A 72,089-nucleotide genomic window follows, 5' to 3' on the forward strand; every position below is an offset into this window, starting at 1 on the left:
GAAATTGCTTTCAGAGCCAGAGGAAACGGCAACTTGAGTTTAACTCATTTTTTTCCCTTAAGACTGCAAGTAACTTATGAAACTCCCAGTATGCAGAAAGTTCGTCAGACTCATTGGGGATATGTGAGGCTGGACTGAATGTTATGCTTTTCCTCAAGTGATTTCCTAGAGGGCTTTGAAGTTTAGGCATCTTGCCCTTTCGGCACATTTGTGACAGTGCGTGCCAGCAGTAAACCGGCGCGCACTGGTTAGGATTGGGCCCTTCATCTATATAATCTCATGGTTAAAGTAACTCATGTCTCTCGGACCTTACTGCATGCTGTGTCACCCATTAAGTTGCCTTGAAATGCTCTAAGTCTTATGCCTGGAGGTGCTCCTGTAAGGTGATGCGTGTAGATTTTAAAGCTCTTTTATGGCAACCTTGGACTAGGTTTACTTCTTCCTTGGAACCCAAAGGATCTCTAATCCACTACCAGAGCTATGGCCTGGAACACAATCTGCAGCTTCTGCCTCAAATTACAGAATCTTTGAACAGTCCTATTCCTTGAGACTTTCATCACATCCTTTCTTCTGCTAGGCTGTCCTCAAGCTGTGGCTGCTTTGGCTGGTTTCTGTCGTAAGACAATAACACAAGCTGTTGAGCTTGCTGAATCACAAGAATGATTCAGCATCTCTTTTACAGAGAGGAGATTATTAATAAGGCTTGATGTAACTGTATATTTCCAAGCCCTCCTCCGCCCAGCAACTTCTCAGATGGTACCTTGAGGCTATAATCCTATGCACATTTTCCTGGGAGTAAGCTCAACTTAAAACGATGAGGCTTACTTCTGAATAGACATGCGTAGGATTGTGTCGTCAGTACGGTATCTTGGGAGAGGAAAAGGGTGGAAGCACAGATTGCGGGGAGGGGGTCAGGGCTGTACAGGGAGACACCTTGCTGTTTAATAAATAATAGAAAAGCTTCATAAAATGTCTGGCAAGAACATTCCTCATGCAGAAAATGTTAACAGAATAACACGAGATGAATAATAGAAAAGGGTTATTGAAAAATTCATAATTTCCAGGCATGGCGAAGGGCAGCTCCCATGCAGTCTGTATTTGCCTGTAGAAAAGCGATTAAAATATATATTATTTGTCCTGTCTATAGGCAATGTATTATTAAGTGGATACCAGTATGACATTTGAGGGTGGGGTGTGTGTGTGTGGGGGGGGGGGGAGAATCAATTTCATTCAATTCCTTTTAGGAACAAAAAAAAGGGTGGAGGTGCCTTGCTGGTGCTTTTGTGTCACAAGTTTTACAAGCCTTTTAATTGGCCATTTGGAAAACAAAAAAACGAGGTTTTAATTATGCCCCCTACTTCCCAGAAGCACAGTTAGTTTGTTCTTTTGCTTTCTGTTCCCATGACTGTAGCAGGGAAAACACAATAAAGCATGTCTCTTTGCTTTTTATTTGTCACTTTCAGTATTGAGATGGAAACAGGCAGCAGACAAGCTGATATTCCAGGAGAGAGTGGGGGGGGGGCGCAAGGGAGGAGAGACGAGACTGGGTGGCAACTAACTGAAATTGAGGTGGGCCAACTAAATATTACCCTAAGCCACCACCCCAAATGGCATGCAGTGCCCAAATGGCACCCCAAATGGCATGCAGTTGGGCCTGACTTTGAGCCAAGCTGCAGCTGAAAAAGAGTCTAGCTGCAAAGCAGATAGATGGGGCGATAGGGTGAAGGCAGACCGGGATCAAGCATTGGATTGATTAGAGCAGGGATGTCAAACATGATGCCCATGGAAGCTCTTTATTTGGCCTTGCACCAACCATCAACTGCTCTTACCTGCTGAGCTGTGCTGAGCTGTCACTGATATTTGGGCTCTCCCATATCTTGAAAATATGATCACAATTTGCATATTTTCCTCTTCTGTCATTTGTAGCTATGAGTTCCTAAGAGAGAAAAAAAGTGCTTATTCCTGGTCATGACCTGCTTAATGGCATCATATCCTAATTAATGACATCACTTCCTTCCCTTGGTAGACACCATGAATGCTATTCGACCCACTGTATGAAATGTGTTTGACACCCCTGGGTTAGATTAATTATTATTAACAGTATTTATATACCGCTTTTCAACTAAAAGTTCACAAAGCGGTTTACAAAGAAAAATCAAATAACTAAATGGCTCCCTGTCCCAAAAGGGCTCACAATCTAAAAAGATGCAAATGAATACCAGCAGACAGCCACTAGAACAGACAGTGCTGGGATGAGGTGGGCCAGTTACTCTCCCCCTGCTAAAAAAAGGAGCACCCACTTGAAAAAGTGCCCCTTACCCAATTAGCAGGGGTAAAGATCAGCTGTTAGATCAGCTGTTCTCAAATGTTTTGGTTTCCAGAACCCTTTACACTCCAAAAAGGAGTATCAGAGTGCCCCACTGGTGCATGCATGGAATGGTTCAGTGCTACACGCAACACCAAATACCAGCAAAAATCCAGGACAGGAGGGGAATGAGGAAGGAGAACCATGAAAAGGAGAGGCAGGAGAGATGGACAAGGAAACTGGGTTCTGGGCAGATGGCAACTGCTTATGGTGAACTCATGGAGCACACATCCACGCATATACTAAAAAGTGGCATATAAATATTCTTATATTTATATAAGATTAATAGCAATAATAGTAGAAACAATAATGGCATGGGTGAACTGGCAGTAGTAGTAGTAGTAGTAGTAGTAGTAGTAGTAGTAATATAGGTATTTATATACCGCCTTTCTTGGTCTTTATTCAAGACTTTATTCAAGGCGGTTTACATAGGCAGGCTTTATAAATCCCTTATTAAATAGGGATTTTTACAATTTCAAAGAAGGTTCTTTCTTTCAAGAACGACTACATTCAAGGTGTTTCATTCCGATCTGGCTTCACATTCTGGCCTCCATCCTCCCACGCTCAGAGCAGATGGAAGAGCTCGGCTTCAGCTTGTCAGCTGCTTCAAGGTCGCATGGTGCCGGTGGCCTTGAACTGGCGACCTTGTGGATGTTATCTTCAGGCAAATGGAGGCTCAACCCTCTAGACCAGACCTCCTGCCTAATAATTACTATTATTAGTAATAATAATGTCATGAGTGATCTGACAACATTACAGGGTATATGGGGGACAGATGAAGAAGATGCTGTTTTCAGTGGTGTAGGTACAGATTAGTTACAAAAAGAAGCACAAATGTACATAGGCTTAACAGACTCTGGGCGCAATCCTAACCCCTTATGACCGTGCTTTCCAGCATGGACATAAGGGCATTGCAGCTCTGAGGTAACGGAACAAACATTCCCTTACTTTGAGGAGGTCTCCGTGAGCGACACCCAACTGCAGGATGCAGCACATGTCCCACTGGCACTGCTATGCCAGTGCTGGAAAATACCGACATAAGGGGTTAGGATTGCACCCTCTCTCTCTCTCTCTCTCTCTCTCTCTCTCTCTCTCTCTCTCTCTCTCTCACACACACACACACACACACACACACACACACTTACTCACTCACAAGAATGTCATCAACACTGATCACCCTTTGAAAGAGGACCAGCTCTGACTAAAATCCAATTAAAAATCTGCATTTTAAACATCTGCACATAATAAATCAATCAATGAGCGATGCCAATTAATTAATAGATGCTTTCAGGACTAATCGGAATATGGTTGCACTGATGGCAGCGGGCACTGGCCTGGTCATGTTCTTGCTTAGATGACTCCAAAATACACAGTCTGGGTGTAGAAGGGTCGACTCTCCAGCTGATGACCAAAGCTAGGATGCTATGTACAATTGAAATCTGAATATTTTTCCACAGCAGTATTAACTCTTGCTCTCCACTTTCACTCCACTTTCACTCTTGGAAGCCTGGGGAGCTCTGCAGACACTCGCGCAGGGCTCCCCGCACCCCGGGAAAGCTGCTGCAGGGACTGGTGAGTACATGCCAGTCCCTGGCAGCCAACTGAGCAACACGAACCCGGGGATAGCATTGCTGCTTTCCCCCCTGCCCCCACCCCTTAAGGGGAAAGAGGCCAGGGCCCGCAGGCTGGAGCGTCACAACGTCCCAGTTTGAAAAGCCCTGCTTATCCTGAGTGTCTGCTTCTTTGTTATGCTGGGGCATGATGAAATCTTGGAAGATTGGGACAGAATGTTGGCAACTGGCAAATTGAGTAGAAAGACAGACATGTACAGCATGCAGAATTCCATACCATGCTGAGGGCAAAATACATGGTGCTCTAAGTATCCATGCTCGGAATAACAAATGGCTGGACACATCTTCTGACATCTTCTCTCCTTTTTTCTCATTTCAGTGTGAAGCTGTGTTAGCCTTTCTCAGTCCCCCTCCCCACTGCAGCCTCCTGCCTGCCCCTGGTACCCATCCTGCAGGATCTAAATTAAAATCTCTTATCGTTTCCCTGATAATCCCCTTTGATGCCCTGAATGCCGCAGACTCTGTCCTGCTTCATCCTTGCATGAAACTTTGGATAGCTTTTGAACAGCCTAAATGGCTTTGTATGCCTCATAGAAAATGCTGGTCGTGCGGAGATCCCTGCTAGAGCAGCTGAGCAAAGCACAGCAGTCTCAGGAAGCTTTATGAGGTTCCAAGTGGAATTACGAGAGAGAGAGAGAGAGAGAGAGAGAGAAGGCCTTCAGCCACCAGCATGTGCTCCCTTGGCATCTCACGTCCAAGGGGGAGAGAATGGCATTGTCTCCACTGCTTTGTATGGCTAATTGTCATTATATCTTTCCGGTACACTTGGCAGCTTACTGTAGCTGTTCTTTTGGCTGGCGGTTATGTGTTATAGCATTTATAACTGCCTCTGTTTTATGGAGGATAGCAATGTTGCAGTGGTCCCTCCCCAACTGTTAACGAAAAAATGGTTCCCACCTTGGTCTTGCGGACCGTGCTTTATGGAACATGGTGATGCCATGTGCCATGTTACATGAAATTGCATGTGTTCTGCATTAATTAACACTGAATAATGAACACCTCCATCTCTGTACTCGTAACAGTTGGTGAACATTAAGGCCGCAAGCCTACCCACATAGGTTTGCTGATTCTGAATGAAGCTATTCTTGGAGAAGCCTTTTTCTCCCAACAGGAACAGGATGTAATATTGGACATCCCTGGAGGTCCTGCTGAGAACTCTAGGGTTGCTTTCAATTGTCACCTGGAGATCAGTGCTGATCACTGAAGATTCCAGGCTGATCCTGGTGGGTTGACAGCCTGACAAAAATTGCCCCAATGCAATATGCAGCAATAATTGAATAAAAGAAAGAAAGACATTTGTTTTAACTACATGCAAGAAGGCAGCCTTCAGGACAATTATTGGCTCCCTTTCTATCAATCCTCAACCTTACACAGAAGGTTTTTTTTTTCTTTTTCATTTGAAATTCCTTTTAATTCAATCTTATCCTGACTTCATGCTATTGTTGCTTACAATTTTACTGTGTGCATTAGAGCTGTTGCTTTAATGTACGTCTTTGGGGTTTTGTAAGCTGCTTTTGATAAGTTTATGAAATGAGAGATGTATTGTGTTTGTATTGTATTGGCAACCTTCAGTCTCGAAAGACTCTGGTATCGCGCTCTGAAAGGTGGTTCTGGCACAGCGTCTAGTGTGGCTGAAAAGGCCAATCCGGGAGTGACATTCCCTTCCACACCGGGAGCAAGTGCAGTCTGTCCCTGGTCTGTCTCCCTGGCTATGGGCCTTCCTTCTTTGCCTCTTAGCCTCAGACTGTTGGCAAAGTATCTCTTCAAACTGGGAAAGGCCATGCTGCACAGCCTGCCTCCAAGCAGGCCGCTCAGAGGCCAGGGTTTCCCACCTGTTGAGGTCCACTCCTAAGGCCTTCAGATCCCTCTTGCAGATGTCCTTGTATCGCAGCTGTGGTCTACCTGTAGGGCGCTTTCCTTGCAAGAGTTCTCCATAGAGGAGATCCTTTGGGATCCGCCCATCATCCATTCTCGTGACATAACCGAGCCAACGCAGGCGTCTCTGTTTCAGCAGTGCATACATGCTAGGGATTCCAGCACGTTCCAGGACTGTGTTGTTAGGAACTTTGTCCTGCCAGGTGATGCCGAGGATGCGTCGGAGGCAGCGCATGTGGAAAGCGTTCCGTTTCCTCTCCTGTTGTGAGCGGAGAGTCCATGACTCGCTGCAGTACAGAAGTGTACTCAGGACGCAAGCTCTGTAGACCTGGATCTTGGTATGTTCCGTCAGCTTCTTGTTGGACCAGACTCTCTTTGTGAGTCTGGAAAACGTGGTAGCTGCTTTACCGAAGCGTTTGTTTAGCTTGTTTAGCTGCTTTACCAAAGCGTTTGTGAGATGTAAACAAATAAATAAACTGGCATCATCCTGGTGGAAAAAAGTCCTATCCTTTTAAGCACGCTTATTTTGAGTAGGCAGTGTCAGTGAAACATTTTCTTCCATCTTGGAAAGATGAATCTCAGGAGCACTTAGCACCCACCTCAAGCATAAGATGAGCATTACAGTCCCTGAATTCTTCTTTGCCTTTTGAGGAATTCACTGGAACCATCAAGACTCTTTGGAACCTTTCTTTGCATGCCTCCATTTTCCTCTGAGGTATCCATGCGTGCCTTCCCATGGGTCTGGCCCTGTATTTGCAGTTACTGGCTGTGGTTAGCAAGTCTTCAGTCCCACTCAGAATGTGCAAAGCAATATAAATGCTAATTGTGCTTTCCACCTGATCTCTAATCAAAGGATCTCTGTAATATCTGGGAGAACAATTTGAGGAGGAGGGGGTGGCAAATTGCTCTTGCCTGTGACATCCTGGACCCCCTCTGGGGACTCAGCAAAACTCATTGTTGTCCACCTTGGGTTAAAAAACACAGAATGAGTGAGAGTTTAGTAATGGCCTGGTGGCACAAAATGAAGCAGACGGCTACCACTGTGTCCAAGGGGTATCTTGGCAGCCTGTCCCTCCAGGTGATAAAATAGGGAAGTGCAGCCCCCTGCTTAGGGAGGTGTGCTTAGCATAAAAAGCCAGGGGAGGGGGGGATTGTAGATGAATGGATCCAGAAGCCAAGAGAGAAGTCCGTTTCTTCTTCTTCTTTTTATAATGATTTGTAAAGGGCAATCGTTGCCTTTTCTCCTCTTGGCCACTTTCCCACCCTCTCCCCCGACATTTCTGTATTTTACAGCAAATGGTTTTTGATTTCGAAACAAATTGACCTTGAAATAAGTTCCAAAATTTGCATTCCTGCCCCCACCCCATTCCTGCTCTTCTAGCCTAGATACATCGGAAACACATATTTCTCATTTAGAAAGGTGGGACCACAGACTTTGAACAAAAAAAGGGGGGACCTTCCCCCCCATTCCCCTCCCCTTTTGTTACTCTGTTCATTTTCATGAATCTAAGCCAGCAAGGGCAGGGGTGAACCAGAACCGCTCTCAAGATGCTTGACCGGCTCGGGGAGGCAGGCTGGCTAGCCCCTGGTCTGAACTTTGGGACCTTGCAGGGGTGACCTGAAGGCATAGCAGTTCGGCTGACTTACCCTCTTCGGGCGACGGTGAAAGGCGGGCTTAATAACTATTGAGCTACGCCTGGAGTCGGGTGGATGCCCTATGAGATCGGGGGACGTAGACGGCTAGGGCCTTTTCCCCACTTAGAACCCCGCACTTAGGTTGGGTATTGTTTAACTATTGTGCCTTGTTGCGCTTGTTGTAATTTAATAAAGTGGCCCATTTAATCCCATACCTGTTGTCGGCTGTATTTATTGGGGAATGCATGGTAAAGAACTTTGTTTATTTAGTTACTAATTTGGGAAAAAAGAAAATTTATTCTTTTTTTGTAATGCCCATTCATTTTCATTATCCGCAGACTCAAACGGTGTGGAGCCACTCTTTCAGGGGGTATGTAGAATGTAAAGTGCTTGCTCACCAGAAAGTGACTATGAAACTTCTTGGAGGATTCTCTCTGGCCCCAAGAGGACATTGGGCTTTTGTTCCACAGAAGGGTCTTTAAAAACTCTTGAGCACTGATTCTAGCTTTCCCATGTGTATAAAACCTGACCTCAGTGCCAGGCATCTGTAAGCTTGCTATGAGCAGAAGCTGCCAGGGCCTTTTGGTGTTCTGCTCTTTGGAATTCCATCTTTGGGATTCAGTTCCTGGTCTGGTCCCAACTAAACTTCTGCCCCTGATCAGTAGCATAGTTAGAGGGGATGCGAACCACTAAATTTTGCATGGCACTTCACCAGTGTGCTTACATACTGTGGTGAAGCACCATGCAAAATTTAGTGCCTTGCACCCCCCCAGCTATGCTACTGTCCCTGATCTCTTTGTTATGTCCTTGACCTGTTTATTTGTACAATGCTTTTATTTGTATCATGCTCTTGTTTTGGCAATGAAAAAAAGAACCCCAGACCTAAGGTCTGACAGAATGCTGTGAATACCTGTAATTTTTCCTCTCCCAGTGAGAAAAATCCATCTCCACTTTGCCAGATAAGTGTCCTGAACAGGCAGCAGACTTGAAACATCAGATCCACAGTACTCATCATCTTACTCAAAATTTCTAAGGAAAGTGACAGTTTTTGCTGAACCATTTTTGAGGACCGTAGAAAGGGGGGGGAAGCACCCTGAAGTATGTGCAAAAACTTTGAAAGGTTGTTAAACCTAAAATGGCTTGGTGAAAAGAGACTTGAATTTTTCATCATATGATTACTTGCTTGATTTAAGCAGACAAGAACAGAACTGTTACCATAAACTGATAGTTGCAAAATGGAACTATTTCATGAGTTCTTACCCCAGATCCCAACCCCTGGGGGCTGGGGATAAGAATAGGCCCTCAGTTTGGCTGTACTTGTCATAAGAGGTGACTAAACAGCCACCGGGTTAATGGGACTCGTTAGCCTGGGAAGGCAGCTCATCTGAGAGAAGGAAAACTCTGATCCCAAAGCTCCACTGCCTTGTGGCTACATCCAGTTATGGAAAAGGCTTCAGGAGTCAACCTCTAGGCAAAATCCCTGAGGCAGTTCATGGCTGAACACAGTCACATTCTGGCAACTCCTGCAACGTCGCTGGAACCAACCGTATTGGCCTCTGTCTTTCCATTGGACCATTTCAGCGACATGGAGAGGGGGGATTTGCTGCATGGGTAACAGTCTATCCTCCATATCTACTTTATCCAGGCTTTGCGCACTGGAGAGGACACTGTTCCAGAACCACCATTCAGAGTGCGATACCATAGTCTTCCGAGACTGAAGGAGGCCAACCCCGGATCCCAATACCGAATCAGAAATGGATTTTCCAATGTCTTTTTTGTTAATTTTTTTTTTAAGCAATCCTCAGTTTTGTGATCTGGAAAAGCACAAAATCTCAGTTGCTTTCTGAACAAGTCTATACTGCCAATTTACAGAGGCTAGATACCACTTTAATGGTCATGGCTTTCCCTCAAAGACAATAGGGAATGGAAGTATGCGAGCAGCTGTGAACTTTCACCCCTAGCCACCACACTCCATGCCACAGCATTTCCAAGATTTAAAACTTTAGTGGCAATTTTCTAGCCTTGGTTGGATTGTCTGATCTCTCCTTTGTGAGTCTGATGCGTTCTTAGTTCTTCTAAAGCTCCACCACTGCTTGACAGTTTTTTACTTGGTAAGAGGCTGCCATCGTTTTGCACATTTTTCTGTGGCTGGTTAGTCTGCTGACGAGTGAAACTGCAGTGGTTCTCACACATTTAGCACCAGGACCCACTTTTTAGAATGAGAATCTGTCAGGACCCACCAGAAGTGATGTCATGACTGGAAGTGACATGCTCAAGCAGGAACATTTGTAAAAATCCTAGGCTGCAATCCTTCCCACACTTACCAGGAGTAAGTCCCATTTACTATCATTGTTAAAATAATATATACATAGTAGCTTGTTAAAAGTACAGGTCAGTAATATTTCCCCAAATGCAGTCGCATCCCATGGGTAGCATCAAGTTTAAAATATTAAAAATAAAATATTGAAATGGATGGGGATCCACCTGAAATTGGCTCGCGACCCACCTCGTGGGTCCTGACCCACAGTTTGAGAAACACTGGAGTACTGGATTCCATTGGCAGGCAGGCCAGTTTCGATTTCAGCTTCTCTGTCCGTCATTCAATGTGGCTTTAGTCGATGTAGCAATTTGAGCATCATTTCAGGCTTGAATGGTTCCTCTGCCAGTTTTGTGGAGGTCATTTAAGCTGAGGAATTGGGGATATGTAGGGCTGGAACTCGTATTGTTTATTGCTGCGATGTTTCCACCTTTTATGATTTTTGGACCTTCTTGGCTGCACTAGAAAACGTAGGCTGAATGACCCAAAGCAAATTACAGTGGGGGTTCCTCTCTCTTTAATAGTAGAGCAGAAGAAAAAGGGGGGGCAGCTATCTATGTAGCTGCTAATATAGGTCCTTGATCCAGCTACCTCAAATTAGGGATGTGCAGAACCGCCCTTAACATATTCACTTGTGTTATAAACACTTGTTTGATTTCCCTTGAAAATTCTCAGATGTTTCTCCTTGGCAAGAACCCTGCAATTTGCTTCAAATTTCACTTTTTTTTTTGAGATGTCAGTACCAACTCTCTCCAGCATTGTCTATTCTGAATGGTGGCAGCTGTCCAGAGTCTCAAAGCAGAGAGTGATTTTTACCCCACTTATAACCGGAGAGACCAAGAGACTGAACATAGGGGCCTTTGCTCTTTCCTGCATGACTTCCCTTCTGCCATCTCTCTTCAGTATTGAGATTTAGATTGTAACCTCCTTGGGGCAGGAACTTGATTTGCTTTTTAAAAAGGGTATCTAATTGATGTCTACCTGCCTTTTCGATGGAGAAAGGATTCCCTAGGCGGCTTCTATAAAACAGCAAAATACAATCATACCCATTTAAAACATTCAATTAAAGCATCAAGTCAAAGCTAGCAATCAAAAACCAATAAGCCAGTAAGAGAGAGCACACAAATCAGTCAGGTTAATCATATCAGTAATTAGCCAGCCCCGTCAAAGGCTTTACAAATGGATATGTTTTGCTTATATTAACTCTGTAAAGTGCTGTGCACATTGATGCATAGATAATAAGAGTGACAACCTGCACCTGTTGAAATTCCTTCTGCTACATAATAATCTTTTGGGCTGTGATTTTGTGACATCCGTGCTTAAAGTGCAAGGGGCATGGGGGAAGGGTTCTTCACCTTTTGTGATGTCTCCTTCAGGTATTGTTTTTGGAAGGCCTCTATCAAGGCAAATCTCACCTCTTGGACCATTTTCAGTTGGTCCATTTTCTCTGCTATCTGCTATAATTCAAAAAGGCCATGGGTCATACAAATGGATAGGACACCACACTGCCCCATTCACTTTGCCCCATCTTAAAGTTTCAGCAGCGAAGATTCATCACACAGCAGAGACCCAGAAAGGGCCCGGTGCACCTTCCCAGATTAGTCTGCAGCAAGGTTATTATGGGCAGTTTTATCATAAACGTGTCACAGTGTGACTCAGACCTTACTGTAGGCCAAATTGTAGCAAGCCTTACACTGCTCAGCAAAGTTCTGACCAGTGGTGTAGCTAAAGGGGTGCAGGGGTAGCAACTGCACTGGGCAACAAGTTTTAGGGGATGACAAACTGTACACAGATGACAAGCTGTACCTGCAGAAATTCTCTCTCCTACACAATTGTTAAAGGTCCAGGATCCCTAAAGTTGAAAGTTTGCCCACCCCTGGATTATGCCAACTGTCCTTCCCAATCCTTGAGTTAGTGTTGGTACTGCATGGGGAACTCAGGTGGGAACAACTGAAAAATGTCCACTTCTTTCAGCTCATCCATTCGCACCCCAGTTATACATGCCAGGCTGGCAACCAGCATTTTCCAGGATCAGGTCACAGGTAACACCTGTCATATTATGCATAGATCTGTCAGTAAGCTGCTTAGCCAAGAAGCTTCCTGGGTGACTTTGGGCTAGTCAGTACTTCTCAGCCTCACCTTCACTGCAGAGTTGTTGTGAGGACAAAAGGAGGGGAGGAATCGTGTACACCACCCCGAGCTCCTTGGAGTAGAGGCGGTATAAAAATGTAAATAATAAATAAAATTTTAGCAGACATCGCAGACTGAAAAAAGATAGGCAGTAACAATTATCAGCCACTTGAAGTACATATCCCAGTTGTTTGGAGGTCTGCATGAAGAACAGGATTCAGCAGAGTGCCAAGGCAATATTGAACTTAACGTGCTAGTCAAGCAACAAATTATCAAAATACATATAGCCGTGTACATACAGCAGCAGTGGTTTCCCAAAGTTCATAACTCAGCAGCTGTGGTTTATGATGTGCCTAGTGCAGAAGTCTTCCCAAGACCAGATCATAAACTACAGTGTATAATGCTTCCAACAAAACACTCCTCAAATCTCTTTGGTCAACCTCTTGCTACTCAGCTACATGAAGAAAACACATAGATCACCTTAGATTGGTGGCCCACTGTTCCAGCATAAGCCAATATGTTCCTTCACTAGCCCAGGGTCCCACCAGCTTGTGGATGGAAGACTCTTACATACCTATAGCAGATGAAGGGGGAACCCATACAGTGCCATACATCCTTCTGAGACTTCTACTCTCTCACTCTGGGAATCTCCTGGCTCCTGCTGGACAAGTAGAAGGGGAAGAAGGGGGGGAGCTATTGCCCTTGTCTCATCTCCCAGGCACAACAGAAAGGGCTAACACCTTCAGGTGCAACTCACCAACGGCAGGCAGAGATTCAAATTTTCACTCCCTTGTAAATGGAAAATTCAAGGGAGAAGGGCCCCCACTCCTGACTCCCGCCATTGTTCTCTAGCCTTTTGCAAGGAGCAGCAACTGAGGAGCAATTGAGGCTCATCAGTATATAATCTATGTGTCTGAATTTATTTATTTAAAGGAGTCTGCTACTCTGATTGCTAATCCCCAGATTTCCTACCAAAAAGACACTGGAGGATTCTAGCTGAAAGTTTTAGCAATATGAGGTGTCTTTGAGGACACCAAGGGGGTCATATCTAATCAGTGTTTTCTTTATTGCATATAAAGTTCAGAGTGTTTTTTGTTCCCTTGAAAAGCTTTGATGCTCTTCTGATAGCTTCCTGTTGCCTTTATCATTAGGACTAGGTGCATAATAGAGGGCATGTGAAATCTCCATTTCTTTGTTAATGCAATTTTACTTTCTTTGGCTTTTTTCCCCCTCTCTCATATCTAGCAAGGAAAAAAAAAGCACCACCTTAATGAACTCTGCATTAATAGCCTATGTCAAATCCTTGCGCTAACAAGCAAACGAAATCAAACAGGCTCCCCCAGGGAGAAGCAGCGAGTCAACACACCATCCATTAAAATGGTAATTTTGCATTTTCCACCAAGACTGCTGTCGCTTCATGCCCTTATGCCTCTTGTTAATGCTTTGGTCTTTAAATTACGGCATTAGGAATATACACAAACATTCATGCGTGTCGCCCCTCCTTTATATTTGTCTCGACAAGAGGTCACAAACACAACCGTAGCTCTATAAGAGGAGGTTTGCTAGAATTGTAAATGTGAAATTGGGCCCTGTTGATGCCTGAGACAGTTGCATTTCAGTCCTGAGGAAATGGTACAAAAATGTGAGTCTCTTGATAGTTTTGTGAATGAGGGGGGAAACTTCGAGTTGCTTCGCCTGTCAAATTTTGATATTTGTGATATTCTCTAGTTGTTTTTTTTGGGGGGGGGGGCGTGCAAAATAGGGATAGGATGGGGGAGGTATGAAAACTTTTTGAAAACATTTGTGTTCCTAGACCAGTCATTTTCAACCTTTTTCATCTCATGGCACATTGACAAGGCTCAAAAATTGTCAAAGCACACCATCAGGTTGTTGGCAATTGACAAGGCACACCATGTTGCCAGTGCGGGACTCACATCCCCTACTGGCTCTACTAATAAATGACCATCTTCCAAATTCCTGTGGCACGCCTGTGGACCACTCATGGCACACCAGTGTGCCACGGCACAGTGGTTGAAAATGGCTGGCCCAGACTGTGTGCCTAGTCACTAAAAAAATCATTTTTAGTGACATTGTTTCTCTAGCAGTTTTTTTTCAATGCTGTCTCGCCACTCCCAGTTAATTCTTCTGACCCATTCCTGGCACATGGGTGATCTGAGTGGATCAGGGATCGGTTCTGAACAAGATGATGTCAGAGGCATAATAAAGGCAAAGTCTGGAGGCACCTGTCCTGGGCGCTAAGCCAAGGAGGCGCAGTTTATTTCCTCCACCAGCACTTCCATGACTTCTGGGTTCTTCAGAGGAGGAGGAGTTTCTGGTGACCTCCACTTAGTGATCTGGCAGCCATCCCTGTCCCTTCTCCGGTGGTGGCTCCAACAGGTTGCCACGCAGTGACGTGTGACATAACTGCCCTGGGTGCCGGGGCCATTAGATATGCCTCTGGATGGTGATGTCAGTATGATATTTAGCAAATAAAAGTTTACTCATGTGATGACACCACTCAGGGCTCGTTGTTGTTCAGTCCAGGCCTTGAGTGTCAAGAGAGTTAGAACAGATGAAAGAAAATATTTCTTTACCCACTGTGTGGAACTCCTTGCCACTGGACGTGCTGATTGCATATAGTCTAAATGCCATATGCCAGTGGTTCTCACACATTTAACACCGGGGCCCACTTTTTAGAATGAGAATCTTTCAGGGCCCACCAGAAGTGATACCGTAACTGGAAATGACATCATCAAGCAGGAAATTTTTTAACAATCCTAGGCTGCATTCCTACCCACATTTTCCCAGGAGTAAGTCCTATTGAGTATCATTGTTAAAAGAATATACGTAGTGGCTTGTTAAAAGTACAGGTCTGTAACATTTCCCCCAATGCAGTCACATACCATGGTAGCATCACGTCTAGTATATTAAAAATAAAATATTGAAATGAATGGGGACCCACCTGAAATTGGCTCGCAACCCACCCAGTCGGTCCCAACCCACAGTTTGAGAAACACTGCTATGCATTTAAAAGAGGATTGGACAGGCGGATTGAGGAAAATTAAATCAGAGTTCACTAGATATGATGGGTTTACGCAACCTCCTGGTTTTTAGAAGTAGGCTACCTCAGAATGCCAGATGCAAGGGAATGGCAACAGGATGCAAGTATCTTGTTGTCTTGGGTGGTCCCTGCGTCATGGGTAGGCCATGGGAAGCTGACTAGATGGGCCTGTTCCAGGAGGGCTCTTCTTACACTTATTGGAAATATATGAAGAGTTTAAAACTTAAGCAGAACTTGTAGTTACAGAATAGTGTCTGCATGTACATAGATCCATATATCAATTACTTGTTCTGTCTGGAGACAGCTAATCATTTAAAATAAGGGCAGCTGTGAGGGAAGAGGGCAAGCAGAGCTCTTCTTCCTCTTTTCTGTCCATGTACAGTACAAATCCACCTTTATTTTACTGCAGGGAGACTTGCCAACTGAGGAAGTGCAGGAGGCAGGTCTGCAGAATCAGGATTGATGGTAGGGCATCTTTCAAGTAAATGGTATCTCCAAACACTTTCCAGAGTTAAATGATACAAGACGGCGGATAATATATGGTGTATGTTACAGAAAAAAGTGGCGTGAAGATATTGCACAGAGAATAAATTAAAGCCTTCCACCACCTGAAAAGGGGGGAAAAATCCATAATGAGTAGCGAGCGAGAAGGAGGCAGAGGTAAGGAACGGAAGATGTCACACAGAGGAGACGTTAAAGAGATGGAGAGTCAAACAAAGCAGGCCTTAGTGGGCCAATGTATCTTTTGTCCAGGAAAGATGACCAAATACAGAAGAGGAAAGGAATTTGTATCTTTTTAATCATTTGTGTGGAAGGAGGAATTATCGCAGGTGAAACTTTGCCAGCAGCACTGGGGACTCAGGTGTTGGCGTTAAGCCTGAACATCTACTGATGACCTGTGAGTATGTGTTTTATCTCTTTCCCCATCAACTTCAGAGGAGGCCCAATGATATGGGAAAGACCCTCTCCGAGTGGTGTATTGGTCTGCCTCTGGCTGATCCTCCTCTCCCCGCCCCAAGGCAAATGGGAGAGGGAAGAGGGGGTGGATAGTGGAATTGGTTCAAACACAACCTGGCTGAGCAGGACGGTACCCAACCTAATCCTCCTCTCAAGCTTTTGGATGAAGCTGTTTGCTGTTAGATGAACCCTGCTGATATCTCTCCTTATTAAGAGGAGGTGTCAGCAGTGACGTGCACCCGGAGGTGTAACACACTGCCCCAGCACAGTAATGCCATTATGTCATGTGATGCTGTTTTGTCACTTCCTGGTTCTTCCTGGAGGAGGGAGTGCGCACTGCATTGGCTTTGTGACCCACTCCTTCTCCTGTGGGGGATCCCCTTTGAAGGAGAAGAAATGGGGGATGTGAAGTCACCAGTGCTTCCTCTGTAACTAGGGCACAGCCTGGGGGCAGTCATGCACTTCTTGGCATAGCACCAGGGGCAGATTTCTTCAGGCTCTGCTCTAATTACACCTCTGCATGCACATAAAAAGCAAGGGTCAACAGCAGCTCACTTAAGAATCAGGGTGAGGGGAGCCTCAGACCAGCCATGATTAATGTTTATATTGTCCATTACGTAAATTTAGTTCTAAATTTGGTTGGTTCGGAGGAAATTGCTGAATTGTGCATTTGAGGCTGTTCCATCTTGCAAGTGAGGTTGGCTATGACTCTGGGAGAGGTGGGCTGGGGTCATCCAAACCTAGTATTTTGTTTGGACCAGGAATTTACACATCTATTCCCATTTCAGCAGGTGTCCGTCCCGTCCCCCCCGCCAGCATTTTGTGGCTTCTGGAACCCTGTCTTTTGCTTGGAAATTGCTTAAGTAGATAGTGAAAATGCACTGCAGTCCTAATTTAGATGACGTGGGAGTTTGTGTCTTCCCCTTTCCCAGCTTGTACTCTGAGCTCTGCCTTGCGAACCATTTTTGCTTTATGTTCTTGACTGATACTCCTTTTTCTTGCACAAGTAGAAAAGCAGCTTGGGGGGTGGGGCACATTTGGGTGGAAAATTGGCCATTGGGGACAACTTTGAACAGCCCCTCGCTATTGTCCTGCTGATAATCACAGCCTCCCATGACTGCTCCTAATTAACAAATATACAGGGAGACTGCGAAGTAATGTCAGTTTGACCCTTTGGAATGTTCAGAAGGAGAAAACTTGAGCCCCCCTGGAGTAGAGAATCATTAAAAAAAAAAACAGATCTTTGTAATATAATTGCTCAAAGAATATAGCATTGAAAATAGGACCATCTTATTCCTCACTTGGCAATGCGGCATCTAGTTTCTATATCACTTAGGAAATATGCAGCTGGTTCTTCCCATCAGCGCATCTTTGAAAACCGGAGTCTGTTTGTGCTTTCTTAATTCCTGCTTTTCCCTCTGATAAGATAATGAGACATGAATGTTCAGTGTGTTGACAAGCTGCTGTCCTACAGCGGGGAAAGAGTCCCAGAGTTCTCCGAAGCAGGGAGTGAAGATTAATTAATGCTAAAAGATAGAGTTTGACGTGGCAATGAAATCTCGATTATAATAATCTCTAATTATCTTGTAGCACAAATGCCTTGTCATTTCCAGGTGTCTTTCAGCTACTCTTCACTCTCTCTCCCCCCCCCCCAAAAAAAAGTCACCTTGATTTGAAACTATTTGCTAATGCTGAATGAAAAGGGGGAAAGATCTGTAGGGTTGACCCACCCACTTTGGTGCCAGAGAGGCATAGGCAATGTGAAATGGAAGAGACTGAGATTTTCTGTCATTTATTTATTTATTTAACTATAATAAACATAAAATAGAAAAACAAATACATACATAAACAAGATTCCAATAAAGCAGCACGAGCGAAGCCAAAACATTCCCATACTTATAATCCAAATACATACAGTCCAAACATTAACAAATGTTAATCTATACCACTAATACTTCAAAATCAATCTTCAAATCCAAAATACCTCAAATCCCCATCCTCTCTCTGATTCAAAAAATCAATAACTGGACTCCAATTCTTCAAAAAGGTTTCTGTTGAATTCTCCCTAAGCAAAATTGTTAATTTATCCATCTCCGCATAATCCATAAGTCTTATCCACCATTCCTCCACCGAAGGTATATTCATAGAGACTGAGATTTTCCATTCAATTTACCTGTTGTTAAAAAAGCAGGAAGTACAGCTTTTCTGCTGACTGTTCCTCCCCCAAATTCAAGAGCGCATGGACCCAAGTTTTCCATAGCAAAGGTTTTTATGCTCTGCTTTGCATTCCACCTCTCATCAGTTCTGAATTAGCTCAAAGACTTTCTAAACATCTAGAAATGAATCATGTGCGGTTTTCTGCAGCTTTCAGCTCAGTTATTTGTTTTCCTTCTCTGTGGCAATCCAACAGTGGTATTCTAAATCTTTAGTTTGCACACATATGAGAATTAGATATAGCATTGGAATAAACATCTTTCGTATTTGGTTCCGCTGCATGGAATTTCTCACCTTGCATAGAAAAAAGTATGATAAGCCTTTCTTATAGGTTTGCCTGATTGTAGATTTTTGGCCTGAGTTCCTGGTGTTCCTGGATCCTGCTGCCCTGATCATTTGATTGTCCACATGGATCTACATTAACCCTTTACCCTTTTTACATGAGCTAGATTTATAACTAACATAGAAACATGTGCCTTGTTTTAAGGTACAGTGAGGGCCAAGAGATTCTAAAAATACCTTCCTTAGCCAACCTGATGAACCCGACGCGCCCACTATTCTTGGAAGACAGTCTGTGTGTGAAAGTCAATACATGGGTTGGAAGCTATTTCAGATGAAGGAAACAAGCAAGTCCCAGTACCAAAGGGCTTCATGAAAAATTGAGCTGAGATCTCATGATGGGTTAATAAGGCTCTAGCTTGCTTTTAAACTATGAGTTGCTGAGATGAAACCAGATCAGAAATTAATGAAGGGTGTGCTGAGATTGTTAACCTCTCTCTCTGAACTGAAACAGTTCTCCAAAGGGCTAGCTAATTTGTCCCTGGTTTCATTTCCACATTCTTCATCCTGGTAGCTAGACACCATCAAGAGCAAGCAAACACCCATTGAGAAAGCCCCATAATTCTAGTATAGCAAACATTTTAGAAAGTGATTTATTAAAGAAACGGGAATACCAGCAAAATCAATACAGCAGAGCTGAGCGCTCATCTTAAAACTGGCTTAATCTGGAGCTTATCTGAAGGTTTTCAAAAGAACCTTTTAGGTTCATGTTTTGGGACAGGTGGAGTGAATGTTTACGCAAATCTATAATGCCCCATCCAATTTATTCAGCTGCCATACCACCTATTTTGTGTGCTATTTTGCAGCCACCAGTGTCTCCTCGGGGGAAGGGGACATGCGTCTCCTTGGGGGGAAGGAACATTCGTCCTCTTCCCCCAGGTAAAGGAAGAAGCCTTGCAATGGGGCTACTCAACTCTGCACAGGCTGTTTAGCTGGCAGAGTAAAGCAGCCCTGGAGCAGAGCTCTGTCAGCCCCACCCACCCCGCTCCCTCCCCCTGCCCTGGCTTCTTCCCACCCTTCCCCATTCCAGGAATGCCTTCTCACCCGCCCCATCTTACCACTCTGCTGCCCAGTGTTCACCTGGAGTGCCGGATGGCATGCGACTGGCCTCTGCCTAGTGCTGGTTTCGGCCCAACAGCAAGTGTCACAGGTGTGCCTTATGGCATCTTTGAAACCCTCAGCGCTGGCGCTAGGCCGATGCTGGGCCATTAGGATCAAGCCCTTTGGCATCAGACATGACTGTTCTCTCCACTGCTACTGGGGTTTGTTCTGCCTCCCCCCAGTAAGTTTCTTACTACCAGAGGACAGACAGGAAGCATTATTCCTTACTTCTGATTTAGCACCATACTGAAGCCAGAGTGACTCTGGCATCTTCTAGGTAGAAATGGAAGGAACTTTTGGGGGGGGGGGAGGAGAAATGGTGCCCAACAACATGGTGAAAGCCCCATTGAGCAGGTTGGGGCTTTACTCAGGGCAGGAGGGTGAATGTCCCCTTACTCCAATGAAACCTTCAGCCTGCTCACATCCCGTATAGGATGCAGCGGATGCCAAATGGCACCAGAGCTCTTTTGCTGGGTAGGATTTGGGCCATGAGAGTCATGTCATCAAGTACATCCTATAGTATATATGATACAGTTCACAGTCATCGGTAATGCAGTAATACAGTAATCAACTCAAATCCATGAATATGTGTGAATGAACCTTAGTTTAGGTCTCTGTCTCCCTTACAGCATGTTAAAACAGAGGCAGTGAATAGAGGCTGCGAGGAGGTGACACACCTGCAATTGCTAAGGAGAACCAGGCAGGCCAAAGGCTAATGTGGAACTCATCCAGCCTTGTGGCCTCTGTACAACCTCCGAACCCTTTACATTTTTCTTCCCTTTAAATAAGGGCTGTGTGAACCAAGCCCTTATTGGAAAGCCAATATACAGAGTTATATATAAATGGAGGTCAGATTTTTCAGACATGGTGTGTGACCTTAGGCGTTGCTCTTTCATTATCTTTTGCCCAAACTCTTTATCTGCCCTTAAAACTCTGAGGTCTCAAATGCATAGGATATATTTTCCTCAGGGTTACCTTTCCAATTGGAAGAGAAATTGAAAACAAGCCATGTATCTGGGACACCAAATGCTTTTAGTTCTAAAATGAATCTTTGGGCTCCTGATCTCTGGCATCCTCTTTTTCCACACAAGTGCCGTATCTCCATTCTCACCCTTTTCCTAAACACTCTGACTGCATGCTTCATTTATTTCATGGTCCCCCATAAACTGGATGACCAGATACAATGGTTGACAGAGTGCCTATCCCTTTAACCACTGTTTAGAAGAGGGCATTTTGGCAGGTGCAGTTCAACATGGAAGGGTTGAAAAAGCTACACCTGCCAAAATCCCCTCTTCTATACACTGGTTAAAGGTATAGGCACTCTGTCCTCCATTGTATCTGGTCACCCTGCCCATGAATCAGGCCTGATTCAGTTTAGATTGCGTTGCTCTCTTCCCCAGAAGCGGAGGTTCTAGGTGTCCGACCATTTGAAAATGTCAAGTCAGATGCACCCCAAAACCTGAGATTTCTGCATTACCTGGAAAAGTCATAAGACTATGAAACATTTGGTACTGAACAAAGCCCAGTGGCACTCCCCCTCCAAATGGCCTGACATTGACCTTTGTTGCCCAGCTGCTTAAAACAGGATCATTTTGAACAAAATGGATGGAAATTTTTAAAACAGTTCACAGCATAGCTCCAACACTGAGTTACAGAAAATGTGAAATATGAGGGGATGCACATATTTTGCTTTCCACTGATATCTCCAACTACCCAAGCAATGGTATTGCACATTGTACATTCAGGATTTTTATCTCCAGATGTGGACTTGGATTTATCATGAGGGCAGTTTTCCAATTACTCTTCTGCACTCTAGCACAGTGATTCTTACAGCGTAATCCTGTCTTGTGCTGGAATGGGCAGGCCAGCTGGTCTGCCCCATATCCAACGCAAGGTTGGGGCCACGAGTGGCTCAACCCAGGACAAAGGGAATGGCTTCCCCTTACCCTGGGTAAAAACTGCAGCAGTCCCAATGGGGCTACTTGTACCTAAAGAGGTGGCACAGATTTGAACAGCCCAGCGCTGCTCCGGGCTGCCCAGGAATGGGGATAGGATCCGGCATAAGTGCTGGGTCCTGGTCCCCCCACTCAACCCCCATGGGCCCTCCTGCCACCCGCCCCCCCCCACCCAGAAATGCCTCCCCATGCCCTCCAGACCCTTGCACTGACTTGACTCGGCCAGTGTGAACGTACCCCTTCCCGTTGGCATGGAGGCTGAATTGGGCCTCTGTGGGCTGGCACATCTCCATGCACCTGCCTGGCTGACTCCTGAGAAGGTGCAAACATGCTTTATGGCATGTTTGCGACACTCTCGGGCCGGTGTAAAGGACTTAGGCTGGTCTAGCACAATCGCAGGATTGTGCTGTCAATCTTTTTAGCCCCTCAACCCACTTTCAGGTGGCTTGCACCAGCCACCTATGGCTTGCAACACTACTGTTGACCAGGCTTAGACCTTCTTAGCATCAGGATAGTGATTTGCATTATGTGACCCCTGGGATGCAGGCTGACTATTGCAGGGAGGAACACTTGAGAAAGATGTACCCCAGTCAATTGGAGCTGCTTGGTGCCCCTCAAATCACTGTGGAGCCTCTCAGAAGGAGTGCTTATCTTTCAGCAGATAGCCCGGACAAAATCCTCTGTATGTACCTGGGTAATCACGCTGGGTAGGTGTGCATTGAATAGGAGATGTGCACCCAGGCTTCCAGAAGGAGCATGAATAATCGCCTTCTCCTCTTGATGGGGGAATTGTGACGAGAGTCTCTGATGCCTTAAATCATATTTATCTGTTTAAAATTGCTCTTGCCAGCAGAAGCCCAAGAGAGGAAGTGGCTTGCATTTTGCAGCTCTGCCCCTGCGGAGTGGCCGCTGCGTGCCTGCAATACAGAGGCATGATTTGCATTATGTTTGCTCCATCTAACAGTGCATAAAGGCAGCTTCATTTCTTTCCTGGCATCTCATTGTGTTTGAAAAGGAGGGATATACTGCTGTGAAAGGTCTTACTGCAGGAGCAGGATAGCGCAAGGCGGCGAGGCGGGCTTAACCATGCAAAGGCTGTGTTGACAGATTGTGCTTGTTTTCACTAGGCAGGATATTTAGCAGCCGAGGAAAAACTTGCACGCTTCTCAGGAATAAGTTTTTAAAAAGCTGCTAGAATCTAGGGAAACCCTTATCTATTGTAGACATCGTGTATGCTGTAACTAGACTATTGTGTGCAAGTTAGTGATAATGTGGAAATATTCTCAATGCTAATGCTTGCTATTCAAGGTGCATTTATCAGGCTGAACCAAAACTGCACGGTTCTTTGTGAAAATTATCAGTAGTGTTGAAAAATGCCTCATTTTTTTTTTTTCAACTTTTTTGGGACACCTTGAGAAATGTGGACCTTTTGGTTTCTGTTGCCCTGACTCACGGCCCAATTCTAAGGTTTACTAGCACCGATGCAGTAGCCACTGCACCGTCACAAAAGCACCTTAATGCAGTGTTTCTCAACCAATGGTATGGTTACCACCAGTGGTACTTGAGGGGGTGTCTGGTGGTACTTGCAGGACCCCTGGACACCTGCTGCCCAGCAGTGAGACCAGGAGTGCAACACAAGGAACAGTGGTAGAAGTCTCCAAAGCATGCTTTTCTGTGCTTGGAAAAGCCCTCCCATCCAACTTGAGCCTCTTACTGGCGTTTTTTGCATCACATTTGGCCTCCCAACCAGAATTTACTGGCAATGATGTCAACACCCGTTACTTCTGGTGGTACTTTGAATAGGTGGATCATGTGAAGTGGTACAGCGGAGGTCAAATGTTGAGAAAGACTTCCGTAAAGTCCTTTTTGACTACCTTACACCAGCGGGAAAGCACCAATCTGGGTACGAGACTTGTACTCATACAATCAAAGTGTTGTTTCAGAAAACATTTCTACCCAACTGAAGTTACAATTTTCGGCCTGCAAACTGCAGTGTAGTCTTCTGCATTTATGCAAGGTGGAATTTGTGTTGAGAATGTGGGGCGGAGGTGGCCAGTTAGGAAAGTGGTAATGAAAACCAAGACTTAAGGCAGCCTTTAGGAAATCCACAGAGATTACTTAGGCAGAGTGTTGGGGAGGATGCATCCGTGATTCTGTACTCCAATTCAAAATGTTAAAAGGGGGTGGATTTGGGGGTACAGCTTTGCAAACCACAATAATCTGAAATAGTGTCTGCCTCTAAATACTGTCTGGCTTGGGCTCTTGAGATCGATTTAAATCCCTTTCCATACCTGCAATGTGGGGCTGGTGGGCAGAAGGCAGAGCAACACAATGCGAAAAGCTGCATGTAACTTAACTGGACTTGATTTGTGCATGTTTGGATTTGTGGCTCTGCGAACAAACAGTGAGACCGAAAGCAAAAATCCTCTTGTGTGCTGTTTTTTGAGTCTGCAGATCCGTTTGGAAATGAGCCTGGGAGCTCTCCGGATATAAAAGGGGATGCTTGGCAAATCCTATTTCACTTCGTCAGTGAACTGCAAAAGTATTGGATAATGGGTTATGTGTTGTAGATCTGTTTGATGGCATTGTTGCAAAGTGGGAATTGTTTTGCAGCATAGGTTCTTAATCACTGAGGCATCTATGATTGCGTCGAAAATTGGTTGAAATTGGAAGTTAACTATTCTGCAGACGGCTTATTCTAGTGTATAATTGAAAATAAATTCTAATAACTCCTTCTGAAGAGAACTGCCAGGCAGACATTGCTACTACCCTCTCCTCCCTATGTGCCCTTTCCCCTCCACCCCCAGTCAGCTTTTCTTTTGCATGCTCTAGCATTGGAAAATAAATGCCAAGAAAGGGAATGATGACTTGGCGCGTTTAAGCACATGGCAAAAATACCGTAAGTGCCAGTGATGTGCTCAAGCCTCTAACCCCAAGTCTCAAGTCATGTCTCAAGTCTCTACACTCAAGAGTCTCAAATCATTGTGCAAATTCTTGATTTGAATTTGAGTCTCTTGAGCAGCCATTTTCAACCACTGTGCTATGGCACACTGGTGTGCCGTGAGTGGTCCATAGGTGTGCCACAGGAATTTGGGGGAAGGTCATTTATTAATAGGGCTAATGGGAGATGTGAGCCCCCACTGGCAGCATAGTGTGGCTTGTCAATTGTAAAAAAATCCTGGTGGTGTGCCTTGACCATTTTAGTGCCTTGTCGGTATGCCATGAGATGAAAACGGTTGAAAATCACTGCTCTAGAGCAGGGGTGTACAAACATTCTGGCAGGAGGGCCACATCATCTCTCTGCCACTGTGTCGGGGAACAGAAAAAAAAGAATTAATTTACCATTTAAAATGTGAATAAATTTACATAAATGAATATATTAGAGATGGAACTTATATGAATGAATGAAGGTCTTGCAGTAGCTTAAGGCCTATAAAAGGCCTTGCCCAAAGCAAGGCCAGCCTTTCCTTCGCTGCCGCTGCTGCATCACAGATGTGAAAGAGCAAGTCGTGGAGGGAGCCCTCATCCCACAGCTCAGGTGAGAGGTCAAACAGTCGTCCTCTTGCTGAGAACAGTTGCTTCAGGCCAGCACGGGCCCCAGCAAGTCTCTGGAGGGCCAGAGGCTCATTGGAGACTGGGGGCTGCCTGAGGGCCTGATTGGGAGCCTCCGAGGGCCGCAAGTGGCCCCCGGGCCGGGGTTTGGGCACCCCTGCTCTAGAGTCTCAGGTCTTGAGTCTCTTGGTTCAAACTGTTGATTGCTGCCAATCAGCTGGGCAGTGGAAGAAGGCACTTCTGGGTGCCAGCTCCTCACCACCCACTTGATTGGCAGTGATCAAAGGGCACAGGCAGCCTGTATCTCCAGCACCCAGCATGAGGCTGGCATGGATCACAGAGCTCCAGCACCCAGAAGTACCTGCTCCTGCTGCCGAGCTGATTGACAGTGATCAAAGCCCACAGGAAGTTTGGAGTTCCAGACTGCCTACGGGCTTTGATCACCACCGATCATCTGGTGGTAGAGGAAAGCAGGCACTTCCAGGTTCTGGGTCCTCAGTGGAGATTTTTTTTAAAAGTCAGCAAGAACACACACACACACACAAACACACACACACACACACACAGAGAGAGAGAGAGAGAGAGAGAGAGAGAGAGAGAGAGAGAGAGAGAGAGAGACTCATTGCTGAAAATTGCTTTGAGTTCTAAGTTGAGTCTGAGTCTTAATTGATGAGACTTAAGTACAACATAGGACTGGATCGTAGGACTCAAGTCCACATCCCTAGTAAGTTGTTTCTCTGAAATTCTGGTTAGAGACTGCTAGAGCAATACCACATGGTCATGGTTCATATTTCTCCATCCATCCATCCATCCATCCGTCCATCCATCCCTACCTGGAAGTTGGTGCATGAGAACCAGAACAGAAATCTTCTCCATTTTCAAAGGTCTACCTGCATCCAACTGGCACAGCAGCTAACTGTGAAGCACACATGAAAAGAACCCTGGTCATTTCTTCATTCCACAGTTTGATCAGAGCTTCTCCGGACCCTAAATGTTCAAGGATTTGCTTTGCCACGGATTGATTCCTTGCATGGCTTCTTAATGATGGCACTTACCTTAGAAACCCAAACAGAAACTTCTGAGTTGCAGTGCACTACATTTCTAGAGGCAAGTGAGGACCCTGCAAGGCATTTCTTTGGCAGTGCAGGCCAGTGCAAAAGGACAGGAGAATTAGCACCCGATTACCAACAGAATATCAATACTAACCCAGTAAACTTTGTCAACAGTGTTCAAGCTTCTCCTCACTCTGGGCGCCATTTGCCTTTGTGCTTCCAAATTTCCTTAGCTCCAGCAATGTGCCTGGCATAAGTGCACGATTGATGTCCTTATCTTGCATCTATTGCTGACTGTTGGCATTTGTTCCCTGTTCCTTTCCGCCGAACCCTCCCCCTCCTCTGCCTTTGGTCTGAAACATCATTTTCCCTGAATGGAAGCCAAATATCAGCAGGCAGCCGAAGAAACAGATAAGACGTATACCTTGGATCCTAAAGAATTATTGCATTGTTTTCCCAGGGAGGCAGCCAGAGAAATTGGGGTCTTGTTTGTTGAATATTTCAGATGTGTTCAGGAGCATTTGGTCCCATTCTTCATTTTGCTGGTGGAAGATGCTGAGGAAGCAAAAAAAGGAAGGTTTTCTTTTATTCTCTCATGATCTAAGAAGGGGGATGGCAGAGAAAGAGGGGAAAACTAGCAGAACGAAAAGACAACATTTAAACTCAATGAAATGGAATGCATTTTTAAAAAATCCATATTAGGCTGCTAACCTGTGGAGCTCACTGCTGTAAACACAGCAGACGTCCCATTCAAAGAAAAATAATAGGCCAGTGCTATGGTTTTGCCACACTAGAATGTTAGTTCAACTCTCCATCCTTCCTATCTATTTTTTCTTTTCTAAATATGCTCAATTTTAGGACACCAAACAGCCCTAGACATTTAACCCAAAGCCAGACAGAGATGGAATGGAAGACTGCCAGCTAGCCAGATCCCTTGTGCTGTGGCCACACCTCAAACAAGTATAGTACTCCATGCTTGTTTGCAGAAACAACCTTTCCTTCCCCCCTAAAACCAGTGGACCCAAAATTACCTGGAACATGACACCCCGCGGCATCTTCTGGGTACCAGCATCTCATGAGACCCAAGAAAGTGGTGCCCAAAACTCAAGAGATTTTTGTGAGATCCAAGATGGCAGTGCCCAAATTTTGAATTTCGCAAGATCCAAGATGACACAGTGCCCGGGGAACAGGTAAGGAGGGGCGACCAGCGCCCTTGTGAGTGATGAGGGGCCGGTGAATTGTGCAGGTGAGGAGGGTCCGCCAGCGCCCGAAGGCATGGCAACACACAATTTGGGAACCCCTGCCCGAAAACCCTCCATAATGATGATTCAGCACCATATTGCTGGAGACTTTTCTAGGGAAAAGAAAGGTTGCCATGTTCCCCTAGGGCCCTGTTTGAGCAGTATTGTGTCACCAAGAATTGGCCTTTTCAGCCACACTAGACGCTGTTCCAGAACCACCTTTCAGGGCGCGATACCAGAGTCTTTCGAGACTGAAGGTTGCCAACAGGATTGTGTCACCAAGTAGCATCGTTCTGGGGGTTTTGGAGAATAGATGGTAGCGACTAGGAGGAGCTTGAGCATCAGTGGAAAACGGTGGGAGCTTCGGCCCTTATTTCAGCCCAACTCCACCAATTACTCAACCCAAAAGAATGAATGGCTGTCATTCTTTCCCTTGTGATCACAGCTTCTCTCTTCTTTCTTTCTTTTTTATCCTCTTCTGGGTGCCTTTTTTCATCTCTCCATGGAAAATTCAGGAATATGCTTAGCTGCACCCTGCCCACCTTTATAGGTAAAATGGAGAATGTACTTAATGGTGCCTGAATGGTGTTAATTACTGGCTTGCAGGCTATTGTGCAATGGGTAGTCAGTATGGAACATGCAGAGCTCAGATGAAACCAAGTACAGTTCTGGAACTAATAGAGGGCAATTCAACTCTGCTGTTCACTTAAATACCCATCTGCTTACATCCCAGGAGCCTATAAATTTCAGGGGGATAATTAGCTGCCATGCAGAAACCAGCAGGACATTGGCTGTGTTCACTTTTGTTCTGATTCACCCGTCTATCACTTTCTGTGATCAGGGCCTTCCCAACCTTAGAGATAAAGAAGGCAACTTCCTGGAGGGTCAAATTTCTAGGGACACCTACCTCAGCTGTTTAAATATCTGGGAGAGATGGCAGTGGGAGAAAAATTTGTTATTATACATGGAGACTTATTCTTTATTCTGTGCATGCTATTAGATAAAATGGGGTTCCTCTTGTAGGTTACTGTTGGTGATAAAATTTCAGAATTGCATATCTGGAGACCCATTTATTCTTCACATTTTTACGTTGCCCTTGCACCATGGAGCTCAGGGTGGTGTACATGGTTCCTTCCCTCCTTTGGTCCTCACAACAACCCTGTGAAGTAGGTGAGGGGCAACAGGATGCAGGTCTCTTGTTGTCTTTTGTGGCCTGTGAGGCATTTGGTGGGCCACAGTGAGATACAGGAAGCTGGACTAGATGGGCCTTTGTCCTGATCCAGCCATTATATTCTTATGTTATCAGCAGATCCGTCATTAATGTCAAGGTGTTGTTGCTTGACACATCTTTTTATTTCTTTTATTTGATGCATGCAGAGGAACTCATGTGTACATACCTGTATGCTGTGTCAGATGCATACCAAGAGAGCATGACCCAACCATGATTCAGAAATAGGACACATGGCCTTAAAGGCTTTCCTCTTCACTCCCTGCACCCTGTATATAGCTACCACTTAGAATCTACTTGTGTGAATGACTGAGAAACATTGAATTGTTTTTATTTTGATCCCCCTTCCCTATTATTCTTAAATTATCCCCACAATAAAAGTTTGCTCGTTGCATCTTTCAGCCTTGTCTCCCTCTTTCCACCAAAACACTGAACTGTGCCTTGGCTACTGCAAGGGTTCCAGCACATGAGAGGGTTTTTCCCCTTGTATGTGTTAGACCAGGGGTGTCAAACTCATTTCATACGGTGGGCCAAATAGTATTCATGATGCCTTCTGAGGTCTAGAAGTGATGTCATTAAGCAGGAAGTGAAATTAAGCAGGTCATGACCAGAAATAAGCACTTTTTCCTCACTTAGGAACTCATTAGCTGCAAGTGACAGAAGAGAAAATACACAGATATTGATAATATTTTCAAGATATGGAAGATTATCAATATCATATCATATCCAGCTCAATTATCATGTGGGCTGCTTCTTTAGCAGTGACATCTCAACATAGCTCAGCAGCTGAAAGCAACTGATATTGGTGCTGGGAGAGCCCAAGGGCTTGATGAAGAGCTTCAGTGGGCTGCATCCAGCCGGTGGGCCTTATGTTTGATGGTCCTAGCATTAATACATATTTGAAAGCAGACACAGTAATTGTACATATGTCTAATGAAACAGAGGGAACATGCTGAATGCTAAGCTAACTCCAGTTCCAAGGGTATGGTCTTTGCTGGAGGTGCTAACTGGCTTTAGGTCACTGATAAAGGGCATTGTAGAGTCCCGCTCCCAGCTGGCCTCACTGCGTTTTCCCCCTCTCCTTGGATCTAGCTATGAATAGCTTCACCTTCCATGTCAGGTAACAAAATTGTTAGCAGCTACTAAAAATGTGGATGACACTTTGCTTCTGGGTACTCTCTGCCTTTCCCAAGCCTCTCGAGACGACTACACAGTTGACTTTTGGCCTCTCTTTCAGCCATAGAATGCATTAAGCACAGTACTCATAGATTTAGACCAGGAGTGACCAACTTCTGCATTATCAGGGGACATAGCAAACGGGGGGGAGGGGGCAATGATCCAGAGTTCAGATGTGTGCTTTGCCACACTTCTTAATGTGCAGCCAAGCTCTATAATAAAAATTCTGAAGTAGCTATCAGCTACATAACATAGGAGCATTAAAAATATGGAGTCACTTTATCATAACTTCTGAAAACAAGTTTATTTTCCTTACAAGTGAAGCTGTGAGCAATCTTGATTAAGTTTGTTTGGTTGCCAGGGGTCAGATAAGTGCATTGTGGGCCAAATGTTATACCGCCAAACCCTATGAGCCTCCCATGACCATTTCTGATTTAGACTAAACATATATTTTCCAACTGTTGCTGTATTCCCTGGTACATCATTGCCCCTACTTCGTCCATTTTTTTTACCTTTTAGGGAAGTTTTGTGGAACATTTTAACCTAGCCAAATTGCTAATTTTTTATTCAGGTTTCAGCCCCGTTCCTAGGCTGTCCGGGATTTAAGAGCCCAATCCTATGCACGTCTACTCAAAAGTAAGTCCCATGATAGTAAATGGGACTTACTCTTTGGTGTAACACTAAGGGTATGACAAGCATGCCTGTATTTTCATCTGTGAAATGTCAGAGATAATGAACGCAGTAATCTAAACAAACTTAATCTAAGAGGAGTTCTCCATCAGAGCTAGGCGCTTGGAAGAAGCTGAAGAAGGGCCTTATCTTGTTGGTGTAACAGGCAAAGGATGAGGTGAAGAACTGGAGGCAGTCTGAAGGGGCAGTCTAGTTGGGAACTGTGGTGGTGGAGCCAAGTGCACCAGAGCCCTGTCACTTCTACAAGGAGCCCCTGGATGTGATTACTTTCAGTTCAGCCTTTTAAAGCATAAGAGAAATGGGTATAATACTCTTGCATCTGCAGTGAGGATAGAGCCCAGTCTTGCCCGCCCAATTCTGGGAGTAGCCCCACAATGGAGGCCGACCGAAAGGTTGGTGGTGAGGTCAAAGTTTTTGTGTCGGGCGGCGAGCCCAACACGGAGGCTCAGGATCCAGTGGAGCGTCACTTCAGCAGTCCCGCTTCCCTCCCTCCCCCAGCATGCCTCCCCCCACTCTCTCCCCGCCTCCCGCTTCCCCGTCACGCCTCCTCCCTGCCCTCTCCCCGCCCTCCGCCTGTCTCTCTCCCTCCCCAGAACGCCTCCTCCCTGCCCCCCCACGCCCCCACTTTCCTCTCTGTTGCTCTGTGGTCTGTGTGACTGCTGAGTGGCAGAGGCCAGGTGCCTGCCCAGTGCTAGCCCAGCACCAGCCAGTGCTGGGCTGGCACAGGTACTTGCCCGGCATTAGAGCTCAGAAATGTGCTTTACCAAACAGTAAGCCAGCGCATGGAACTCAGGATTGGGCTCTTAATTAGCCCGTGTTTCTAAAGTGGTTTTCAGCTCCACATGTGAAGTGGAAGTACAAATATATGTTCTGATTTACATTCTTATTGCCAGAATCATCTGCAGGGAGGAAGTGTCACAACAGCTGTTATATCACATTACCTTCCTCTCTGGTAGCAGAGGGATTTGAGCTGTCATCTTGTGAATGGCTGACCCACTTCCCCCTCCAAGGGAGGGAGCCCAGCCTGTTTGCATATTTTGCTTGCATCTCTCCTGCTTTTGTGATATTAACCAGAGGCAGAACCATCAAGCTCAGGGGTGGAGTGAAGATAAGCAAATCCCTTCAGACAGCCTATTACAGACCTTTTAGCAGGCATGAAACCAGAGCAGAGTGTGAGGAGAGATGATCTAGTGAGACCATGCTACAATGTATTAGACATGTACAAAGAGTTGTGTAGCTACAGGCTGGAAACAGCACATTCAAAGTCAAGTGTTTGGGCCTCTTCAGCCTAGAAAAGAGACGCCTGAGGGGGGACATGATTGAGACATACAAAATTATGCAGGGGATGGACAGAGTGGATAGGGAGATGCAAACATAACACCAGAACCAGGGGACATCCACTAAAATTGAGTGTTCGGAGAGTTAGAACAGACAAAAGGAAATATTTCTTTACTCAGCGTGTGGTTGGTCTGTGGAACTCCTTGCCACAGGATGTGGTGATGGCATCTAGCCTGGACGCCTTTAAAAGGGGATTGGACAAGTTTCTGGAGGAAAAATCCATTACGGGGTACAAGCCATGATGTGTATGTGCAACCTCCTGATTTTAGAAATGGGCTATGTCAGAATACCAATGCAAGGGAGGGCACCAGGATGAGGTCTCTTGTTATCTGGTGTGCTCCCTGGGGCATTTGGTGGGCCGCTGTGAGATACAGGAAGCTGGACTAGATGGGCCTATGGCCTGATCCAGTGAGGCTGTTCTTATGTTCTTATGTTAAGCAGTCAACATTAGGCACCCAATACTGGGCACCAGAAGTGAATTCCATCTTGTCAGTGGTGTAGCAAGTGGGGGAAGGAGTAGGTATGCTCTGAGTACCATGCTGGAGTGTCACATGAGGAGGTGCAACAAGAGGCCCAGGCAAGATGGTGATGGCCGCCTCTTAGTGTTTTGATCATTTAGAAACACTAAGAGGTAGTTGCAGCACAAGGAAGGGGGAGGGAAGGAAGGAGGAGGAAGGGGCAACCAATCAGGAAGCCTCTGAAACACTAAGGGCGCAATTCTAACCAACTTTCCAACAAGTGCAATGCAGCTCCGAGGTAAGGGTACAAACATTCACTGGCCTTGAGGAGGCCTCCATGACTGCCACCCAACAACAGGATGCAGCCCATGCCCCATTGGCACAGCTATTCCAGTGCTGGAAGGTTGGTTAGGATTTGGGCCAAAGAGGCTCTGTTGAGCCTCCAAAAGAGGAGGAGAGGGTGGCAGCCAAATCGTGAAGACATGGCATTCTCCTCTTTTGGGAGAACCCTGAACCGATGTTGTAACATGACATGATGTCACAAAGTCACTGCCCCAGATTCCGGAGCCCCTACCTATGTCTCTGCTTCAAGTAGATTGGATAGGCGGGCAAGCTGGTAGGCTAGGTATGCTTCTGAAATTCTCCTATCTCCAGGAAGATAAGATAATTTCTCCCTTGATTCTGATTCTCAGGATTGTAGATCTATAGGAGGCCAAACTAATTACTTTGCGTACCTTCTGATTCCACCAAGATTCACACATGCCACTTTCCAGCAAAAAAAATCCCCCAGTCTTTCGGTCTGCTTTTTTACCTCCCCTACTTAAATTTGTCCATTAGCAGTTTTTAAAGGCAGTTGGACTCTCTCTCTCTCTCTCTCTCTCTCTCTCTCTCTCTCTCTCTCTCTCTCTCTCTCTCTCTCTAAGAATATATGTAGTAAGATCAGTGCTTATGGAATTCTCTGCTACAAGAGGTCAGTGGCTCATTGGTGAACTTCAGAAAAAAATTTTTTTCCCTATAATTTATATTTTGCCTTTCTATAGTTGGTCAAACCTTCTTGAGTTTAATTTACTTGCAGGCAAAAGTCGTTTTTATTATGTCTTGGATGTGCTAGTGTTGATTTTTAATTTGATTTCATTATACTTTAATGATTACATTGCATGTTGTTGAAGAACCTTTTGGGTTAGTTGATGGTGCATACTTTAAAAAAATAAATCAATAGTTACTTGAAAAAGCCCTGAATCAGAATGCCCGAAGATACTACAACCCTGATTATTTATTCATTATTATTATGGCTTAAATTTATGCATCACTTATTTATTTTCTTTTCAGCTAAGAAAACCTTCTTCCCTGAACTGGCTTACAACAAAAAACGATAAAACACGTACACTGTAATAATAACAGTGTAATAAAACTAGAAACAAGTGACAAGATAAAGCAACAACACAAAGCTTAAAACTAGTTGGCAGCAGTAAAAACCAGTTGTAAACATTTCCAAAGAGGAAAGTCTTAATCACCCTCCTGGACACACAGGCAAGAAGGTAGCTTCATATGTTCAGCTGTTCAGCTGTGCTATGAGACTACCTGGAAATCTGATATATGTTGCAAGCTATAGCTCTTTTCTAGACTCCCAGACTATTCTGTTGAGTCTCTCAGGGCACAATCCTAACCAGGTCTGCTCAGAAGTAAGTCCTATTTTGTTCAATGGGTCTTACTCTCAGGAAAGTGTGGCTAGGATTGTAGCCTCACTCTCTTGGCTCAACTTAGCAAGGATGGTCTGCAATGGTTTGTACGTAGTTCATGTTCAGTTGAAACTGGAGCAGAGAATCTCCAAGAACTTTCCAAGTGATCATCAGTAAAGGTTCCTGTTTCTCAAGTAATAGAGGACTAAGGTCAATAGCCTAGCCCAGCCTCCCTTAGAAAACTCTTATTGCAGTAGGCTTTTGAAGATAATTGCTTCTTAATTAAGCCAAGTGACAGCTTTATTTCCTGGAACCCATTTCCAGGGCTCAATTTTATTTCTACACAAAATTAATATTTTGCACTTAGAAATAATAACACACAACACTGAGATGGATGGAACCAGGGTCGTATCTCTGCTCCCATTAAGGAAACGCTTGTGCTGTTGTTGGTACTTTCGGGGGATCGGCACTCAATTTCCCTTGCTTGTTCGGCAGAAAACAAAGCATGAATCAATATAATTAAACAGTGCCGTTTGGGCCAAATTAAGTGAAGATGATTGTGTCAGCACAATGCCACCCTTCCAATTTCTCTGTCAGGACACGTAAGCAAGATCACAGTATTTTGCTCCAGATTAATTGATCCAGAATAACTTCCTATCTTCTGTCCTCAAAATCAGTAACTCTTTTTACAGAAGTACTAATACTGACTCTACAGAAACATGGGGAGGGGAGCGAGAAAACCAGAGTAATGGTAGTGCGTAGCACGTGGGCTTTAACCAGAAAAATTCAGGAATCTTGAAGACAATTGTGGACCCGCATGGTGGTTGGCAACCTTCAGTCTCGAAAGACTATGGTATAAGCCTACAGCACCTGGTATTCCCAGGAGGTCTCCCATCCAAGTACTAACCAGGCCTGACCCTGCTTAGCTTCCGAGATCAGAGGAGATCAGGCATGTGCAGGGTAACAGTTGCTTTGGAACTTGAGCCTGGAGTGCAGCTGGTCCTTATCATTCCCCCCCCCCCACTTATCTGATAAATCTGGGGGGTGAGTCCCAAAGGTCTCTAGGCTCTAAACCAGGGGTGTCAAACTCCTTTCACACAGAGGGCCAAAGTTAGCATTCGTGGTGCCTGCTGAGGACCAGAAGTGACATAACTAAAGAGAGAGTGACATCATTAAGCAGATGATGGTCAGAAATAAGCACTTTGTTCTCACATAGAAACTCTTAAGCTGCAAAGATAGAAGAGATGTGCAAATTTTGTTCACATTTTCAAGATATGAGAGAACCCAATGATCATGCTGGGAGTCACCCAATTATAATGGGGACTGGATAAATTTCTCCTGGGGGCCACATTCGGCCTGTGGTCCTTACATTTAACACCCTTGCTCTAAACCGTTTTGAGACCAGGGTACTTTAAAGACTGTATTCATCCATATGGGCTGCCTTGTATGATCAAACATCATAGGAGGCCTTACCCTGGGTTCCTTTCTCATCTGAGGTGGGGCAGGCATCCACAACAAGTAGAGCCTTTTGGGGAGTTTCACTGATCTGTTGAAATGATCTGTTTGGATCCTACACTCCATTCCTTAGGTGTCATTTTAAGACCCAGCTTAGGTATTTCCCAAAGAGAGCCTGCAAGTGCATCTACTCACAAGTACCTCTGGAGAAGTCTGGTGGTACCTGCCTGCCACCTGCCATTGCTGTTGCTACAATCACTCCCTAACCCCCACCTAGCCTCCATGCATTTTATTGTGAAAGAGTAAGTAAGTACAGAGAACAGCGGAGAGTGGAAGGTAAAGTTAATATAAAATGAAGCCGCTTCTGCCTAACGTTTCATATACACAACAGGGTTCAAATGTGTACATCTGGGCAGAAATGGGTTAAATACTACATTGTGAATTTAGTATGAAATGAAAAAAAAGTGAATTTATTATTAAATGTATTTAATACTAACACTTTTCAACAACAAGTTCACAAAGGCTGCAATCCTAACCTCACTTTTCTGGGAGTAAGACCCATTGAACACAATAGGACTTACTTCTGAGTAGACCTGGTTAGGATTGCACCCAAAGTTACCGACATAGCTGCGCAGATAAATGGTTCCCTGTATGCAGTGGGCTCACAATCTAACCAAAGATGTAAAAGAAACGTCAACAAGCAGCTAGTAGAAAAAAATGCTATGTTGGGGTGAATAGGGATAGTTCTTCTCCCCCTGCTTAAGCCATTTCTGCCCAATGTTGCATATATGCAACAGCAATCAAATGTGGACACCTGCAGGCTGAGCAGGAATGGGTTAAATATAAAAGGACCATCACTGTAAAAGGCACCCCTTTGTCCAGGTGGCAGGGGATTGATGCTCTTTTCTGTTCTGCTATGGTTCTTGTCCCTATCACCCAACTTTCCTGGGTGTGGTTATGGAATGTAATATGCACAGGACCTGGTAGTTCATTTGTCTTGGTTTCAGCTTCAGGTAACGAGAATCCCAGGTAAAATTTCCACTGCTGTTCAGTGTATTTGTCCCACATGCTCATTCACAGTATCTTTTGGTCCAGTCTGCACCTGAATCAGAACTGTCTCTGATACCTGAATCTCAGCCAGCTCTGATAGACTTACTGATGCATCAGAGATGCGCAAAACACACTTGGTCCATTTTACTTTGAAGCATTAACTTGTGTACAATGAGATGAGTTGTTTTGACCTTCTGTTCTGCATAGGAACTGTTTGGGATTGATCAAGGAGAGAAGCCAACTGGTTCGTAGCAAGCCTTATTGTTTGCTGCCCTGCCTCCTCCTACATGCCTATTCCCCCCCCCCTTTCCACTAGTGCAAAATAAAAAAATTTACATTTGAAATCTGGCACTGGCTAAATTCTGTGATGGAGCCTGTGATAAAGACTCCAGTGTTCAGTTTAAGAATGAGCGGGATTTACTGAACTGATGTGACCTAAATCCCAGGGTGGAGGCTGAAATCACACAATGTTACTGCATTACGGATTTTCTCACCCTTGCAAATGACAGCCAATGAGGTAGAATATGGACTAGAAATCTCACAGTGTGAGGTGATATGTTGTCCTATTTGCCTTGCTGGCAGAGCAAACCTAGGCATGTTTACTCAGGAATAAGACTTGAGTTACACAGGAGCCACAGGTGCAATTGGAAACTTTTTGCAGGGGTTCACAGCCAGGTTCACAGCCAAGAACTGTAGAATCTTATGCTGTAATCCTATACGCACATTTCTCTGGAAGTAAGCCCCACAGAACACAATAGGACTTACTTCTGAGTAGACATGCATAGGATTGTGCCCTTAGACTTTTAAAAATTTAGTCTATAGTTTTATATCTCTATGGTAGAATGGAAAACAATCCAAATGTGCACTGAAAAAGTGAACATAAGAACATAAGAACAACCCCACTGGATCAGGCCATAGGCCCATCTAGTCCAGCTTCCTGTATCTCACAGCAGCCCACCAAATGCCCCAGGGAGCACACCAGATAACAAGAGACTTGCAAGGCTTCCTGGGAATTGTAGTTAAGAACATAAAACAGCCCCACTGGATCAGGCCATAGGCCCATCTAGTCCAGCTTCCTGTATCTCACAGAGGCCCACCAAATGCCCCAGGGAGCACACCAGATAACAAGAGACCTGCAAGGCCTCCTGGGAATTGTAGTTAAGAACATAAGAACAGCCCCACTGGATCAGGCCATAGGCCCATCTAGTCCAGCTTCCTGTATCTCACACCGGCCCACCAAATGCTCCAGGGAGCACACCAGATAACAAGAGACCTCATCCTGGTGCCCTCCCTTGCATCTGGCATTCTGACATAGCCCATTTCTACTATCAGGAGGTTGCGCATACACATCATGGCTTGTACCCTGTAATGGATTTTTCCTCCAGAAACTTGTCCAATCCCCTTTTAAAGGCATCCAGGCTAGACGCCGTCACCACATCCTGTGGCAAGGAGTTCCACAGACCAACCACATGCCAATGGACCACATGCCAATGGACCAACCAAGTCAATGGACCACATGGATCAAAGCACATTTTAATATATAAAATTACCTACAAGTAAACAAAATGTGTAGATTCCCTTTCAAAAGTAATATGGATTGTGAAATGATTTAGTAAAATATTTAATTTATTTTATTTTGACCCTATTGTGGGGCCCCGTTAGGCACATGGCACAATTAGAAGCATTTGGTCCAGTTGGCTTAAAGCCAGCCCTGCTATGTACAAAGGGGTTTATTCCATTATGGCAGTGGTTGCTGGAGGCCCTGGATAAAGTCCTTTCCGCCCCTCTTCCTTGCTGTGTTGGCCCTTGCACCCTTCTCCCAGTCTACTTGCAGCAGCTACCAATGGATGCTTCATGACAGCTCTTCCTGTCCTTTCCACTTCCCAATGGGAGCATACCTTCGTTCATCCCATTTGTCCATGGGGGAGTGCCAGCAACAGGTCTCTCATGCTACAGCTGCCACCTGTACTGGGGGATTCAGGCATCAACCCAGCTGAGTTTGCCAGGCCCTCCATCCTGTCCCCCAAGCTGTTTAACATCTATGTGAAACCACTTAACCAGGTTATTCAGCAACACGGAATGTCATAAACACAGTGTGCTGTTGGTACCCCATGGAATCAGTAGCCGCAGACTCCACCATCTGCATGCTGCAGAGAAGTCATAAGGAGTTCTGAGGTGTGGGGTGGATTGTGGCCCAGTCCATGGGTCAGCCTCATAACACATCCCCAACATGACCAGAAGCCACTTCCGTTTCGTGTACACGACTTCTAGTCGTGTCTGGGAGGTGTTCTAGGACCAGGGAATCCCTTGAAGTGGGCCATGGGCCTCCCCGTGACTCAGAACACCTTCCAGTGTTCCCAGAAGTTGTACGTGCAAACCAGAAGTAGCTTCTGGTCATTTCAGAGAATTCCGAGGAGGCAGGTAGCTCCAAGGGCTGCAGGCCTGGCGCAGCCTCACAAGTCCCAATGTGGCACTAAGGTGAGTAACTGCCATGCCAGTCCCCCCCATCGGTAAAGCAGCTACCACGTTTTCCAGACTCACAAAGAGAGTCTGGTCCAACAAGAAGCTGACGGAACATACCAAGATCCAGGTCTACAGAGCTTGCGTCCTGAGTACACTTCTGTACTGCAGCGAGTCATGGACTCTTCGCTCACAACAGGAGAGGAAACTGAACGCTTTCCACACGCGCTGCCTCTGACGCATCCTCGGCATCACCTGGCAGGACAAAGTTCCAAACAACACAGTCCCGGAACGTGCTGGAATCCCTAGCATGTATGCAGTGGTGGGATTCAGCAGGTTCTCACCTATTCTATAGAACCCCTACCTAATCTAGCTGTTGGTTCTAAGAACCGTTAGCTGGCCAGGGAGCTTGCGCCTTGGAATGTCAGGGCTAACCCTCCTGGGGGCAGCGGCCGTGCAGGGCCAACCCATCCCGGGGGAAAGGGGGTCGCTCCCAGCGGGTGCCGAGGCTGCTGGGGCGAGCCAGACGCGGCCAACTGGAGTCTCCCGCGACGTGGCTGCCGCTCACCAGCCCTTGCGAGCTCGCTTTTGCAACTCCTGCGAAAGGGCGCGAACGGCCGGCATGCCCGCAGATGCAGCCTCCTGACAAGGGTGAGAGAAGCAGCCCAGCTGCCCACCCCGTGCCTCCCCTCCCCGGCCAAGCTGGTCAACTGGCGAGTAGACTCTTCCTGCGCCTGGAAGTTCAACTCCCCTTGAACTTGTTGGGCTTCTGAGTAGACGTGCATTGGATTGCAGAGTTGGAAGTGTTGGAGGGGGAAGTTTTAGAGTTCACTGGAATTCTTTTTGGGGCTGAGTGGTAAAAGCAATAGAGCAGCATTTCTCAACCAGTAGTATTCATACCACTAGTGGTACTTGAGGTGGTGCCCAGTGGTACTCATGGCAGGACCCCCCCCCCCAGACCTCCACTGCCTGGCAGTGAGACCAGCAATACAATGCAACAAACAGTGGTAGGAGGCTCAGTTCTGCTTTCCTTGCACTCAAAAAAAGCCCTCCCATCTACCCTGGGAGCCCAATCCTATGCATGTCTACTCAGAAGTAAGTTCCATTATAGTCAATGGGACTTACTACCAGGAAAAAGTGGATAGGATTGTAGCCTGAGCCTCTTATCGTGGATCATGTCTGGCCTCTTAGTATGGAAATAACTGGTGATAAAGTCATTCCAGTTACTACCAGTTGTACTTCCCAGAGGTGGGCCATGCAAAATGGCGAGAGGCAGATGCTGAGGAATGCTGTAATAGAACAAAGAAGAAGGGGAGATGTAAAGATGTTACTATGCTGTTGTTGCTTTGGTTGATGATGAGGTGTCAGACTATGTGCTCAGTGCACTTTTGCTGACCAGATGTTCACCACTAAAAGTGAACCAGATCTTTGAGAGGATTGACTGCTCTGGTAAAAATCACCAAGTTCCCACTGAGAAGGAAGGTGGCCCAGCTCAAAGCCCAGTGCAGCAAGTTGGTTTGTGCAGATGTGAAGGTGCTATGCTGCTGTGGTGTCTCCAGAAGTTGGTAACCTGGAGCCCTGGCAGTTTCCACCTCCTCTTCTTGGTGCCTTCCTGATTTCATTATACAACTGCCTTGAGAATTCAAGAAAAAGTGTCCATTTGAAGTGTGCATTTCAGCCGCATGTTTATCCTCCTTGGAAACTAGTGGCCAGAGGCCTGTAAGTGTGACTATAGAGGACAGAATTGCAGCCTTGCAATTTGGATTTAGACATTGGGTGCATGTTAAAGTTGCAGTGCAATCCTATGACTTTCTACTCAGAAGTAAGTCCCATTATGTTCAATGGGACTTACTCCCAGGAAAGTGTGTACTGTACAGTATAGGAGTGCAGCCATAGTCTTTCAACTTCCTTTGCAGCAGACAATTGAAGCTGAGTTGCTCATTGCTCATTAGGACATAGAACCTGTTGTTAATTTATTTGAATCCCAACACTGCATGTATGCACTGCTGAAACAGAGACGCCTGTGTTGGCTCGGTCATGTCGTGAGAATGGATGATGGCCAGATCCCAAAGGATCTCCTCTATGGAGAACTCATGCAAGGAAAGCGCCCTACAGGTAGACCACAGCTGCGATACAAGGACATCTGCAAGAGGGATCTGAAGGCCTTAGGAGTGGACCTCAACAAGTGGGAAACCCTGGCCTCTGAGCGGCCCGCTTGGAGGCAGGCTGTGCAGCATGGCCTCTCCCAGTTTGAAGAGACACTTGGCCAACAGTCTGAGGCTAAGAGGCAAAGAAGGAAGGCCCACAGCCAGGGAGACAGACCAGGGACAGACTGCACTTGCTCCGGGTGTGGAAGGGATTGTCACTCCCGAATTGGCCTTTTCAGCCACACTAGACGCTGTTCCAGAACCACCTTTCAGAGCGCGATACCAGAGTCTTTCGAGACTGAAGGTTGCCAACACACAGTCCTCCCCAGCCCCCATGGATTCCAGCATCTGTGGATTTTGGTTTCCTGGGGGGTCCTGGAATGAATCCCCTGCGGATTTCAAGGGTCCACTGTATGTATCTAGGCCCTTTGCTAACTAGGATGCAGGGCTGGGAGGACTCAATCATGCTTCAGTCTCTCCTTTCCACATCTGACTCTGAGACCCTTGATAGGGTCGCTGCCTTTTTATCTGGGGTAATTGCCAGGCAGAGCTCTGGAACTCTGGGCAGTATGTGAGGAAAAGACTGATGTCTATGTTGTGGTGTCTTTGTATATTTTTGTTTTGTTTTGTTCTTTCTCTGTATTTTATGCCAATAAAGGTCTACTGAACTGAACTGTATGTATCCATCTCTCATTTCTGACAGGCACCAAGGTGGCTGTGGAGGTTCTGATTCAGTTTCTGGTAGCTACGAATGATTAGAAATGGGCTATGAACTGAAACTAAAGTTGGAGTAGGAAGGCAGGCTATATACTTTTAAAATCAGTCAGTCAATGGGAGATTCACTGAGGAGGAGAAGGAGGTGAATGGAGCTGTTAGGGATGCTGGCCAAGTAGCTTCTTTAGCATGTTTTCTTGACCTGAGGCTTGACTTTCTTGTTTCTTCTCTCTAAGCCAGGAGCAGTTCAAAATAACCCTGTTTTTTAATACATTTGAGAGATTGTTCAGACATCATCATTAGGTGTTTTTTTTCTGAATGCGGTTTGATACAGCAGGGACTACAGGTGCATTTCTCCTATATCCAGCTGATAATGATCACATTGGGGATTAAGTTAGATGAAAGGGCCCCTAGGGAGGCTAATGAGTTTCTTTTTTAAAACACGCTTGTCACCACCCAGACAAATTCTGCTGTTGCTCATAAATGAGGCTGCTGACTCTGAAACCAATTGTCCTGAAAGAGAAAAGAGATTGAGACTCTTCCAGGCATGCCACATGTTATGCTGCCCTTGCTGAGAAAACAGTAGCTTGTGGAGGAGGCCAGAGCAGAGGGAGATAGGCAAGGTCTATGGAAAATGTGGAAAATTGCCTATCTATGGAAGATAGGCAATGTCTGTTGTAGGAAAAAGATGGTGCTGTTTTTCTGTGCAAAGTTCTTTCTTGTTAGGGATGTACCTTTACAAATACTGTAGAGATTAGTACTGCAGTGTCTTCAGTTCTGGTCGCCACAGCTCAAAAAAGACATAGTGGAAATAAAAAAGGTGCAAAAGAGAGCGACTAAGATGATTACTGGGCTGGGGCACCTTCCTTATGAGGAAAGGCTACGGCGTTTGGGCCTCTTCAGCCTAGAAAAGAGACGCCTGAGGGGGGACATGATTGAGACATTATTATTATTATTATTATTATTATTATTATTATTATTATTAAACTTTATTTATATGCCGCCCTTCTCCCCAAAGGGACCCAGGGCGGCTCACAACATATTAAAAACAGATTAAAAACATAATTTCACCACAAATAAAAACATATTAAAAACACATTAACATATACCCATAAAAACCATGGTCAGATAAAAAGAGCAAAACGTGGCAAATCAGAGGAATCAGGCCTGTCAAAATACTAAAAAAGATACAGAAAAGATGTTTAAAAAGGCCATGCACTCAGAAGGCTTCTTTAAACAAAAATGTCTTCAGGCCTCGCCGAAAAGTCTCAAGAGAGTGAGCCATTCTCAAGTCAAGGGGAAGGGAGTTCCATAACGTTGGTGCCACTACTGAGAAGGCCCTATTTCTTGCCGCCGCCCCACGTACCACCTTAGGCGGCGGCACTTGTAAAAAGGCCTTCTCTGATGACCTAAGAGGACGAGCCGGATTGTACGGAAGTAGGCGATCTCTGAGATAGCCTGGCCCAGAGCAGTATAGGGCTTAAACCAGCACCTTGAATTGGGCCCGGAAATGAATGGGCAGCCAATGCAGCCCCCGGAGAAGTGGGCTGACAGAGTCAAACCGCCTAGCTCCAGTGACCACACGGGCCGCCGCATTCTGCACTAATTGCAGTTTCCGAACCGTCTTCAGGGGCAGCCCCACATAAAGCGCGTTACAATAATCTAACCTCGATGTCACCGTGGCATGGATCACCGTGGCCAGGTCTGCCCGATCCAAGTACGGCCGCAGCTGGCGCACCAGCCGAAACTGAGCGAAGGCCCCCCTAGCCACAGCTGCCACCTGGGAATCCAGGAGCAGCTGCAAATCCAGGTGGACCCCCAAGCTGCGGACCTGCTCCTTCAGAGGGAGTGCAACCCCATTCAGAGCAAGCCGATAGTCCAGTACCTGCATCGAGGATTTCTGAACCAGGAGAGCCTCTGTCTTATCCGGAATTAATTTCAGCTTATTAGCCCCCATCCAGATCCTCACTGCTTCCAGACAGCGCTCCAGGCCCTCAACCGCCACCCTGGAGTCTGGAGGAAAGGAGAGATAGAGCTGGGTGTCATCAGCATATTGATGACACCCCACTCCAAACCCCTGGATGACCTCTCCCAGGGGTTTCATGTAGATATTAAATAGCATGGGGGACAGAATTGAACCCTGTGGCACCCCGCACCTCAAAGGCCAGGGTGTCGAACAGGCATCCCCCAGCACCACCATCTGGGACCGACCCTCCAAGTAGGAGCAGAACCACCGCAAAACAGTGCCTCCAACTCCCAACTCGGCCAATCGGCCCAGAAGGATACCATGGTCGATGGTATTGAACGCCGCCGAGAGGTCCAGCAGGACCAACAGGGACGCACTCCCCCTGTCCAGTCCCCGGCGTAGGTCATCCACCAAGGCGACCAAGGCAGTTTCCGTCCCAAAGCCCAGCCTGAAACCAGATTGAAAACGATCCAGATAATCCGTTTCATTCAAGACCCTCTGGAGTTGGGCCGCCACCACCCGCTCAATTACCTTGCCCAGAAACGGGATGTTGGAGACTGGCCAGTAGTTATCCAACACCGTGGAATCCAGTCATTCAAAGGTGGGCTGATGCTGTGAGGTGGTGGATGCAAATCCTTACTATTTCCTAAAATGTCACTGACTTTATATGGTGCACTAAATGATTATTAAATGCATGGCTGCTCTTGATGACTTTCGTTAATAACAACAACATACTGTGCCAATACTAGTTAATACTTAGGTCTCGGGCTGAGACTTGTGCAAACACCGGTTTTCAACTGCGATTCATGCAATTTGGTTTCATCATCATCAACATCATCACAGCCTTTCTGGATCAGGTCAAAGGCCCATCTAGTCCAGCATTCTGTTTTCTTACAACAATCAACCTGATGCCTCTGAGAAGTCCATAAGCAGGAAATGAGGGCATATCCCTCTCTTGCCATTGCTCCCCTGCAACTAGAATTTAGAGGCAGGCTGCCTCTGGACCTGGTAATATCATATATAGCCACCATGACTCAGAGCCATTGAGTCAGACACTGCACTTGTGTGCAGCATACCCAGAGCTGATAGACATGGAAAATGTCATTTGGGAGGTGGGAAGTGGCTGGCTAGGCAGGAGAAAGGAGGAAAGAGTGATATTTTTTGTCTAGCTTGGATTAAAATTGGGGTGAAGGTCATGTATTTTTTACACACACGTGTGCATACCCTGCCCTGCACAAATAACCATCAAGCCCAACACATTCCTAACAGATTAGCAAATGCGAAAAGAACACCGCCTACAGACATCCAGATTATACTGAGTGTTGTAGGCTGTCCTGGAGAAACCAAAGCACACCACGTTGGGACACAGTTACAGGTCAAGTGATAAGCTAAAGATGATGAACCCGGCTGACTCAAGCAAATGAGGTTGCGCCACTGGATATGGATGAAAACAATGTACCTGTATTTCAGGCTGCAGTCTGAAGCATACAGATTCTGGGTAATGGCAGCTGGTATGTGGATGGCAGCAAATGCTAGCTCACCACCACAGACTTCTCTGCATTTGCTTAGGAGAATTTTGCATAGAGCACAGATGTATATCACATTTGAAATAGCCGATTTTGTAGTCCAAACATAAATCTAATCCTTGAAGCTTTCCTCTCCCTAACCTGAACGCAGATTAGATCAGGGGTTCCCAAAGTGTGTGTCATGATGCCTTAGGACATGCCCAGTGGGATGCCTTAGGATGTCCCCAGTGGCCCCTCCTGTCTGTTCTACTGAGGACCACCCACTGGCATCGCTAGGGGTGTGTGGAGGGGGTGACGTGCACTGGGGGGTGATGTGCTAACATTGCGGCGTTAGGAGCTACTGCGTCATGCCGTACACCGTTGGATGTGGAATGTCCAGTGGAACGCAATGCAAAAAACAGAATAGAAATAGCTCTTTTCCTTATGGCCAAAAATCAGAAAGAAAAATGCATGGAGCCCTATGAAAAGTGAAAGTGAGTCGTATCACGCATTTACTCATGAGTAGGCATACTTGCCATAATCCATCAGAAAGGGCAGACTGAGAGGAATCCAACGACACCTGAATGGTTCCAATCCAATGAATGCAGCCCCCCAAAAAACACTCCTCCCAGCTGCGAGTCTGCATCCAAAATGAAGCCACGTGGCCACATTTACTCACGAGTAGGCAGACTTGCCTTAGTCGAGACAGGCTGAGAGGCTCCAAGGATGTCAGAATGGGCCTCATCCAATTAGTGCAGCCCCCAAAAATGCCCGAGAAGGAGGTCCCCCCTCCCAGCTGCCCTATTGAGCTCTATGGAAAGCAGCCTCATGGTCATGTTTACTCGTGAGTAGGCAGAGGAGCTTTGGCTGGTGGTCAGGCCAGGCAAAGGGGAATGTGAGGATACCAGAAGGCAGCTCCAGAAGGCAGCCTTCCCCCCCCCCCCACTAAAAAGGACCAAAAGAGGCTTCAACTGGTAAGGGGAAGTTTTCTATTTTGCACTTGCAAAGCCAGGTGGGTCTTTAGAAGAACTTTAAACTGGGCACTGGGAGGGCTGGAAATCTCACTGATTCCTTTTGGGGGGGGGGTTGTTATTGCAGGCAGACTGCAGAGTAAGCTCCATTGACCACTATGGGACTTACTTCAGAGTAGACATGCATAGGAGTGACTCACAGGCTGAAATTCTACCCACACTTTCCTGAGAGTAAGCCCCATTGACCACAATAGGACTTACTTCAGAGTAGATTCACTTGGTGTAACAGGACTGACTCCCCCTTATTTAATTATTTTATTTTAATTTAATTATTTATAATTATTTATTTTAATTTGCTTGATGATGTCACTTCTGGCCATGACCTCACTTCCAATGGGTCCTGGACAGATTGTCATTCTGAAAAGTGGGCCCCAGTGCTAAAAGTTTGAGAACTGCTGCAATAAGGTGTTAGTAAGTTGACATAGGGGTGTGTGTGTGAGAGAGACTCTACAAGTTTTCAAAATCACTAAAATCAGAATTTGGAGGAATAAGACCATCATGTTATATATCTATCAATGTGTAATTTCATGCAGAATGCAATGAAACAAACCACATTGAAATATCTGTGTTCTAACAAAAGTACAGCCAAAAAACCAGTGGGGGCGAGGCGATGGTACATCACCACGCCCACCTGGTGCATTGCCCCACCCACTACATGGGGTGACACACAGGCCTCCCACACTGGGTGACACGAATCCTAGTGACGCCACTGGGACCACCATCGTGAATCTCACAAGCCTTTGATCCCCTGAGAGTCTCCAGCCCAGCTGACTAAACACAACCAGAGTTGTGCTTGTGGGGTGGGGGAATGGGAGTCCATTTAAGTGTATGCTTTATTTCTTGGGCTGTGCTGATGCTTGGAGAAGCCCTGGGCATTTGAGCCCATTCATTTTTTCATTCATCTAACAGCCCAATCCTATCCACACTTTCCTGGAAGTAAGCCCCATTGATTCTAATGGAACTTACTTCTGAGTAGACATGCATAGGATTGGACTGTAAGTTCCTTCTCAAAAGTATTTATTTAAATTTTATATTTAATTTTTTTTCTGGCTCTCAACACTGTGCCAGATATTTGATGTGGCCCTTTGGCCAAAAAGTTTAGAGACCCCTGGTCTTGAAGGATCAGACCTGTCAGTTGCTGTTTACAAAATTCAACACATGGGTCTCCTGTTATCCCATCTAGGGCACAATCCTAACCAGGTCTACTAAAAGTAAGTCCTATTTTGTTCAGTGGGGCTTACTCTCAGGAAAGTGTGGTTAGGATTGCAGCCCTAGTCTGTTACATGTGAACTAGTAAAACACACATTAATTGAGCTCTTGGAAAGGTGGAAAGTCAGGGTGTATTTTAAATTAATAAATTTCAAGTTTCTGTACAAAGTAGAGTTTTTTCCTATAAATAAATGCAAACACTTGTATGTAATATGAGGGCTGCCAACGAGATGAAATTTCTTTTTAGTTGATCTACCAACTCCCTTTTAAATTTTTGATGAGCTATAAATAAATATGCATATTATGGAAATTTTGAAATTAGGGGGCTTTTTGAGATTAGTTTGATAAACCAAAGCTACAGCAATCTGTGACCACCATCAAGAGGTTTAAGAGCATTTAAATCTGTGTTGGGTGATGGCCCTTGTAACAAAAAGACTTAGGGCCCAATCTTAACTTCTCTGGCACCCATCAATGCAGTTGCATCAAAATGGTGACTGCTGCGTTTTATGGGAGGGGCAGTCCAGGAGGTCTCCTCTAGGTAAGCCTCCATTGTACAAGTAGGTCTACTTGGATGTATGACAGCCATTTTGCTAGTGTAGGTTCACGTTGACCTGCACTGCAGGATTGGGCTCAAGAAGGGGGTTATGATCCCATGCCCCTCCTAGGACCAGATTTACCCACCCCCACCTCCTTTGCCCTCACCCTGCCCTGTTTTTCCCCCTCTCCATCTCTGTTCTACCTTCCCACCACCTCCTCCCACTTCTCCTGTCATCTTACCTGCTCCAGTGAGCAGGGAAACCTCTGATGATGAGGGTGGGAAGGCGCAGGTCTTCTCACCAGTGTTCTGGCGGCATGCTAAATTGTACACTGTCAGAGCACCTTTAGCTGCAGATGCTGACTTCACAGCAGTTAGAGCCATCACAAAGGAAAGCCAACGTCAGCTGGTTCCCCTGGTAAGTGTAAGATTGGGCTGTCAATTTAATCTTAACGTACCAGAAGGAAAGTGGCACCTAATTCACACTCCATTGATTGAGTCTGAAATCTGAATTTGAATCTAGTTTCTCAAAATTTCATGTTAGTTTTAGCATTTATATGTGCAAAGTATAGCAAATTATGGAGAATTACATGTGCCTCCTCCCCAGTGGAAGTGCTTGAGTTTACAGTCTGGGTAATAGTTGCTGACCTTAAATTTTGGATTAATTACATTCGAGGGAGAATTTGCAGAGAGAACCCAAGCAGCCACATCGTGTTAGCAGTGGACCTGTTCTGTTCGGTGATTAAACTCTGCTTGTGTCATGCTGTTTGACCATGTGCTCTCTGGCCAGCTGAGCTGAAGGACAAATATTTCACCAACCCAATCCAGAGGGTAGCCTGGTTACACAATGCTAGAGTTTGCTGGGGTTAGGTTTTATCCATGAGCTGAACAAGCTTACCCAGAAACTCCCAGTTCACGTCATGGGTGATTCCTTCCATGTGGTTAGAGCTAAGCTGGTAAGTGGCATCATATGTATAAAATAAGCACATAGCTGAACCACAAATAGGATGGATTAAAACTGATTTGGAAGCCACAATTAACTTGTCCCGATGTTGAATGGAAACATCCTGGAAGAGCAGAGAGCAAAGGATTGAAAAGAATCTGAAAGTCAAGAGTTACATAGAATACCCATGAGAAATTCTGCTGATTTTCCTGAAACTCCCACTCTCCCCATGCTCCCCCAGACCCCCCCCCCCACTGCCAGCCTACCTCAGCCGGCAGGCTTACCTTATGTACCAACCAAGTGGCCTCACGAAAGCCTCTTTCCTCTGCAGGTGGTGCAAAAGTGCTTTACAGCACTTTCACACCAGTGAGCCCGCGCAAGGGACATGCACCGGCCCATTCATCTTCTTGAATTACGCTCTGAGATGTCTAAAGGAAGGGCTGTTCCAAAGCCTGTACATGGGTTTGAATAAAGGAGAGAAGTTTGCTTTAGCTTGTGCTGGCATTAGCTGGTGGACAGAGCCAGTGCTGCTATAGCCCATCAGTTCTTCCTTGGTTTGGCTCCTGTTAAAAAATTAGTTGCTGTTGAAGAGCATCATAGAAAACAACAGTTATTTCATCTTCCAGAGACTATTGCTTGAGAGTGTTTTCTGTTTTTTTGATCTGGAAACCCTTAGGATCACACAGAGCCATCTGGGGCTCAGCCTTTTATCTTCAGTCCTGATTTAATATTTTTTCTCTCTCAATGGTAGGAGAGGGGCATTTGCTGAAATGGGAACCTCTGTTGCTTTTGCACTTGCTCGATTTATAGCATCATTAACTCCACTCCACTCCAGTAGCCCTATCTTCAAAGCTAGCCCGGAGGGTGCAGAGTCACAGGAGGAAAGGATTGGCCCAAAGCAATTTCCGCCAACCCATGGCCATAACAGATAAAGATATCAAATGTGTTCAGTCCTTACGTGTGGAAGCTCTGTATCCCCGGTCTCACTCAAGATTTTGGTGACAGGTCTATGGGAGAGATGGGATAGAGAACTCTGTTGAAGTACTGTACACACTAGACTGAACACATGTACACACATGTACACACATCGGGACAGAACATGAAGTCTTAAAGGGACCGTTCTTCTTGGAGAATTCCTTAATAACTCTAGGGTGGATGCCATCAGGGCCCGGTGACTTATTGATCTTTAATTTATCAATGAGGTCTGAAACATCTTCTTTTTTAACCTCTATCTGACTTAATTCCTCGGTCAGGAGGGGCCGTTCGGGCGGGGATATCTGCCTGAGGTCTTCTGCCGTGAAGACAGATGCAAAGAACTCATTTAATTTCTCTGCCATCTCTAAGTCTCCTTTTATCTCCCCTTTCCCTCCCTCACCATCCAGAGGGCCAACCGCTTCTCTGGCGGGTTTCCCGCTTCTAACATATTTGAAGAAGCTTTTATTATTCCCCTTAATGTTGCTGGCCATGTGTTCCTCATAGTCTCGCTTGGCCTCCCGTATCACCTTCTTACATTTCTTTTGCCACAGTTTATGTTCCTTTTTATTCTCCTCATTAGGACAAGACTTCCGTTTACGGAAGGAAGCTTCCTTGCCCTTTACGGCCTCTCTAACTTGGCTGGTTAGCCATGCGGGCACCCTCCTGGACTTAGTTGAGCCCTTCTTCCTTTGTGATATACACTTCCGCTGGGCCTAAATTACTGTTGATATGAGCAACCTCCATGCAATCTGTAGAGACTGGACTCTTTTTACCTTCCCTTTCAACCTCCTTCTAACCAGTCTCCTCATTTGATGGAAGACCGCTCGTCGGACGTCAAGGGTTTTTGTGAGAGATTTGCCCGGTATTCTTCCCCCAACATGCATGTCAAAATGGATCGCAGCATGATCACTGTTCCCCAATGGCTCAGTAACATTGATATTTCTAACCAGGTCCTGAATACCGCACAATATTAAATCCAGAGTCACCTGTCCTCTGGTGGGCTCCATGACTAGCTGCTCTAAGGCACAGTCATTTAGCATGTCAAAGAATCCGGTCTCCTTTTCGTGACCAGAACACAAATTGATCCAGTCAATATGAGAATAATTGAAGTCCCCCATGATTACATGTCCCTGTCCCGCCTTGTCACCTCCCTGATCTGTTTCCTCATTTCAAGGTCCCCTTCCGGTTTCTGGTCTGGAGGACGATAGTATGCCCCCAGTATTACATCTCTCCTCAGGCCTGGTAATTTAACCCATATAGATTCTATGGAGTTAGACCCACCTTCAATCTCTACTTTGCTGGATTCTATCCCTTCCTTAACATAAACAACCACCCCACCTCCAACATGCCCCTCCCTGGCCCCCCTGTAGAGTTTATAACCCCGGATTGCGGTATCCCACTGATCCTCCGCATTCCACCAGGTTTCCATTGTGCCCACTATGTCAATGTTTTCCCTTGTCACCAGACAGTCCAGTTCTCCCATCTTTGCTTGGAGACTTTGGGCATTTGCATAAAAGCATTTGTACATGGAATGCCCCAGGATGGGCTGCTTATTAGCTCCTTTATCCCTGAATCCTCTCACTGTGCCAAACCGTCTATCACATTCCATCATGCTACCATTCCCAATTTCTTCTCCTACTCTGCCTTTGTCTTGTTCTCTAACCTCTCCATCCTCATCCCATAGGGATGAGGAGTCCCGAACCGGATGCCCCTCGGCTCCTGTCAGCCTTCCCCCAGGGATCAGTTTAAAAGCTGCTCTGCCACTTTTTTTAATGTTATGCACCAGCAGTCTGGTTCCATTCTAGTTCAAGTGAAGCCTGTCCCTCTTGTACAGGCCCCGCTTCTCCCAAAATGTTCCCCAGTGCCTAAAGAATCTAAACCCCTCCTCCCTACACCACCGTCTCATCCACGCATTGAAACCCCTGATCTCCGCCTGCCTAGCTGGCCCTGTGCGTGGAACAGGTAGCACTTTCGAGAACACTACCTTTGAGCTCCTGGCTTTCAGCTTCCTACCTAATAGCCTAAATTTGGCCTCCAGGACCTCCTGGCTACACTTGCCCACGTTGTTGGTGCCGACATGCACCACAACCGCTACCTCCTCCCCAGCACTATCTACCAGCCTGTCTAGACAAGAAGTGATGTCCGCAACCTTCGCACCAGGCAGGCAAGTTGCCATGCGGTCCTCACATCCGTCACACCCCACCCTCTATGTTTCCAATAATTGAATCCCCCACTACAAGAAGCCGCCGACCCCCCTCCCGCCGAGGAGTATCCTGAGTGCGTTCAGATACGGGCCCGTCCCCTGGAGAAGGGGCCCCCCTAGGGGACTGTTTCCCTCCTCTCCAGGATGACATCCTCCAGCCCCGAGACTTCCCACCCGGGCAGCTGAGGAACTGCACGGCTGAGGTTGGGACGAAGCCTGATCATCCCCGGAAGTCTCCCCACAATCCTTCTCTGCCTTCCTCTGCTTCTCCAGGTCGGCCACCAAGGCTTCAAGGGAGCTGACGCATTCCCTGAGTCTCTGGAGCTCCTTGCATCGAAGACACACCCATGACTTATGCCCCAGAGGCATACAGTCATACATGTGGGACTCGATGCAAAACATTGGATAGCCCCCACCCTGCTGCTGGCTGTCTGACTGCATAGCTTTTTTTTATTTTGCTTGTTTGTTTAGGGGTACTTAAAAATGCTACACTGGTTAGCAGCCCTCTTCTCAAGGGAAGAGGAAGGGCAGTGTATGGGGCCCTGGCCTCCTCGCCCTGCTGCTGAACACGCCCAGATGCTAAACTCACGGTGCCTTACCTGGCACTTTGTTCCTGAGGCACTGGGTTCCCAGAGGCCACGCATGCTTCTGCAGAGAGAGAATTGAAGAATGAAGTTACCGATCTCTTGACTAAAATATGCAACTTGTCCCTCAAAACGGCCACAGTGCCAGAGGACTGGAGGACAGCAAATGTCACACCGATCTTTAAAAAGGGAAAGAGGGGGGACCCGGGAAACTATTGGCTGGTCAGCCTAACATCTATACCGGGTAAGATGGTGGAATGCCTCATCAAAGATAGAATCTCAAAACACATAGACGAACAGGCCTTGCTGAGGGAGAATCAGCATGGCTTCTGTAAGGGTAAGTCTTGCCTCACAAACCTTTTAGAATTTTTGAAAAGGTCAACAGGCATGTGAATGTGGGAGAACCCGTGGACATTATATATCTGGACTTTCAGAAGGCGTTTGACACGGTCCCTCACCAAAGGCTACTGAAAAAACTACACAGTCAGGGAATTAGAGGACAGGTCCTCTCATGGATTGAGAACTGGTTGGAGGCCAGGAAGCAGAGAGTGGGTGTCAATGGGCAATTTTCACAATGGAGAGAGGTGAAAAGCGGTGTGCCCCAAGGATCTGTCCTGGGACCGGTGCTTTTCAACCTCTTCATAAGTGACCTGGAGACAGGGTTGAGCAGTGAAGTGGCTAAGTTTGCAGACGACACCAAACTTTTCCGAGTGGTGAAGACCAGAAGTGATTGTGAGGAGCTTCAGAAGGATCTCTCCAAACTGGCAGAATGGGCAGCAAAATGGCAAATGCGTTTCAATGTCAGTATGTGTAAAGTCATGCACATTGGGGCAAAAAGTCAGAACTTCACATATAGGCTAATGGATTCTGAGCTGTCTGTGACAGATTAGGAGAGAGATCTTGGGGTGGTTGCTGACAGGTCGATGAAAGTGTCGACCCAATGTGCGGCGGCAGTGAAGAAGGCCAATTCTATGCTTGAGATTATTAGAAAAGGTATTGAGAACAAGACAACTAATATTATAATGCCATTGTACAAATCGATGGTAAGGCCACACCTGGAGTATTGTGTCCAGTTCTAGTCACCGCATCTTAAAAAGGATATAGTGGAAATGGAAAAGGTGCAAAAGAAAGCGACTAAGATGATTACTGGGCTGGGGCACCTTCCTTATGAGGAAAGGCTACGGCGTTTGGGCCTCTTCAGCCTAGAAAAGAGATGCCTGAGAGGGGACATGATTGAGACATACAAAATTATGCATGGGAAGGATAAAGTGGATCGAGAGATGCTCTTTACACTCTCACATAACACCAGAATCAGCAGACATCCACTGAAATTGAGTGTTGGGAGAGTTAGGACAGACAAAAGAAAATATTTCTTTACTCAGCGTGTGATTAGTCTGTGGAACTCCTTGCCACAGGATGTGGTGACGGCATCTGGCCTGGATGCCTTTAAAAGGGGATTGGACAAGTTTCTGGAGGAAAAATCCATTACGGGTTACAAGCCATGATGTGTATATGCAAACTCCTGATTTTAGAAATGAGCTATGTCAGAACGCCAATGCAAGGGAGGGCACCAGGATGCAGGTCTCTTGCTATCAGGTGTGCTCCCTGGGGCATTTGGTGGGGCCGCTATGAGATACAGGAAGCTTGACTAGATGGGCCTATGGCCTGATCCAGTGGGGCTGTTCTTATGTTCTTATGGAGGCCAATTCATCACATTGGCTGATTTTGAATGCTTGCTGCCTTGTTGCACAAGGTTTTGATAGCACCAGGACAATAGGAAAATAAGGAAATATAAGTCTTGTCCTATCATGCTTTGCTCCTGTACCAGCCTTGCTAAAATCATTGCATGTTCCAACTTGGAGACGTCCACGCTAATAACTGTTGCACTGATGGATAATAATGCCAGCCTCATTTTGCAAATCACTTTGCAATTGATGGATGCCAAGTCCTAAATACTATTATCTACATCCCACATTATCTCTGATTATAACTCTCTCTTGCTTTGGTTAGATAATGCCCCCCCCCCCAAAAGAAAAAAAACTCCACATCTAAACATATTCACAAAGGAACCAGTTTCAAATTTCAGTGATGGCCTGTAGAGGGGCTACTAGGAGGTGGTCAATCTCCCTTCTTTGTGTGATAGTATTTTTTTTCCCTTCTTTTTTTTCCCCTGACAAGATCTTGAAAGCTCCATAATTCATAATCCTACAATGTGCAGACTGATAATTGCCCCTAATCACTGGAGAAACGTGGCTGAAATGTACTGAAATAAGCCATAAAACTCATTGCAAGATAACAAGATTCTATCTACTCTTAGAGCTGTGCAGGTCAGGGAGCTAATCACCTTGTTCAGTGGAGGCGGTGCAGATAAGGGGCTGCTTCGGGCTCAGAGTGCGTGCTATATAGACTTGTTCTGCATTCAGCAGCTCTGCTGCTAGCGTTGAAGGGGAAAGCGGGAAGACCATGGTTGGTTGCCAACTCTTCATTTCAGAAATGATAGCATGCCTTCACAGGTGGGGCCAGTCAGCATAGTCATTCCAGAATTTGGTGGTCTAGAACAGGGGTGCCCAAACCCCGGCCCTGGGGCCACTTGTGGCCCTCGAGGACTCCCAATGCGGCCCTCAGGGAGCCCCCAGTCTCCAATGAGCCTCTGGCCCTCCGGACACTTGCTGGAGCCCACACTGGCCCAATGCAACTGCTCTCAGTGTGAGGGCGACTGTTTGACCTCTCATGTGAGCTGTGGGATGAGGGCTCCCTCCACTCCTTGCTGTTTCACGTCTATGATGTAGTAGTGGCAGCAAAGGAAAGGCCGGCCTTGATTTGTGCAAGGTGCTTTATAGGCCTTGAGCTATCGCAAGACCTTCATTCATATATATATATATATATATATATATATATATATATATATATATATATATATATATATATATAAAAGTTCATCTTTAATATAATCATTTATGTAAATTTTTTCAAATTCTAAATGTAAATTAATTCTTTTTTTTTCCCCGGCCCCCGACACAGTGTCGGAGAGATAATGTGGCCCTCCTGCCAAAAACTTTGGACACCCCTGGTCTAGAATAAGGGTGGGCAGAGGTTTGTCAGGTTTTTGGCATCCCAGGCTTGAGATTTTTATTAGCCAGGATGTGGCAGGAGGCCCTGATATCTGAACCTGGTGTGACCCACGCTGATTGACTGTCCAGTGCTGCATTGCACCATTCTACCATAGCCTACATGACTCAGCATTCATCTCTCCCCAAGTCACGTGACTCCCACCTGCAACAGGTGCAACTGATATACAAGATATACAGGTGTCCCCCTCCCCATATCCAGGGGGGATGTGTTCCAGCCCACCCACCTCCACAGATATGGAAACCATAGAAACAGGGAAACCCTGTAGGTGCAATGCTGCACAGCCCCGCATCCATTACCTTGTGTTTTCTTCATTAACACACAGTCATGTTTCTTGCTTTTACAGACTCTACAAGAGGAAAGCAGCAAGCAGACAGGCAGCCTGCATGCTAGGGTGGCACAGCACATTAACCAGAAGCAGGAGCTGTCCTCCCTCCTGTTAACGTTCTGACTGTGTCCCTCTAGCCTGCAGGCTACCTGCCTGCTTGTCACTTTCTTCTTGTAGCATCTATAAAAGCAAGAAACATCACTGCTTACTAATCCATTTCTTCCTGGTTCACAGGTGTACATGTTTGGTCCCTGTTGCATATATGCAACGTTGGACAGAAATGGGTTAATGAAGAAAATGGAAAGTAATGGGTGGGGGTGGGGTGGAGAACCGCAGATAACTGAAACTGTGGATACCAGATCTGTGGATACAGGGGGATGTACAGTGTATGTTGCTTTTTACTAGAACCCTTTCCCTGCATTCCTGATCCTGTCTGATCTTGGAAGCTAAGCAGGGTCGGGCCTGGTTAGTACTTGGATGGGAGACTGCCTGGGAATACCAGGTGCTGTAGGCTTATACCATAGTCTTTCGAGACTGAAGGTTGCCAACCAGGTCCACCCATGGGAGCCTGGTGGAAAATATAAGGGGTCATGGAAGTGAACAGGCACATAGAATGAACGAACAGGGTGGCTCTGAGCATATGCTGAACCCAGGAATCTGCTTTTAATACCAGAGCTGAATTCACAGAACTTTTTCACAAGGGTCCTCTCCTGTCTCCCCCAAAAATCTTGCTTCAGCAGCTCAATTTACAAAACAAAGAAGTACATTTTTTTTTAGTTTTGTTGTTAAACAATAATTCAAATATAGAACCAGAAGTACTTTTGTGAGGACTTTTGGCTCAACATTACTTTTAATACCCTTCTAATATTGTAATAAAACGCAAGCACGTAAGAATATTGATGAACTTTAAGAAGATAGCCTTTGGATTCGAAGGTGGAATCCTGAATAGGATGGTGTTTTTGCTCAGATATTATCTTCAGGTTGGGGTTCCTGCAGCAAGTTTCTGATAAAACCGAGTCTGCTGAGACCCTTAAAATCAGGATTATCACATTCTTTAAAAGAAAATCTTCCTGTTATAACCAGAGAACATGCACAACTCCTTCTGTCTCTGCCCCTTGGAGCAAAGCACCTGGAACCTTAAGACTTTGTCATCAAAAGACCTGAAGAATCTGCAGCTCAACAGGCATGCTTCATTTGTGGGTTGGTGTCTTCACTAGCAGGTACCCCAAGCCCATTAGCAGCTTGTTCTGCCTTATTGTCTTCCCAGGAAGAGCTTGTAACCTAGATATGTGAATCAGTTGTCAGGATCTACGAGTAAATTACTAGGGGCACAATCCTAACCAGATCTACTCAGAAGTAAGTCCTATTTTGTTCAATGGGTCTTACTCTCAGGGAAGTGCGGTTAGGATTGCAGCCTAGTTTGCAGATTATTCAAAGGGTTTTTTTTTATGGGTTGGCATCTTCATCCCCTTCCAGGCTCTGAGTCCATCTCAGGCCTTTTCTGCTCACTTCCACTAGAGGGGGAATCCTGCATCCTGAACTGTATCACCTACAGCTGGGGCTAGAATTTTCCCCCAAACAGATATCCCTAATTATATTGTACCTTTGTGTGAGCTTTAACTGTTGGTCACTTCAGGAGCCAACACAGACTGATCCAAAGGGTATGAAATAGAGTTGGCATTGCCATTTATCATGTGAAACAAATTTCAGTGTCTCTCAAGTTTACCTGGGTCATGATGACCCCCCCCCCCCCCACAGCCTCTTCTTCCTTGCTCAGCTGAGTGCTGCAATCTTGGATCTCAGGAAATCTGGCAAGACAAGTTTCCACAAGACAAGTTGAGTTTATCAGAGATTTTCTGCACATCTTTAGACTTAGGATGCGTAAAAAGAAATATTCCCTTACTTTGGAATATTTTGGTGTTTTGGGGCAAAGTACCACTGAGCATGTACAGATTGGAACACCTTTCCATTCTAAAGGGTTACTTGCACATGCAGGTAATGCTTCATTGCTGTATTCCTAATGCAACAAACAAATGTGTGTATGTGAGTGTAGGAGCCAACCCTCTGTTTTGCTTTCATTTATTGGAATGCGGGCCCAGCAGCAGGCGGACATAACTACCTTCCTCTATTTTCACTATGGGTAATATTACCCATGCCAGCAGGATTTCTGCATTTAACTATAGCTGCAGGAGGGCACTTACCAAAAAGCAATTTCATTCTCTTTTGCCAGAGGTACATGGATGAATCTCAGGCATATAAAAGTCAATCTGTTTTCAGCTCCCGAGACTGTCTTGTTCCCCATATCAGGCTTCCACAAGCAGCCGGGTGGGGTGCTGTCAGCTCTGATAGAAGCTGTGGTTTTTCTTCATTTAGTGATCTGTGAAAATTTAATGATTGTTAGCGTGCTGTAAGTGCAGGCGGTGCGCACTCGCCTGAGGCACTTTGCACTTTCCCAGTCAAATGTAGTGGTGATAGTGGGGGGATGGAAGGTGTGAAAGGTGAACTTTCCCTAGAAGCTACAGGAACCCTCCTAAGGTCTTTGCTTTTGTGGTCAGAGGAGCATTTCTGGAGAGGCGGGCCAAGATCATGAGGAATGCTTGGTTCTGTTGCAATTGGTGTCACCTGGTAACAGATGGTTCAATCCATGGGCTTGCAGTTCTGTCTCCCTGTCCACAAACTGTAGGTTGTAGTACTGATTCTTATCAGTAAACTAGCAACAGTAAAAAAAAAAAATCCATTTCATTCATTCATTTTAATCCTGCTTTTTGCTAAACAGTCCCAACGTGGTTAACAGTAATATAAAAACAGCTTACCGTAAAAACAAAATTCAACAATTTTAAATAGTCAGGGACAGACAAAAATGCAGTAAACCAGCAGCAGATACAAGCCAGCTCAGGTTCACAAGTCAAAAGCCTAGCAGAATAGATGTGATCTCCACTACAAGGATTAGGCACTCCAATCCTGAGCTGCCCGAAGTGCAGTGCTGCTGTGGCACTGAAAAAGGCTGCCACAGTGTCCTGAGAGCACCTGGGCAGCTGGTGGCAGCTCCTCAGGGGAAGGGTACATTTGTCCCCTTCCCTGGGTAAGGAACATTGCAGCAACTGTTACCCTGCACATGCCTGATCTTGTCTGATCTTAGAAGCTAAGCAGGGTCAGGCCTGGTTAGTACTTGGATGGGAGACCACCTGGGAATACTGGGTGCTGTAGGCTTATACCATAGTCTTTCGAGACTGAAGGTTGCCAACCAGAACATAGCCCCACAATGGGGCTACTCGATTTTGCGGCAGCTCTGGAACTGCTGCAGAATCAAAGAGTTCCGTGTTGGGCCACGAGGCCTGACATGAAGCTCAGGATCCGGTGGAGCTCAGCTCCACTGGTCCTGTCCTCTCCCTGCCCTACTCCCTTCCCCAGCAAGCCTCCTCTCTGCCCTGTCCCTGCCCTCTCCCTGCCCCCCTTCACCTGCCCCTTACCCTGGAACGCCTCCTCCCCAGCTCCCTCCACACCCTCACCTACCTCTCTGCCACCCTGTGGTTTGGGAGACCGCCAAGTGGCAGAGCACCAACTTTACACCAGCGCTAACCCAATGCGAGCTTGCTCTAGGCAAGCTCTGGTGCTGGGCCAGCGCTAAGCCCCGCAAACATGCCTTATGGCACATTTGCAACAATGTGCGTCAGCGGTAAGCCAGTGCAGAGAGGCTCAGGATTGGGCTGCTGAGAAGCCGGATAACACAATGGGCCCTCCTTATCCACGGATCGGTATTGGTGGATGTGAATATCCCCAATCTGACGGCCATGTGAGAACCTCAGTTTCTGTCATCTGCTGCCCCTTGTTGAGCAGTTACAGAATAAAGAAGTCTCTGCCTCCAAACCAGCCCTACCCACCCGTGGTGGCTTTTGTATCCCTGAGGAACAGGAAGGACTATATGAGCTGGGCTTTACTAAAGAAACAAGTGTCCTTGGCTCTGGTATGTTCTTGTCCATGACTCTCTCTGCAACTCCTTGGTCCCGACCTTTGGCTTCAGCTCTGGCTGTGCTCGTCTGTCTTGGCTGCTGGATTTCAGTCCTGGCTGGCTTCCCAGTCCCCCAGTTGTCGCCGATGGCTCAGCCCTGACAAGAGCACGTTGGAGGGTTTTCTGTTTGTCATCCGAACACGATGCTTATATAGCCATGACACCCTTGCCTCTGCTGAGAAGAGCAGTAACCCTGATGTTACAGGGCCCCTGCAAGTGGCTTCATGCATCAAACCCAGCTGGCAACGCTGGTCCTTAGCATTCCATTTTTACGAGAGGACACAAAGCCTCATGTGATAAGTATGTAATGGCTCTGAAATGACAGGCCGTAAAGGCCTGAAAGGAAGCAATCCATTCAGTTGCCACTTTTAAGTATCATCACGTCAGGTCACTGAGCAAGAGGCTGGACGTTTGAATGCCTTAATGGAGGTGGGTGTGGAACTTGGAAAATAAATCATGGCTGGCAGGACAGTGGAGTGAGAGAGCATTTGCAGATAAACAGTATGAAAGCAGGAGATGGGCTTACGCTACTCCATCTCTGCCACTGATGTATGATGTGGCCTTGGCCTTGTCATTTAACTTCCTACCTGCCCGATATCTGAGGTACAGAATGCATGTCAGCACTTGAGCTCTTTGTGGCTCAACCATCTCAGCCAGCCTCACAGATGGCCCAGCCCTGCTAAAAGCTAATAGACCTTTCCGCCTCTTATGTATTTTTAAAGCTCCCTTTTAAAGCCATTTAGGGTGAAATCCTAACCAATTTTCCATCACTGGCATAACTGTGTCAGTGGGGCACGTGCTTCATCCTGCATTTCGGGGGTGGATAGTCACGGAGGCCTCCTCAAGGTAAGGCAATGTTTGTTCCCTTACCTCGAAGTTGCATTGCCCTTACGTCGGTACTGGAAAGCCATCACCGCATCTTGGGGCAGTTCATTCCATAGATCGGGGCTTTTCAAACTTGGGCGTCATGATGCCCCAGCCTGTGGGCCCCGGCTACTTTCACCTTAAGGGGTGGGGGCAGCCTGGAGGCAGTGGCACAATCCCCAGGATCACTCCACTTCCACTTCTGAAGCTGCGGGGAGCCCTGCAGAAGGTTGCGCAGGGCTCCCCACACCCACGGAAGGCTGCAGGAGGCTCAGGTACGTGCAGCCAAGCCCCTGCAGCCCCCCTGAGCGGCGTGATCCTGGGGATCATGCCGCTGCCTTCCCCCTCCCCCGCTGCCTCCCCCTGCACCTGCCCCTGCAAGAACTTAGAGCGGCTCAAACTCTCCAAGAGAGTTTGAAAACTGCTGCCATAGATGATGTATTGCATTAAGAAGTACTTTTTTAATCTGTCCTGAATCTATTTGCAGTCAGTTCCATTGCATTTACTTGACTTCCAGTATAATGGGAGAAGAAGAAAAAGGTTTTCTTTCTCTCCAAATCCTCCATCCCGTGAGTAATTTTATAATCCTCTCTCTTGTCCCCCTGTTAGTCATTGTACTATTTCTAAACTTATTTTAAAAAAGCATTTCCCTATAGCGAAGGTGCTCCATGCAAACCCTTGAATGTTCTCATTGCTCTTTTCTGCACATTTTCTTGCTCAATGACATTTCCCCCCCCCCCAGGATGGGGCAACCAGAACTGCACTTACTATGCCAAATGAAGACTCTCCATAGAATTTTTTTTTTCCATTTGAGATTGTTTTGGAGGTTTGCAAAGAGCCCCGATGAGAGTGCTAAAAATAAAACCAACTCAAAATAACAAGGTGTTCTTTTCAGCTGAAATATAATGCATGCAGTCATTTAATGTATTTGTCATACCCATTCGGAAAAGCAAAATTGGTGTGTAGGATGAGTGACCTGCTTTCGCACGCCATATTTAAAATAATTAAAATGCTGTGACCCATGATTAGACTGTAGCTGCCTGCAATAATCTTTTCAGCATCCTACTTGTTTTGCCTTGCTGACGTGCTAAATGGCTGGCCAGTGTGTAGTTCATTAGGTGAAAAAGTGACAATATTTGCTCACATAAAACTTGACTTTCTGAAGATGCAATAGCTTCCCCCCGCAACCAAAAAAAAAAGTATGTGAAGGTTCTCTGTCCTAAGTTCCCCAGATAATTCAGAGAATTCTGTCTTGCATTTATCCAATAACATCCAAAATAATTCCCAAGTTAACATGCAGGAACAGTTAATTACTGGGGTCTGCAATTTCCTTGTCATTTCAAAGTAGTAGTGTGGGTGTCTGTTCTTTATAACATCAAGTGATTCTGCAAGCTGTGTGGATTGGAACCATGCAGAGGCCCGGAAACCTGGTCCTGGAATGGGTGAGAAGACTCAAAAGGACATTGGGCTAGAGAAGTTTTACTAATGATGGTCAAAACAGCTTCTGTTCACTTCTTCATGTTAGTCTCATGCCTTGAAAACAGTCCCCCTTTATCAGGGCAGCACACAATGTTCTTCTTCCCTGTTAGCCTCACAACAACCTCATGAGGGAAGTAGTGATGGGTCAAGGTTTCTCTGGAAGCTCCTTGGCTGAGAAGGGGTTTGCATTCTGGGAACCTAGTCTTGGTTAACACTACACTAGCTCTCTAAGGCCCAAATCCTAACCAACTTTCCAGCACTGGCATAACTGTGCCAATAGTGTGCTGCATTCTGCAATAGGGTGGCATTCACGGAGGCCTCCTCAAGATAAGGGAATTTTTTTTTTTTCTTACCTCAGAGCTGCATTGCCCTTACATTGGTGTTGGAAAGTGGGTTAGGATTGTGCCCTTAGGGTGCAATCCTAACCTCTCATGTCAGTGCTTTCCAGCACTGGCATAGCGGTGCCAATGGGGCGTGTGCTGCATCCTGCAGTTGGGTGTCACTCATGGAGGCCTCCTCAAAGTAAGGGACTGTTTGTTCCCTTACCTCAGAGCTGCATTGCCCTTACATTGGTGCTGGAAAGTGGGTTAGGATTGTGACCTTAGAAACTTAAGTTTAAAGACTTTAGGGCAAGAGTTCCCAAAGTATGTGTCATGATAACTTAGGGTGTCTCAGCACATTCACAGGGGCGCTGAGGGATGTCCCCGGTTGCTTCTCCTACATTTTCCCCCTGGACATGACCATCTTGGATCTTGCAAGATTTCATGAGATCCAAGGTGGTGGCACCCAAATCTCACAAAATTTGGTTAAGTCAGAAGGAGTGAAAAGCAAAATGGAAACACTTGTTTGTGTGGATGAGGTGGATTTTTCTACATAGTTTTTTTTTGGTCAAAGCTATAACATTGGCATTCGCTCAGGTTTTCTCCAGCTTGAGAATGTTATGTTGTCACGAGCTTTAACCCATTGCATGTGGATTCAAAGCAGTATGGGACCACAGGCACAGAAGAGAACAGGGGTGTGTAACATCCACCCCTGTCATTGGCATATTCTATGAAGCCTCTAGGATAGCCAGGCTTGGTATAAATGCTAGAAGCTCACCTAACTGACATTTCCTGTTCAGTAAATCAGTATTTTTTATCTGCTATGTTTCAGGCACAGGGTTTGGCCCACAGCAGGCTACAGACCCCATAGCTCTGGATTTGGGTACAGCCTCCCCAATTCCCAGCATGGTGCTTATAGGTTGCATGCATTTGTATAGCATAGAGCAGTGTTTCTCAAACTGTGGGTCGGGACCCACTAGGTGGGCCGCGAGCCAATTTTAGGTGGGTCCCCATTCATTTCAATATTTTATTTTTAATATCTTAAACTTGATGCTACCATTGTATGCGACTCATTTGGGGAAATGTTAACAGATCTGTACTTTTAACAGACTGCTAAGTATATTCTTTCAACAATGATTGTAAATGGGACTTACTCCTGGGTAAGTGTGGGTAGGAGAGCAACCTGGGATAGTTAAAAAATTTTCCTGCTTGATGATGTCACTTCTGGCCATGACATCACTTCTGGCGGGCCCTGACAGATTCTCATTCTAAAAAGTGGGTCCCGGTGCTAAATGTGTGCGAACCACTGCCATAGAGAACTCAAGTGCAGAACTCAACATCCCTGCTTCTCCTTTCTTAAATCCTGCAGAAAAACACAGGACCTAGAGAGACAGGAAAGGCTTGTGCTTTGCAGTTTCTAGAAAGAAGCCCCATTCTGCTCCTCCTAAACCAGAAAACTGGACAGACAGAAGGGAAGTGTCAGAACTAGGCTGCAGGCATCCATTGATAGAGAACTGGGAAGTCAGAAGCTATGGATTATGAGCCAGGAATCAGAAGCTGGCTACCATAAATGTTGTGGTTGCACAGACAAAGCCCAAGCTCATGCTGGAAGGCTCTCGAGGCCCTGACTGACTGTCTTGGGTCACTAATCCCCTTTTACAGCCATCCACACTAGGGGCCATGGCCACCTGCTGAGGCATCAGACCATCAATTAGCACTCTGCACTGTGAAGAAGTCTCTTCTTTTGTCTGTCTTGAATCTGCTGCCAATCAAGATAAGTGTCCCTAATACAGGGTGCCAACTGGTGGAAAGTCATAAACATCCGAGGGAATATGAGTGACTTTTTCACATCCTTAAACTGTCTGGTTCCATTGATTAAGTAATTGCTGAGTGGCGGCCTCAGGATTTGTTTTGAAAAGGTTTCACTCTTCGGGCGAGGGGAGCCAGCCTCACACTCTGCGCAACCTGTCAGCTTTGAAATACCAGCAGCGCTGCATCAGCAGTGACCGGCCAGGATTCGTTGGCACAGTTCTGTTTGTTTGCATACTTAAGCTGGTGTGTCTGTCGTTTCAAATAACACATCAGTGGTGAGTGAAATGGAATGCCATGAAGCCTTGTAAATTGGGCCCTCTGCCCCATTGCCTGGTAGGAGAAGCAATGGAGGCCTGCTGTTTGAGGTATTTTCCTGCCTTTAATTCACCATTCTTTTGCACAATGGGCTGGCAGGAAGCTTCTGGCTTTTAGAAATGGAGATTCCCCGCAAGTGCATAACATGTTGCTTTGTCCAATGTGAAAATCAATAAATACACTCACTGCAAAAAAAAAAAAAGGGGGGGGGGAGAGAATCTAATACACAGAAAAACTCAATGCGAGGCAATGAGGGAACAGTAAAAGCTCTCCTTTAGGGAATAATGGTTTGAAATGGAAGTCTGATAAAATAATGATTAAAAAAAATTTCTCTGGCAGTAAGTCAAAACCAAGCATACAGGAACACAGAGTGCTGAAAAGCAGGACCACAGACTTCTGTAGATTCCTGTTTTGTCTTTTGGAATGGAAGACTGCTAGTGCTGGACACATGGGGAGCATAGCAGTCTGGTTATTCAGTCTGGGGGAGTGGAGTAGCGGAAGAACTGTTAAAAAGAGGGTGTTTTTTTTTAAAAGCCTCTAAAATTTGTGCTGCATGTGCTTGAGGAGCTAATATTTTAAACAGGCAATAAATTTTTGTCAAAAGTAAATCTCACCCAAAACAACTTTTCTGGCGCCCTACTTTAACCAAAAGTTGTCACCTGTTCTTTGCAATTTTTTTTCAGCACTTCTTGCAAAAAAAGAAGTTATTTTTCATTGTCTTCACTCTCAATTCAGGGCCCAATCCTATCCAACTTTCCAGCACCGGTGCAACCTCAATGCAGCCCCGAGGTAAGGGAACAAATGTTCCCATACCTTGAGGAGGCCTCTGTGACTGCCTCCCCACCACAGGATGCAGTGCATACCCCATTGGCACAGAAGTACCTGCACCAGAAAATTGGATAGGATTGGGCCCTCAGTCTATCAGATGTCATTGTCAGAATGGCAGATCTGTGACAAAAACTTTAAGAAAAAAACCCCAAGGGCAATATAGTCTCGCCCTTAATTTATCCTCAGTGACAACATCATATAAACAAACCTGATTCAGAATTGTGATGCAATTCTGTTCACAGAATTGAACAGAATCACCCAACTTGGGATCACCCAAATTTAAGATGAAAAATTCTAAGAAGTCCAAAATTCATTATCCAAAATATGTTGGATTCTTCTTGTGGCTTTTAGCCATTCCTGTATATAAAGAGTTTTGCCAATGCACCTTCTTCTGGTATAATCCTGTACTTTGAGGAGAACTATACGTTTCACATCCTTGTCGTGTCTTAAACAACCTCAGCACAAGGAAGATGAAATTCCTCATCAGTGGTGTTGCTGGGGGGGGGTGTAGGCTTACCAGGTGATGCACATGGGTGGGGGGTGACAACACTACTGGTCAAAATTTTTAATATCTTGGTAATTTTTAATATTACCATCATGTTATATATCATTCAATGTGTAATTTCATGCTGAATGCAATGAAACAATATCTCTAGTCTATCATATTTTAACAAAAAAGGGGGGGCTGGGCAATGGTGCATCACCACACCTGCCGTCTGGGGTATTGCCCCACCCATTGCATGGGAAGAGGTCCATCTTGAGGGTGATGCATTGGCATCCCACACTGGGTGTCGCAAACCCTAGTGAAGCTACTGTCCCCCATATAATCAGAGAAGCATACCTGTCGCTATCCCCTTCCAGACTTAGCAGTTCCAATGCCTTGCTCACTAGGTGGGAAGAAAGGGGTTAATCTTAAAATTTGATTTTGTTATTAAGAATTGAGGGCAAGAGAACCTCTTCAGTTGAAACTGATTAGGAGCAGTTGGGCTGTCACCACTCTTGATTTTATGATAGTCCTATAAAGAGCAGCCGGTAAATCATTGAAACAGATTCTGGTTTTGCAGCTCTGTGAACTGGGACTGCATATCAAATAAGGGACACTTTTATTAAGCTTCTGCCTTTAGAGCCTTCCAAAATGTAAGAAATATTGGGGTTTGGCATCCCAGGAGGCAGTTCCTCTCCCCCCCCCCCCATTCCCAATGTCTGTTGTTTGAAGGGAGGTGGAGGTCAGCTCTAGTCTAGCAGTTGGATGTATGGAAAATTGCAAAGTGTCCCAGAGATCTCTGAACAGAGTCCCAGTTGTGGGTCCAGTCCATAGTCAGTAAATTGTGCTCAGACCCTTTCTGACATGTTGAAACTGGTGACGGACATGCTCTGGGAGAATGGAAGATGGCGTGGCAGGAAACTGTGCCCAGCAAGGGAGAACTTTTAGGCTTCCAAATAACTTCCTGGGGGGAAAATTCATCCATCACTGCAAGCCACTGCAGATAGATGGGGGTTAATCTTGTAGCAATGAATTCTGTATTAGCTAGAGCAGAAATGTGGGTGTATGGGGGGAAAGCATTAATGATGCCGCATAGCCTTGTCCATAGGCAGCTTGGATTGAATCCGGTCCCCGGCGGTGTTTGTACGAAGTGCAGATTTCCTCTGTGGCCTTGGGCAAATTGCTTGTAGCTCTTGTGCGTGAGCTTCATTTTTTTTCTGTAGAGTAGGACTAGATAGTTTGCCACTTCACAAGGATTGGGGGTTTAAATCTATCTTGCAAGACCCTTTGGTGATGAGAAGGATAATAGAAATTCAGTAGCTCTGACAAATGTCCCACATAGAAGAGAATGCTCCTTTTCAGGCCATGTAAATCTCAAGGATGGTCAATGATGGAACCTTTGCAAAGTGGGGCGGCCAAGGCCCCAGGAATCTAAAAAGCCCTGCTCAGCTTAGAACAATCTTTGGTCAAATGCCATGCTCTCTTGGCACATAGAAGACCAGTAGGGATAGTGAATTAAGGTTTGTAGAACTGAGCAACTGAAATATAGTACATGCTTCTTTAGATCAGTGTAGGGCATGCAGAAGGTTCAAGATTCAGTGTTTCTGCCATCTCCAATTAAAAGTTTTCAGGTTGCAGAGCTGGAAAGACCTCGGCCTCAAACCTTGAAATGCTCATAAGAACATAAGAAGAGCCCCGCTGGATCAGGCCAAAGGCCCATCTAGTGCAGCTTCCTGTATCTCACAGTGGCCCACCAAATGCTTCAGGGAGCACACAAGACAACAGACACAACCTGCATCCTAGTGCCCCCCCCCTTGCATCTGGCAATCAGAGGCAGCCTGCCTCTCAAACCAAGAGCTTGCACATACCTACTATGACCCGTAATGAACTCCTGCCAGTCTCCTGCTGCCAGAACTCCTGCTCCTGAAAGTCCTGAGTAGACAACGTGCTGCCTTTATCCCAAGTTAGAGGGATGGTGGCGCAAGGGTAAACCTTCTCTATAGTAACATCTCAGTTATAGAATTCCCTTCCAGAGGAATTAAGAACTACGCCATCCCTCATGGCCTTATGGTGAGGGATAAAAACTTTCCTGTTCCGTCTAGCACAGGGGTTTCCAAAGTTTTCAGCAGGAGGGCCACATCAGCTGTCTTGACACTGTGTCAGGAGCGGGGGAAAAAAAGAATTAATTTACATTTAAAATTTGAATAAATTTACATAAGTTTACATAAATTAATATACTAGAGGTGGAATTTATATGAATGAATGAAGGTCTTGCAATAGCTCAAGGCCTATAGAAGGTCTTGCACAAAGCAAGGCTGACCTTTTCTTTGCTGCCGCTATTTCATCACAGGCGTGAAACAGCCAGCAGTGGAGGGAGCCCGCATCCCACAGCTCATGCAAGAAGTCAAACAGTCACCCTCACACCGAGAGAAGTTGCATTGGGCCAGTGCAGGCTCCAGCAAGTTTCCAGAGGGCCAGAGGCTCATTGGAGGCTGGAGTCTCCCTGAGGGCCGCATTGGAAGTCCTTGAGGGCTACAAGTAGCCCCAGGGCCAGGGTTTGGGCACCCCTGGCAAGTGTTTGAGTGATGCTTTGTTGTCTGACTTGTTGTCTGTGTCTTGGTAATAATGCTATATATATAGTTATATATAACTATATAACCCTCCCTAATAGTTTTACTGTTCCTGTTTTAATGTTATTTATTGTTTTACATATTTTGCATTTTAATGTGGTATTTGTAAGCTGCCTTGGGCATTTGTTTCAGCATAGGAAAAGTGGAATAGAAATCTTTTAAATGAATGAATGAATAAATGAATGAATGGGCTGATTTAGTACAGACAGCTTTGTAATTTATCACTTGGGTTGGTGTCTAAATCCACCTTACTCAGAGCAACATGCCTTACCATTGAGGCCCCCCCCCACCTAAGCCAAGCCTGCATAACTTCAGTCTGAGCAAGCCAATGCAAACCACCAGCAATGGATTTGTAACCTGAAAACTTTGACAGTTCTTGACAACTCAGCTTGACAGCTATGTGCAGTGCCCAGCTGATGGTGAGAGTTTATTGAGCCTTTTGTTGGTGATCTGCATCCAGTTTAGTGGACTATAAGTGATACTATCCTGTCCCATGTTCTACTTTGTGGCCTTGAAATTCCTACTTACTCCCTCCATGAGTGTCAAATAACCAAGCAACCAATGACTTCAGCGTCTCGGACCCTTCCTCACTCTCCCCTCACAAAGTAAAAGCAAACTTACTTTTATGATTTTACTAAGACAAAGGTGGTTCCCCCCTTCATATTTTTCTTATCTGCATAGGAAACGCTGCCAGTGTTTTAATTTAATCCCTAAAGTACTTTCTCTCCACCTCTCCCACTTTCGCTTGACCTCCTCACTCTGGAGATGAGCAAGAAGGGTGTCAGTACAAAGACAACAAAAGAGGGATAATGAAGGGAATGTCAAGCCTTGGGAAATGAGTTTTCAAGAGTAACAAATTCCATTGAAAAGTGAAGGGGAGTGAGAAATGCAGGAAAAATCAGTCATATTGTTGAAACTTCAAACGTTGGCGTTGACCCCATTTCAAAGAAACCCTGTATCATTATTTCTTTCTTTTCTTTTTTTCTGTTTTAGGTAAGTGACAATTTTTTCTGCTCCTTCCTAAAGCTCAGTTTTGTGTGGGCTTTTTTTCCCCCTTCAAGTGGCTAAAACCAAAATGAGAGATTTGCCATGAACAAGCAAAGCAAAGAGGACAAATGCAAGGGAAGAGGTGGATCAGAAGAGGATTGCTCAGGTAGGCACCTCCTTTGCTATTGCTGAGATTCCTTTGAGGAAGAGTTCTTGAAACAGCTGTTGGGCAGAGTAGTACATTGCATGAAGAGAGAGAGAGAGAGAGAGAGAGAGAGAGAGAGAGAGAGAGAGAATTTTCAAATGGTCGGTGTTGTTTGCTTTTTTTTAAAAAAAAAAATTGCAGACGATTCCAGCAGCAGAATTTGAGGTTGACAGCTGGATTTGTTTTGGTGCTCCACAGTGGGCAGAGAAAAGAGATGAGAACACTGAATAAGTGCTGAGGCCCTGGAACAGCAAAGAAAAATGCTTGTGTAGCGGGGATTGTGTTTCTTGTTCTGCTTTCTCATGCAGTTATGAATATGCGGCTAAGGTTTGTATTAATAAGATGGAATATTTATGGCTTGTTTCCTTCTTTCTTTCTATATTTTAAAGGGCTTCCCCAATTATGAACTTTTGTGTATTTTTTTTAAGTGACAAACAATAGTGCATAATAATGGGAGTTTGTGAGTTCAAAACTGAATGGCTCCGATAAATGAAAATAACAACAGAATTTATATGGCTATTTCAACAACATTTAAACGCTGGGATGGTGACAGTGCTGAGGCCAGAGGGGAAAATATGCTGGCACTTAGAGGAATCTGAAAGGGCATTGAGTGATAAGCATTGGGCGAAATGGTGATGGGTTACCCCCAAAGCATGGCTCTAGGCTTGGTCTGTTAGGGGTCACACTTGTTGGTAAGTGCAGTTGGTTGCCATTCTCTTCTAAACTACCAAGCTACTTCTTGGTAGAGTCCCCCCAAAGCCATGAAAAATTTCATAACTGGCATTGTGCAAAGATTCCTCAGTGCCCTTTTCTGCCAGCTATACTTGCCCAAGTGATTCTTAAATTGTGGCCAATGACATGTTTGTCAGTGGTTCCCAAACTTCTACTTAGAAGGTGGGAATCACATAAGTATTTGTGGTGACAGTGGTGGTGATGGCAGCACAGCGATTATGCTGCCATCACGATCAAGGGATTTTTTAACATACCTGGGGGGGTAGCGCCAGCCATCTGGAGTATGTGGAGGCTCACAGCCCCCACCCCCAGGCCTCCCCACTGCTCAAAAAGGCTCCTTGCTGTGATCACGACCCACTTCCAGGTTCATGATCATAAACTGGAAGTGGGTTGCGATCACAGCAAGGAGCCTTTCTGAGTAGCAAAGAGACCCACAGAGGGGGCTGTGAGCCCCCTGCATCCTCCAGATGTCTGGTGCTACCCACAAAGTATATTAAGAAGACCTTTATCGCAGCCGCAGTGCAATCACTGTGGTGCCATTGCTGCAGTCATTCCTTGGCCACCCCTTTTACGGGGGAATGGCCTCCCTCTGGTTCTCCTGGTGGGTCGCAATCCACCACTTTGGAAACCACTGATGTTAGTTATTCCTGGAGTGCTTTCAGGCTGACCCTGCGAGTATAACCAAAATAAGAGAGTAAAAATGCTTGAGGCCTTTTCCAGAAGCAGTAGTGAGTGAAAGCAGATTAAAAATTCTGCTCTTTCAGCACTCCACTGCAGGTGTACTGAATACGCAGGACAAAGGGAAAGAAAATGCACTCGGTCTTTAGAAATAATAGCATTTTGTCTATCAAGCATCTCAGTGGCATGTAGCAGACACAAGTCTGTCTACCTGCTGCTATCACCACTTTGGCTTATTCCTTCACCCTAGCTGTTTTGTACAGCTGTATCAGAGGAAACTGTATTTTAGTTCGGAAACCACTTTGTGCTGTCTTCCTCGTGGTGGTCTCAACCTGAGCACGAGAGGATATGATATTCTGCCAAGGATAAAAATGGCAGTTGGCAAACAATGCAACATGTTGCAAGAACTAGTTATTAGACTGCTTATGTAAACCAAAGCCTAGCTGTAATCACCTGCCCTGCTTTATAACTACACCCGATGATATGCCCAGACAGCACCCTAGTGAGCTTGAAAAAAT

The 72,089-nt window shown here is 45.7% G+C and overlaps 2 pseudogenes; one reads left to right on the top strand and one right to left on the bottom strand.

Annotated features, from left to right (window-relative positions):
- Window positions 1-34,852: 34,852 nt before the first annotated feature.
- LOC136662669 (5S ribosomal RNA) lies at window positions 34,853-34,972 on the bottom strand (annotated as a pseudogene).
- Window positions 34,973-59,318: 24,346 nt separating this feature from the next.
- LOC136662958 (5S ribosomal RNA) lies at window positions 59,319-59,438 on the top strand (annotated as a pseudogene).
- Window positions 59,439-72,089: the final 12,651 nt, after the last annotated feature.

The sequence above is a fragment of the Tiliqua scincoides genome, chromosome 11 (assembly GCF_035046505.1).
Source record: "Tiliqua scincoides isolate rTilSci1 chromosome 11, rTilSci1.hap2, whole genome shotgun sequence".
NCBI lineage: Eukaryota > Metazoa > Chordata > Lepidosauria > Squamata > Scincidae > Tiliqua > Tiliqua scincoides.